This window comes from Lepisma saccharinum, chromosome 2, assembly GCF_977018435.1.
Source record: "Lepisma saccharinum chromosome 2, izLepSacc3.1, whole genome shotgun sequence".
Lineage (NCBI taxonomy): Eukaryota > Metazoa > Arthropoda > Insecta > Zygentoma > Lepismatidae > Lepisma > Lepisma saccharinum.
The window spans coordinates 188,988,030-189,060,118 of NC_139230.1; positions in this window are offsets into that span (position 1 = coordinate 188,988,030).

Below are 72,089 nucleotides of genomic sequence, written 5' to 3' on the forward strand. Positions count from 1 at the left end.
GTAGTGAGCAAAAAAAAAAAAAATATGATCTCTCAAACATTTCACACATTTTTATTTTTCGTTCATGGATTTGGGGATGCTGTAATCCCATCAGCCCCTTGCATCTGTCTCTTACAAATATGACATGCGAAATTAGGAAGTATTCCGTCATATCGCGAAATATATCAGAAAGGGTGGTTTTAGTGCAGAGGCAACACAACAATCAAATTAATCTTAACTGACGCGCCACCACAGCTATAGCGCCTTGATGCGGTGGCACCGTTTGCATCGCCCTAAAGCCGGCCCTGCCTTGCGATCTAGCTCAAATCGTATATCATAAGGAGAAAAAGTGTGCGAAGTTCAGCAGTCTGCCAGTGACGTAACCGATAATATGGCCCATTGATTTAGTTCGTTAGTTAGCAGGATCTTAGAAACTGCCTGGATAAATTTAAGCCAACGCGTGCTCACACGTTTCAGTTTGTTGTTTCAACATGTTATTTTTTTCTCGTTTTTATCAATTGTGTGATTCCATTCAAATGTTCGAAATTAATAAAATTAAATTAATCAATAAAGGTATTACTAAGTACAAGCTTTAAAACAATTAAAATTACACAGCGTGCGTCCTGCCGGGTTAACAATTGCAAGAAAACAACTTGCAAGCAGAACAAATACGTCTCGATTCTCCATAGAGGCACACAGTGATTGGGATAGCACTTTAAACTGTAACCCCATCTCGAATAACCTATTTGAGCATATAGCGGACTCAAATATTGACGTGGAGATCGCCCACCTTGCAAATCAAATCCGTGTTCGCCGCGTGGCAGCGTAACACACTCCCGATAGATCCACCACGGGTACATAAGATTAAGCTATGATTTAAATACGCAATCATTATTTTTCCATAATTCACTCGTTTCATAACATGCAAATCGCATATAAATGGTACTGCGAATTTATTTTTATGAAGACACGTCAACTTTTCCAATAGTAGATTTACCGCTTCTGGTGGAGAAGTATTTTCAGTAATCAACTCACGACCTATTACACAGGAGTCTAGTACTAATTCCGGCATGCCTCATCATAAATTCCATCCAATCATCGCTATTAAACTAAAAAAGGGAAAATAGCAACTCAGAAGAATACAAATTACAACAATCAAGCATAGACCACCCAGCAATATACGTGTTTCTGTCTGAATATAAATAACTTCACTTTGGAATCGGATGTACATGTATCTCGATAACCCCCCCCCCCAATTTTCTTTAAAGCAATTCACGGGTTTGCTTGTCCAAATTTTTCTGTACCCCATACAGTGGTATGTCAAGGATTTTCATAAGGGAGGCTGATGCCTTCACTTTAAAGGAATGCTGTGGCAAAGGGATGAGGGGTATGGCCCAACCAACACCTGCTTTGGCACTCTACTGACACTAGAAGATTAAAAGCATGCTTTCTTGTAGATGGGATTGGAAATAATATGTAAATGAGAAGATGAAGAGCATTGATCCGTGCAGTGCTTTTGTAAGGGGTCTGTGAGAGAAGCTACCTCTGGATAGGTGACCCCAGTGTCTTTGAAGTAACTACCCGATAAATATGATATGAAATGATAGATGAAAAAAAAAGTTTTTATATTTTCCAGGACTTTTTACTACATTACCATGAATTTTGAGTAGCTGATTTTATTTCCTTTGAACGTACGTGTATGAAAATTCGTTTTGTACTGGAGTGTTCCACGTACATAAGAACATGAAATAGGTGAAAAATCTTCAACGGAATTGCCCAGGTACGATTTATCTCAGTGGCGCCAACTGTGGAGCTCAAGACCATTCAGCAATTTGTCTCTTATTGTTATTATATTTTAGAAATAAAGTCCCAGCATTTAACAAAACAAAAATTTTCATAATTACAGCATACCCTTAAAGAATTCTCACAACTTAATTACTGCTCATAATCATCCGTTAGATTTTCAGTTTGATACTTGTCAGTGTTCTATATTATTAACACTGTTCGTGGTCATATCGTCATCATGCAAATAAGGGAGAACAAGAGCTTAGGGCATGTATTATGTGTAGGGCCCAGGACTTTATGTCCTATAAAACTGTAAAATATGTGTTATTATGTCATAAAAGTTGAAAAATATGTCACACGAAATTAGAAATATGTCATAAAAAATGTGGTTGGCCGCGGTGGCTCAGTCGGTAACGCGTCTGACTACCATGCTAAAGGTCCCGGGTTCGATCCCCGGCCGGTTCAAATCCGGGAACTTTTCTAACGATGGAAGCGGCCCCGGCGCCCACCCAGTGTCGAATAACATGGGTACCTGGGGGAAACCCTGGGGGGTAAAGGCGGTCAGGGGCGTGATGCTGATCACATCACCCCCACTCACGACCGGATCAAGAAAGTGTGGGGCGTTACCCCCACACCCCCTATACGCCTTCATGGCGTGGTGCTAAGCACAGGGGAACACTTTACCTTTTTTTCATAAAAAATGTAAAATGTCAGAAAATGCAGAAATATTCCCTGTAAAACTAAATATATGCACAACAGTACTTTCAAATTTCTCATTATTCGGGGAAGATGGATTAAGGTGGGGTATTAAATAAAGACAGAATTCCTTTAACCGAAGAATGTGGTGGGAAAATATAGGAAATGTCGTGAGGTTCACTGCAATTATTCTAAGGAGGGACAGAGTATACACACTGGCTCCAACGACAAGATATCTTGAAACTCCTGTACTCGATTGCCGATAGAGTAGGGGCTGTAATGTACAGAATGCTATTTTTGCTTTTGACTGATTATTGTGAGATGCGAAAAAGGTAAACAAACGAGAACAGTTGACACTTGTTTACTGTGAGTCTTGTGCATGCACAACAATGACAGAGTACATTCTTTCCTCAATAATGTTCGCACAGCTATCAACTGTTGCGGGATAAAAAAATCGGGGGGGGGTATTATTGTTCTGCATTAGTTGGTAAGAAAAGACGGCATCTTCTTTTAATTTCTTTGTCCTTAATTTAATTATACTGCCATCGATAATATAAACTATCCGTTGCGTTAAAGGTACGAAGAATAAATTATAAAATAGTGATGGGTCGTTCGTGAACGAACCGTTCCTTGTTCCAGGAGTCGTGAGCTTTGCGTGTATGTTCTCTGGTTTTCTTGTGGGAAGTCGAGTAGTAGTAAGCGCAGTTCCCTTTCCCCTAATCCTTTTCACTCAAGCTAACTCCAGAAAGTCCTCCCCCACCCCCTTCACTTCAGCTGCACGAAACCAACATCGGGAGGAGTTGGTCCTTCGTTCCTTTGAATGGCTGCTTGAGTGAGCGAGCTCCGGTGAAGTGCTTCCCGAAAAGGAACTGCCATGACCCGTGGTAGTTCCTCAGAAGTCGTGAGCTTTGCTTGTATGTTGCCAACGCTCCTATTGGATGACTCACTCCTACGAACCTGAGAGAGAGAGAGAGAGCGAGGTCCATTCTTTTGTTGCTGATTGTTGATAGTGGCGGTTTTCCGCGTAGCTATGCGTTCAACTCTGTTTACAGTAATGCTGCAGAAGCTCAACAATGAGGGAGGGATGGGCAACTAATTCACCTTTAATCCTTTTTGTGGCATGTTTTCGCAAGTCGCATTGAAAGGAACTTGATAGATATAAGATCATCATATCAAATGTTCCGTTTCCGTGCTCTTCCATTTTCTCAAAGTAAAAGTGGGGCCGGGAGGCGGAGAGAGCTTGAAAAATACGAATGCATTCTTCGTAGTCAAAGATTTAGCGTCCTCTCTTCCATTCTCTAACGGGTGTTTGTTTGACCGTGTATTCATTTAATTGCATGAAAGTCTGAAATGGTGGGGAGGGGCGACGGCCACCCTAGAAAATAAATTTCAACCTACAATTTGTACATTTTACACATACGTATAATTTCATTTCAATCTCAATTTGTTAATTATTAGAAGGGCGTTACAGGTTCATGCTAACTTCAAACTGAACTCTTTTTTTAGGAGATTATACTATTTTGGAAGAAAATATGCCTCGTTTGACACCTTGGAAAAATACATTGTTTGCCCTTCCCTGGAGAAAATACAGCGGACGTCCATGTTTAAAATATTTACAATTATTTTTCCTAATCTATCACCAGGCGCTGTAATGCACTGCGACAACAAGGGGTAGGAATTCATTTTTGGAAAGGAAGAGAACTTGTCCAACTTTTCCTTTCCGATGAGGACTTTTTGTCTGCTAAAGTTCAATTATCCATTAAAATGTATTTTCATTCACCCCCACCCTGAAAGCAGCTCCCGAACCTCGGTCGGTCAGTCGATACATTGTTTCCTATAGCTGTTTAATATGTGCACGAAGACGGATTCCTCCCCTCTAATTCTTTTCACCCACTCCAGAAGCAGTCTCCCACATCCCCTCCTCCGCCCACGAAATCAACTTCGAGCTTGTTGGTAGGGCTGTGAACGACTCCTTCAACGAGCAAGTTCCAGTGAACTGCCTATCTAAAAGGAACTGCCTCGTCCGAGAGCATGCTCCGTGGCTTCGTAGTTCCTTTGAATGAATTCCGGTGAAAGCTTCCTTTCGGTGAGCGAGCTCCGGTGAACTGCTTCCCGAAATGGAACTGCCATGACCCATCACTATTATAAAATAACCGATTATGTGCAAGACAATTACGAAATTATACAGAAATATGTCTTATTATGAGAACATTGAAGAAATACGTTGTATAGACGCGAAATTGGTAAAATATGTTAAAATATGCCTTGTCAAGTTTGTCTATTTCGGCTGATTTTCATCAGTTAAGTGTACATAAGTATTCGATTCGATGCCAAATGAAAAATATGTTATAACAATAAAGGCCCTGGCCGTAGTTACGTGTTGTATAAATTTGTAAAACAAATCTCAAGAGTACAGCCCACCATAGGCGTGGGCAAGGGGGGCAGTTGTCCCTTAATACTGCCGATTAGAAATTTAGTGTAGAGAAATATTATCGACAATATTATACTACTAAAGAAAAATGAAATATCTTCATGTCAATGAGAGTTCCAAGCAATTACGTAGGGGATACATTATTTACTATGTAATTGGACTTTCCCACTTTATACTCTAACAAATTTATTGTCATTAACATTCCAGAAAATTTCTTGTTTTTAACACTCCCTCATACTTAGGTGGTTGAATGATTCTGATACTACGTCAAATGCGACATGTACATTTTTTTCTAACATTCTGTCCACCTTAAATTATATGTATTTCACACAATTTCATTCAGACACACTAATTTTTGTTAATTATTATTAGGGCATTGAAGGAACATGATAATTTCAGACCAGGGGCGCCGACTTGTCAAAATTATTGGAGGGGGCTCTGATCACTGAAATAAATTAATGAATGACTCGCTCTCCCTTTTTTAAGTTTTGGCTTCATTGTTCGGAATCTCATAAAAGCCCATGAATTTCTAATAAATGTCAAAATTTTTATTCACAGTTCGAATGCAGAATATTAATTGTCCACGGATGTATATGGCACAAGTTTCGTCAACCATAATAGCAAAATATTCCCGACTTTTAATATCTGCTACCACGGAGCGCAAAACAGATCTCTCTAATATATCAATGATCTCGTTCTGAATGTCATGTGAGAGCCATTTGTAGCCCGAACTACCCTAGTTCATGCATATCGTCTTTTGAAACTCTTTTTAGTAAAAAAAATTAATAATACTCATAATTACATACTTAGTATATAGTAATAAGTCGTGTGTTTTGCTGTCTCTGGTCATAGCCCCCTCAAAGTTGATGATTTTGCGGTCTCAGCCCCCCCCCCCCAAGTTGATGGTCTATAACATTTCAAATGTGTATTTAAAGTTCAGTTCATGTGGCACAATTCAGAGTAAACTTTACAAGAGAAGCAAAATAATACATTAGATCCTCTTAAGCAAAATTATTTGGAGGGCTCTGCCCCACATCTTTAACATTGGGGGGCTCGAGCCCCCCCCCCCAAGCCCCATGGAGTCGGCGCCTATGTTTCAGACTGAAGCAGTGTTTTTGAGGGGTATCACTATTTTGGGGAAATATATGCCTCCTTTGCCCCCCCCCCCCCGCTGGAAAAATTACCTTGCTCCTCCCTGCGGACGTCCATGACCGCCACTGCTGAAGATACTTTGTTTTTCCTGTGACAAAGTTGTTCGTGTGAATGGGTGTTCTCTAAGATGGTGCAATATCAGATACCCGTTTAAACAGCTTAAATTATCTGTTGTTGCCTTATGTTAAGCAACATTTTGTCGCACAGGATTGTGTCAGTGACATTGGAGGCGTTTGAAACTTCTACCAACTGTAAGAAGACTAACGTTGTAGTATAAGATATTCTCCTAAGACGGCAAAAGTTCATTCTAATCTTGGACGATCAGTGTTTACGTTATCCAATATTTGTAAATATATATGTAAAAATATGAGCCTTTAATTTGCAAACGTGTGCGTAGTGAAAGGTTTAGTTAAAGAAGGGTCGGGAATTTTGTTCAGATTCGGCCAGTCGTCTCCATCAGTGTCCCGACTTTCATTTTAACTGCAATGGTGCAGCGAAAATGCAAAAATGTTCTATTGGTTAACTCAGAAATAGACATTTTTTTACTAGAAGAATCATTGCTAATGCGCATCATTTAATTTATAAATATATTATTATCTAAACCTAGAATTATCATGGTTGTTCAATGGTGCTGGTGTAAGAAAATTAATGGAAAATTGAAAACACAATTTGCGGAGGAAAGTACTATTAGAATACTTCTGAGAATGGAGTGCAAAAATAATCACTCAGTTGTACGCTGTGTGACAGACTTTGTATGTGAGCGACTGTGCTGTTTATTGCCAGGTTTATTGTTTATTTTTCTCGTTACTTTGGACCATAATTTCAACTCTACAATTATATATCTCCTTGCAATACCACCATAGCATTGATGGTGACATCTAATACTCCAACAGCATTTCGCCTACAACCGTGGCAGAGTGGCTAGCGTATCACGCTCTGACGCCAGGTTGGAATCTCGGTCTGGACATGGGTGTTCTTTGTAAGTGTTTTTCATCAATTTCATCATATCATCACTCATCCGCATCGTCACGATTAGCCAAAAGTGACAGAAAAGTGACGTAAAGTAATTTAACTCAACTAATCCAACTGCATTTTCGGCCCTTCTCTTTGTTCCACATTTTAGGATCTCCCCCGCCCTAAAAAAATCTGGGTATGGGCCTTTGATATGGAATGAGGTTTTAATTTCCCGACTGGATTTTCATCAAGGCTTTTGCCCCCTTCCCCTAATCAGAGTGTCTGCGCACTCCTATGCAGCCCACAGACGAAGTACTCGTAACGAAAAACAAACACCGCTTCAAATGCCCTGGCTGTAGCTTGAGCAGATAAAAGAAGGGAGGGAGACTTTCAGGCGGCAAGGCTTTGATGAAAGGTGAGAAGCCGCGATGGAAACAACCAGCCAAACTCTCCAATAACACTAAAGGTGGGAGGTTATGTTACGATTGTTGTGTGGCAGCTAATGTCTCCGAGAAATTTAGTTACAAAGGAAGCCTGCCGATATACTTTGTCAGTAATCCATAAATCATTGTCACTGTAGTGCGGTGCATATGTTTGCGTCTTTCATTTCATTCAATATCTCAAAATCCAGAGTATTTGAGTAGTGCAAAAGGTGTGACGAAGTTTAGCATTAATATGGCGGTTAATTAATTAACGAGAGGACGTGTCACGTAAAAAGGCCTTGCGACGCCAAGGAGTTCACATTTAAGCTGATTTTATTCATCTGTTGGGAAGGGGGGGGGGCTACTGCTGCATTCATAACTCTTACGAGTTTCACTCCATGAGTACATATAATTTGTTCACTTAATTTTCCTTCGATATTGTTTCTTTGTTTAAGTTTGATTTTAAGCCCACTTTATACACCGAAGCCCAGTAAAAACTATTGAATTATCAAGAAATTGATGTATCTTCACCAAAAGTGATTCTGATATTCACAAATTACTTATGTGCATTATTGTATATTTATTTTATTTTAAAAGAACACTGATTTTTGTCAATCACACAATTTAAATCAAACTGATTTAAACAACCTCGAAATTTTGTAAGCATATCATGCAATTTGTCATGTAAAGGCTTGCTCAAAATTGTAAATGACTATTTACGTTAATGGTTTTTATATTTTTCATCACGAGTAACTTGGAGAGAGAAAAGGAAACATTGGGAACTTCTCTGTACTTACATTTAAATTTCGCACATAGGCATGAACATGAAAACTTGAAAGAGAGAATGTTTTCTTTACCAAGGAATCTTTCGATTTTTAAGCCAAGACCTCTCCCCGATGGCGCAGTGGTAATGTCATCGCCTTGTAATCAAGGGGTTCTGAGTTCGATACATGGTGTTTCGGATACCACTTTAAACTGTAAGACTAGACCTGATTAGACTTTCTGTGCATAAAGTGGACTCAAACAAAAACTCAAACTCATTTTCAGCTGATAACCGCGATAATGGGAACACGAGCACTCAGATTTCATTGTTCCATTATTAATCACGGAACTCCATAAATTGTTACTTAGAAAACAAACAACTGTTGCAAAAAGTGGAAAGTATAATTTTCCTTTGCATTATGAAAAATTTCCATTAATCCAAGGAAAAACTAAAACACGATCACAAAACTTTATCAAGAAAATACGGTTTTACCAAGTAAGAAGTTTGAAATATGTAATTATGAAAAACGGATAATTCATGCCTCCATCCAGCTTGATTTTAATATGCAACGACTGTATCTTCAAATATCTGTGCAGTTTCGATCTCTTTTCACCAACAGCGGCGCCAGAATTATTCATCTACGGGTGCTGAGGGGTTGCGGAAAGAAAGTTAGGGGGTGCGATATGTATTACAAGAAAGTGGTCATTCCATGCAGTGTAAACATTCAGATACACGTTGCAGTCTTATTGAACTATGTATTGAAATACAAAATAAAACCATCCTGCCCTTAAAAAGACAATTTTTGAACCTTCTCAACGTAACCAATGAAGGCACCGTCTGCCACAAGACAAAACGCGAAGAGTACAGGAACTGTGTCATCTTTAAAATCCCTTCTGCCGCACTATCCCCAACAACGAACTGTAAAATTTCTTCGTGAACATTGGGCATCTTCCTAACAGTCTTGGAAAAAGTTTGAAATGGTACGTTTACTGGGCATTAAACGTGGAACAAATATATAGAACGTATTAAGAAGAACAGTACCCTTCATGTTACAACTCGCATTAAATAATTTCCAGAGCACGACCTGATGAGGTGATACCTTAAAAGTACCTGAATTTTTTGCTCCAGTGTAAGGAAGAACAAGTAGACGGAAGACAAACCGTTTATGAACAATGCAAGAAAGAAAAAAACATAACTCACAGTAATCTATAGCCAATTATCAAAAACCACGAACAGACCACTTGAAGAAACAAAAGAAGAAAAAATTGATAACGACAATGCTGACGAAAGAAGAAAAACGGCCGCTGATCTTTACAGAGGCTGCCGCAAGTACAGAAAAGTATTGGTACCTCTTTCAGTGCTTGCCTGTTGCATACAATAATAACCTATCATTCGGCCCTCAATATGACATGACATAATATTACATATTAATGTTTTCAGTTGAACGTAGGGTGTGCTGAAGGGATGCGGAAGAAAATTAAAGGGCGCGCAAGCACTCACTCACGCACCCCTGGCGCCGCCACTGCTTTTCGCCTAAAATTTTGTCTTAATTCTCCTGCCCTGAGGGAAGTTTACCTTCGCATAGCAAGACTAAACTGCAACCATGATTTATACCAGTAGGATGGGTGAAAAAAAAAAAACGAACATTGCTTGCCTGCTCATCTCTTTCCTGGCGAGAGGAACGTACGTTTAAACGTGAAAGCTTAAACCCCCTCGCCGCACTGTAATGGACGAATCCTGAAAGGCTGGCCTTCGTGGTGGATGGTTAGCACAGCACGCTACGTCGCCAGGGGTCTCGGCGTTCGAATCCCGCGGCCTCGTCATGGGTGTGTGAGGAGTGCTCCTTCATCAATTTCATTGTATCGCCACTCATCCTCATCTTTGCGATTAGCCAAAAGTGACACAAGAGCGAAGGGAAATAAACAATATCACGAATCCTGAAAGTTCGAATTGCTTTGTAATTTTTGTGTGCATACTTCTTTCCAACGGTAAGGGACTCAGGGTATAAAATATATAGGATCACAGTTAATCCAGTGGCTAGGAAGGAATCTCTTCACGACGACAACAGCAGTTCCAGCATATCATGACAGGTCGGACAACCCTAAGCCTGCGTTCGATTGGTTTTATATTTACAAAACAAGTGTTTTCAATGTGCAATGCATATTTTACAAGTATGCAAAAAAACAATTTAATCAGCGATCAGCAAAAACAAGGTAATGCACACAATTAACAGTATTGGTCTTTTTAGGTTGCACCGCGTCCTCAACGATTGTATAGGTCGAAACTTCTCGACACTCACTCTCTTTTTCTTCAGTTATTTTCGTTGTTTTTTATCTCTTGCGGTGACGATGAGAATGCATTTACGAGTGTACAATGGGACAAACACAACTATACACTCTCATGTCTCGCACAAAATAAAAAATAAAATTAAAAGGGATTCTTCTTTCGCGCCTTGATAGCTTTGTAACGACTGGGGCAGCCAAAGAGACTAACTTTCCATTTAAACTTACAGACCGTCAATTTAGGTTTTAATCTTGCAAAAATTGTGTGAATCTGAAAATTTGCACATCTGTTCTATTTGATGTCAAAACAACATATCAACAGCCCTTTCCGCATCCTGAAATTCCAGGCGGTGGTAAACTTTGAATGCTGAATGCTGGAGAAGTGCAAGTTATCACTGGAATGAATGTTACGTGCAAGCAGCTAAACCCACGGATTTGAAATAGGGCTCCACCGAAAGAGGAATAAGCGGGTTTTAACTATGACTACACATATTGTCTTCCAGGACCGCACAAAAGGAACAAAAACTACCAAAGTCGATTTTTTTTCTATTTATCATTCTTGACGCTTCCTTTAAACTTTCCGTTGACATCTTTGTAGACCATGTGCAGAACTGTTACGCCACGGAATTTATTAAGCTCGTGTATTATTCTGAAAAAAAAAAAAATCATGAGGCTTCTTCTCTGATATAGCCTAAGCAGCAACAAAGCTAGTGAAATAAAAATCAAGTGCAGAGAAACAAGAGGGAATATTCTTTTCTGGATATTACGTCGCATTAAAACAGTGAAATTCATTTAATTAACATTTTTGTCGTGCCGATTTATGGCGAAGAGTTTTTGACAGCAGGGGATCTAAATTGTGAACACTTTTCATGCAAAATACAAATGGATTGTCAATAATTCAGACATTTATATACATCGATAATACAGCCTGTAAGTGTAATTCTTGTTTACAAAGAAAGTTACTTCATCATTCTTTGAACAATTAATTTTTAAGGTATTCATGAATTCTAAATTAATGATATTACACTTTACTAAAGCTGACGCCAAGCAGTGTTTTCAACTCTAGCGAGAAGTCGCTAAATCTGGCGGATCTGGCTAGCTGGCGACAAAAGACGTGAAAAAGTGACGAGCGACTTTTCTGGCTACTTCGTGTGCTCTTTAGCGACTAATTTGGAGAATTCACAAAATATCTGCGTAGGTACGTCTAAATGCTTAAAAATGTCCGTTTTATAGTTATTAAATAAGGAAATACCCTCGTAATTCACTTCTGATGCACAAAGAGAAACTGAAGCAAAGCGTACCCCCTTTTCCAGTATGGTTTGTGTTGTTTGTAAACATCACCTTTCGCAGCTCATTGTTATCAGACACTCCTCCTGGCGCCATTGCGGCTGCCTTATTATAAAACAGAACGTTCGACTTCGCGGTCGCGTCGTGCGTGGGTTCAGATTGGAGTTTTTTGGGTAGTGTGTGGTGACAAAGGAATTGCTAGTGTAAATTATAAAGTTCGTGCGTGTTTGCGCGCAGGTCAGCCCAGGGCAGGGCAGTGTCCAGTGTGGGGAAAACCGCAATACAAGAAACATTATCGGAAGGAGTGGGAAAACTACAAATGGTTAACCTCTGTCGATAGTGACACGGCGAAAGCGTATTGTAAGTACTGCAAAGTAGAACTATCTGTATGCCCAAACTACCGATCTGAAAAAAACTTTCGAAACACAGAAACATAAAGTCAGATCTGGTTACTTCTGTTCTGCAAAACAGAAGAAAAACAGTTCAAACCGGAAAATTTAAATACTTCTAGTGCTGAAGCTATTTTAGCTTTATTCATTGCCGAACACTGTTCTTTGCTAACCGTGAATCACTTGTCCTAATTATGTATGAAAAGGTTTGGTGACTGACAGCTGCAGTGCACCATGCATTCGCCTGCATAAAACCAAGTGCACAGAAATAATAAACAACGTTCTTGCAGTGCATTTTCTCGATGATTTAGTATCTGACATCGGTAATCAGTGTGAAGTGCAGTGTTCAGAGGAAGAGGAAAGTAACGAGGAAATGTAGCTTTTATTGGCAAGTACTCGATTTTTTCCACCTTTTTGCTATTTTTTAGAAGTACATTTGATTTAGCGACTTTTTCTAGAGCCTTTACATTTCATTTAGCGACATTCTAGCGGATTTTCTAAGGACTTTTCACGACTTTTACGTTCAAGTTATTGGCAATACTGACGCCAAGTATACTCCAGTCAAGGTCACTCGCTTTCGGAGTTTCCCCTTGCCTCCTCCACACCCCTGGCCCTCTAGGGTTGCCTCGCTTGTTCTAAGCTGTTAAGTTGACACTTTGCACGTTGTACAGTCAGGGACACTTCTGGATTATAACAATACCATTGACTTTCAATTAAATCATTACAACCGACAAGTGTCCGCGACCGTACGTTTGCGGTTGATTTAGTTTTCGATGTTGTTTTGTGAAAGGGCTATGTGGTTACGATTAGGAAGGAGGCGAGGGGGGGCATTTGCCTCCACTTCTCGCCACTTTTGCCCTCACACTATGCTAAATCTTATCTACAAAGGGAAATATACTGTCTTTGCCCCCCCCCCCACCCAGATTTGGTACCTTGACCCCTAGTTTTGGAATCCAATCGCCACCACTGAGTATCGAGGATTGAGGAGCAGCGTCCTACGTGTGGAACATTTGCCGGTGAAAGTGAAGCGAGTGCCTCCCGAAAGGACACTAGAAAGCAAAATTTATTTTACTTCGCTTCTTGTGCCACTTTTGGCTAATTTGCGAAGATGGGGATGAGTGATGATATGATGAAATTGATGAATAGACATCACAAACGTTCATGCCCAAGCCAGGATTCGAACCCGGGACCCCTGGCGTTGCAGCGCGATGTGCTAACCACTCCGCAACGGGGGCCGACCATCTTCTAGTTCAAAAGTGATGGTACACATATTTTATGTTAAATAAATAAATATAAGTAAATATCAACATGACTTAACGGCGTTCTAATGGAAGTTAAGAAAAAACAGTTTTATCTAGACATCCCAACTGACAATACTAACAGCGATCAGCCTCCAACGCATCACAATATCCATCGAAATAATATTATCTGATGCCATGCAATGGTGGTAGTAGATGCACATTGCACGGTGGTTTGGTTTCCACTTTAAACTGTAGGTCCAGTCCCGATTAGCTTTTCTGTGCATAAAGCGGTGTTAAGAACTAACCCAAACAAGTAACAATTCCATGTGATGAAAATTCAAATATATTCTTTTTATAAGAATAATTTTTCATTCTACCACAATTTAGTCTATGTCCCCATTGATGTCCTTTCACCTTACGTCGACTAATTGCGCGAGGTAGAAAATGGCCATCGTACGTACGTTCCTCGCCTGTCGTACCGCTTGCACCGTTACTAAGCCATCCGAAACCAGCTTGTTCCACCCCTTTTGGCGCGGAGACGCTCTCGCACATTGTTGCAACATTTATTCCCATATGATTTGGTATGGAGGGCGGTGCTTGGGTTGCCGCGTGATCGACGGCAGATTGCTGACAGGTAGCGCAGCCAATGGGGGCCGAGTTAGGAACGTCAAACACCAGCGCGCGCTTCGAATCACCCGTCACTCATCATAACGTGACACGTAGTTCCTCTCTATTCACGTTTTACGGACACTATTGTGTTTAGTTGGTTCCTCGCTTCGGGGTTTGGTGCTTGTGGCTTCCTCTTACATAACGTTTCGTCAACGCAGTGTGTGACCTAAGAAATAACAAATGAATAACGATTCCTCGCAATACTCTTAAGTTTGCACCTTCCTCTCTTGAGGGTGCTGTGCTTGTCCGCCCATTCATTGTCAATATCTCAACTTCCGTGGAGTGTATAGCAGCCACACCCAGATTCCCGCTATCCTCGGGAGTACCTCTATTACGTATAAAAATCTCAGTCCAATCAGAGCACTTTTAAAACTTCCTCGCTTTGGCGTGAAAAGTCCAGCTTCCTCTTAATGGAGGGTGGGAAAACAGGGGTGTGTGTGTGTGTGTGTGTGTATGTGTGTGTTTTTATGAATATACACATACCCAATGAGAATGAATAATGAATTGATGAAATCGATTAAAGAACAATCACAGTGACATGCCTACCATGCTGTACCACGATTCAAACTCATACTCTGTCCCAGCTAACTGTAGAGCAGGCAAAATAAATCAAGTCTCTGCGCAAGTAGTGACGGCATACAGCTCCACCAATGAACACGTGAGAGGAACGGAATTGCTTGGCGTGGAGAGGGAAAAAGCGACTGCCTTCCCAGCAGCGTGTACTTATTCGCTCATCCACTCATTTTCCCTCGCTTCTCTGACGCTATTCGCGGCCTTGCTCCACAGTAAGCTGGAACAGGGTTATAGAACCCCTGGCTTTGTATCCCTACACGCAAACCTCCATAATAGCCACTCGCGAGACCAGGGTTCGATCCCCGGTGTGGATAATAGAAGCACGATATGGACAATAAGTAGTCCGTTCAGTGCCAACACCTGACAAGCGGCTTTTTGCACGGTGATACATGATCAGCCATCGTGTCCCATCGCCGTTGTTTTCTGACTTCTGAGACGGGATTATTCCAAAGAACCTCCAAAAATGTTCAGAAAAGTCAATTTTATTGTCATTTGAGCCTTAAATATACTCTTAGGCCCCTATTATAAATCTTTATGGGAAATTTCTGGATAGGATTCTCATTTAAGTGTCTCTCCCCTCCCTTATTTGGTGGAGCTTTGTTTTAAGCCAACGGAATGTGTCACGTGGCTATGTTGAATCCCCAGGAAATACTGTACTTGCCGCGCACGGTTATTATTATCATCACAGATGAGCGTATTATAAAGCGCTTATATGTGGTTGTACCTTGGGATATTCAAAATCTAATACTCTACTTCCTTTTATGAGCAATACAAGCAGCATTTCGAATTTATTTTTGGACATTAAACGAAGGCAACGTTCACGTCCCAGCATCGACGCTTTTACATTTAGAATTGAATGAGTTGGTGTTTTGTTTTAAGTCCACTTTACGTACAGTAGTATGGATAATCGGGACTGGACCTACAGCTTAAAGTGAAACCGAAACATTATGTGCCTCCACCGGGTATTGAACCTGGGACCCCTTGATTACAAGGCGACAAGGCTACCACTGCGCCATCGGGAGGCCCTCACATCTAGGAGAAATCATTTCCAAATAGCTGCATTGAGTTTAAACAGCCAGTAAGTTGCAACCATTTTTCCACCCTCAGAATCAGTATAATCACTAAAGTCATTTTTAGAGCTCTCTCTACATTTTCTAAACACCAATATATAATTCTAATTGCCAAGTGTTCGAGTCCTCTGAGAAACAGTCATGATTCGGGAATAACATCTCTATATTATCTCAGAAATTTCAGAGAACTTACCTATGTATTTACTTCGTAAGAAAATTCCACTTGAATTCTGATAAGCAATGCCATCTAGAGAGCAAATTAGTAAAATTTTGTTATGGAAATGGGAACTGCGTTGACTTTGTTGTTTGTTTGCTTCAATTGTACTTTTAAGTCTATTTTATGCAGAGATGGGTTAATCGGAACTGGATCTACAGTTTAAAGTGCGATCCTTGCCACTATGCGTCTCCACCGTTTATCGAACCCAGGACCCCTTGATAAAGGCGACAATGCTACCACTGTGCTCCGGGGATTCCCTGTCGGTAGAACATGTTTACTAAATATGCATTGGATGACAGCACGGGATAATGTTATACCTTGGGATATTCAAAATCTACGTAATACTCTACTTCCTTTTAAGATCAATACAAGCAGCATTTCTACTTTATTATTGGACATTAAACGAAGGAAACCGTTAGTACCTAGTATCGAGGCTTTCACATTTAGGAGAAATAATTTCCAAATTGTTGCATTGAGTTTAAATCAGTTCTAATCGGTTATTGCATTGAGTTCAAGCAGCCAGTCAGTTGCAACCAATTTAACACCCTCAGAATCAGCATAATCAATTTGGTCATTCTTAGCGCTCTCTATGTATTTTCGAAATACCAACATATAATCTACCTATCACGTGTTAGAACCCTCTAAGAAACCGTCACGATTCGGAAGAGACATGCAGAAATTATATCAGAAATTTCAAGGGACTTACTTATGTATTTACTGTGTAAGAAAATTCCACTTGAATTCTGATATGCCCTGCCATCTAGAGAGCAAATCAGTAATTTTTTGTTTTGGAAATGGGAACTTCTTTACATGCGTACTGACGCTGATTCTCATTTTTCTTGTTGGTGTTATGTTCCTCTGCCATTCTACAGAAGCTATTAATCGTCCCTACGATGAATATAAACGTAATCGTTTTAAGATATCGAAACTATAATAAAAATACTGGCAATGTTGTAGGAACGAACGTACTATCAGTGTCACACCCAGAGAAGATTGATTTAGGTAGGCAATTCGCTCTCTCGGTGGTCCAATAATAAATATCTCTGCTGATAATACACTAATATGGTAGGGAAAATCTACAACAAGCTGTTGCAGAATCTTGTGTTGGTATTTAAAAGTTAAATATTAATCGTCATACGACTGACAACATATTCCTCAGAAACTATTAGAATACGTTCTATTTACAGCAGCACCTTGCGTCGGTCAAATTATTTGGGGGATGGAAGGTGAACAACATGGATCTGCCGATTAAGGAGGTTACTGTACATACCCCCCTCAAAGAAAAAGAATAGGGAAATACAATGTACCCCTACGTCACTTAGTTGGCCAAGGGCGTAACTTGGGACTTAACTTTAGGGGGCAGAGTTCAAAAGTTTTTTTTCCAGTAAAAATAGTGTTCAGGATTATTTGCTAAATAACTGTTACATTTATTAAATCACCAATGCTATTAATTATTACTTAGTTCTTCAGGTCTCAGGATATTAACAAAAATTTCCGTAACTTATAAATTTTAACAAACCTGAAATCTTTTTTTTGGGGGGGGGGCAAGTGGCTCCCTTGCCCCGCCAAGTCACACCTATGGAGTAGGCTATTCTCCCTATTTTTGAATTGGCCTCAACGAAATTGTCAAATGGGAGAAAAATGTACAGCATATGCTGTCCCCCCTTCCCCTCTTCACACCAACAATTTGTAAAGGCTATGGACAGAACTGGAAGAGAATTTGAAGTGTCTTTCAAGCAAATTCCCTCGTCTTTCGCTAGCAAAGTGAAAGTAAAGTTTTTTCAGACTTCAAATTAGAGAACTTCAACAAAATCAAGAATTTTGAAGCACGTCGACAGACAAAAGAAAAGAGCATGTATGTAATTATTATATGCAATATAATATGAAATAATTTTAATATATTTTTGTATAATAAGTATTGTCTAACAATTCTGTGTGCGAATGTTATGTCACATATCACATTGATAAATTTTGAACGTAATGTAGTATGTGTAGAGAAAGGATGATTAATTATTCCATAAGTTCACCTAATATTCACCTTAAGATTGCAAGACCATTAGTAAAAAATAAAATCCCGGGCAGAGGGAATCTAACGACAGATTTCAAATCAAAACAATTGTTCATGCATTTAAGACAAAATCAATGAAGAGAAGTCTTACCTCTCTCTTTGGAAATTTACGATGCTTTTATATATATATATATATTGCGAGCGAAGCGGGAAAAGAAATGTTTAGATTCATTTCTTTGCAAACTGAAAACAATATTGATTTAATAGAACGCAAATATTTTCACTTGGTGTCATGGAATTCTTTCTTTTACAACTTTTTCACTTAGATCGTTCGGCGCCCGGTGCCGACACCCCACGCCCCCTAGCTACGCCTCTGAACTTGATAAGACTAAGAAATGCAGTGAATGCGAACGATGCAAGCAAGAAAATTCTACAAAATGAATTTTTATTTGCATGAAATTTGAAATCGAGGGGGCAATTGCACCTCTGTGCCCCCTCCAGGTGCCCTTGGCCGTCAATGTTTGCTCCCCTTGCTCCCCTAGAACTGATTTCCGTCCAAGGTTGAAGGGGCAATGCTACCCTGCCCCTTGTGGTTGCGCAACTGATCATCATCAGAGAGATAGAGAGAGAGAGAGAGAGAGAGAGAGAGAGAGAGATAGAAGGGGGAGGGGATAATCTCACCAGGTGATGTGATTAGCACCACGACCTAGCCGACTTACCACTCAGGGGCTACAAGGGCCCAGAACCTATGATGTAGGGATCGACAAAAATTCCTACCTGCGATTATCTACACCAATGATCTAACCTTGAAGAGAAAAGAAGATAGAATAGAAAAATAACCAAAAAAAAAAAAATGTAACAATATATTAGAATGATTGACATCCACACACACACATTCTCGTATATGACTATAGAAATCTGGATTCAGGTATGCATGAGTAAACAGAACATTGGTGTGAATTCATTACATATTATGATAAAAAATGGTGCTCTACAGCATTATATAATTAGAAGTTTTACATCTGTGGCCGTTAAATTGAAAATACTTTCAAAGATATATACCCAAATTAAAAAGCATAAACATTTTTAAAGATTACTACCTTATTCGTTTTTCAAAACAGGAAGAAGACATATATCATAAGGTTCTCGCTGTGAAAATGTTGAGACTGTCTTATAATATAGAGCCCCAAGAAATCTTTCTACATAGGTAACTAATGCTTTTTTCCTTTCTCTGTTAGGTACATCAGAGTCGTGTTCTGAACATTTTGGAAGGGACCAAAGGGTTCTTTCAGATTAATCAATATAATTAATAATAATAATAATAATAATAATAATGGATATAATCAGTGGCGTAGTCGTAAAATAAATAGTACCGGGCCGCTTTAAAATCTGCATCACATTGACATAAGACACTATAGCTCTTTGTCTAGTCTTACGGCGGGCGGCCTAAAATGCTAGCAAGGTAAGTGCAGAGCGGGAAAAAGGCCGCAGACCAACCAGAAAACAGCACTGGCGCCAAGAGTTACGACGTCGCGAGAGGAGGTGCATCGCGCATCTCGTTCTGCAGTCTGTTGTTTTTCTTACTGCGCTGGATTGGTTGTTGATAAAATGGTATTTTTTATTATAATTATGATTACTATTACAATTATTATTGTAATTGTCATCAACCCTGGTGAGCCCTGGCACGACTGCACCACTGAATATAAGAATACAATACATAATGCAAAATGATGGTCATACACTAGAAATAGATCAAGATCATAATAGAAATTCAGTTCAATATCACGGACACTTCTGTGTTATAATGATTCCATTTATAGGTCCGTGACTGTGTTGGTTTAACAATTTCACCAATTTACTATAGTTCTCGGATTATAAAATCAAAATTTACGTATGCTATTTTACGCGATCTTTGGTCCAGAGTGAATTTTATTTTGTTAAACACAATCTGTTGAAGTAATTTAATCTCTTTATTGAAGGCTAGCATGACATAAAATGATTGCGGATGGATATTTCTTTAAAGTTTTGGTTCGAAGACCGAACCACCCTCGCAGGCCGTTTGTAAGATGGTGAGTAACATAACACAAGTTGTTTTCCGCCTGTGAAGTTGATTGATTGAGTTGCTGTTTTAATGACCACTTTATGCACAGTAAGGCTAATCGAAACAGGAACTACAGTTTAAAGTGGGATCCGAACCATTATGTGTCTCCACCGGGTATCCAACCCCGGACCCATTCATTACAAGGTAACCACTGCGCCATCGGGGAGGCTCGACCACCTGGGAAGTTGATCGTTAAGTAGGCAGGGGAAATGTGTGTGTATTTTTCACATTTTGTTAAAAATTGTGTCAAACAAGATATAGAAAGATCATGGACTAAATATTTGGCCATATGATACCTCTCTCCTCTCCAATACGGAATCCTGGCTGCAACCTCTACGTTGAAGTGAAAGGTAATCTTGCCAATTTCCTGTTCAAGTTATTTATCACAGAAGAAGGTTGGTTCTAAGTTCAATTTATTCTCAGATAGACTAATTGGGACTGAACCCATAGTTTAAAGTGGCATCCGCTACCATGTGCTTCCGCCGGGGATCGGACCCCTGACCATTTGATTACAAGGTGACAGCATTTACAACTACGCCATCGGGGAGGCTCATACAAATATATAATGCAAGAGGGCAATGAATTAGAACTTTATGCTAAAGTTAATGTGATTGTTACAATCCAGACGTGTGCGTGACTGTACGTACAGCAGACGGCAAAGGTAATAGTGGGCAAAGTGCCCATCGTCATGTTTCGTTCGTGCAGACGGCCACCATAAAATAGTAGTGGAATGTGAATACCAACGGAGTGTATTAGTACGTGTGAATGTAGTAGAAGCAGAATTGAGCCACGATGCCATTCGTAGTGTAATTAGTGAATACGGTGAAGTTCTAGGTGTAAAAGAAGAGAACTATTGAGAACATATACACAGAACTCTTTTTATTATTATTATTAAAATGGTCCTGCGAAAAGGAATCACTTCGTACATAACAATACAGGGAGATAGATATCGGGAAACTTACTTTGGCCAGGTGCGTACGTGCAATGGATGTGACCTTGAGGACCATAATTTTGCGGAATGCTCTTTGCGAAGGCCTCAAGTGAATCGAGTGAAAAGTGGCTCTGTTCATTTGACATCTGAAACGGCCCCTGTGTTATCCCAACCTACAGTGCTTCAAGTACCGACAAAACCCCAGAACACGAGTACAACCCCAAGAGAAGAGGTAGACGACCTTTCTTGCAACCCCCACTTCACACATGAAAAACCAGGGACATACGCCGCTGACACCAAGATTCAACCACCACCCCAACCTACAGATGTCCCACCAAGCGAAGAGAAGAACAACGATGTAGACACGAAGAAGGACGAACAACAAGATGGAAATGAGGAAAGAAGCAAGACCCCACCGTCCCTCCATGTACCATTTATAGTAGAACCCACGACTGGCAAGGAACAACACTTTTCAGACAATATACCACAACTCGAGAAAGAAGCTCACAAGAAGACAGAATTGCAGAATGTAGGAATCGTCCTTGAAGCATCTTGAAGCTATTCTGTTGAGCAGGAAGAGGGGCTAGTACCCATTATAGACCCTTTCTTACAATCTTTCGTATTTGCGATAGGAAGAAAGATATAAACCAAATTATTAGCTCATGGTACATGTAGGAAAATATTGTGGCGGCCATATTGGAAAACCCGTCACTCTGGACGTAAACCAAATCGTAAGGTATAGACTTTTCGGCATTCCAGACATTTGGCTATAATATAACATTCAAAGAAATAGTTTTATAAATACTTCTCGTATAAGCTCTGATTTGATTGGTTGATTTGTTGTTTTAAGTCCACTTTATGCACAGTAAGGCTAATCGAGACTGGACCTACATTTTAAAGTGCGATCCGAACCACTTGTGCCTCCACCGGGTATCGAACCCGGGAACCCTTGATTACAAGGAATGACGCTACCACTGCGCCATCGGGGAGGCCAATATAAGCTCTGAAATGTATTGACTATATGCAGCGAGTTGCAACAGCCAGCGGGCTGTTCGTTTTGTCCCCCTCACCCCCAATCGTGGAAAACTCAAGAAACGTCTTTGTAAGATGGTCTGGATTGTAGGAGAGCGGGTAGAAAGTGATAATACAACATTGGCTAGTGCACATTTATTATTTTCGAGTGTTAACGACTTTTCCTTGTAACAAAAACTCTCTTATTTCTGGGGTGATGATCTCAAACGTAAGAGCCCATCCTTAACACACTGCAATGTGATTCTCTTCCTTTTTCCTTTTCTTTCAATTCCTTTTTTTTTACCTATTTCTTTCTTTTCGCTTTGCTCTTTCATTTCTCCTTCTTCCACTATTTCTATCTTTTTGTTTCTCCCTCGTTTCATTTTCCTTCTTCTAATGTCTCCAATTGTTTACATTTTAATTTGTCTGTGTCTCATTCTGTCTATTTGTAAATTTTTTAGACCCATTTTATGCAAGCAATTTCATGCACTGCCGCTTTCAGAAGAACACGCCGACATGTTCAGTGGTGCAGCGGTGCCAGGGCGTACCATGGCCCTCTTCGATATCTTCTGCGTGCAACAGGGCGCGCCCTGTTTTAAAAGACGACAACAGTACATTGGCTTTATTTAACATTTTTTGTTGTGCGTATATCTAAACAAACCCTAACATAGAACAATGACTCCTTTGTTGTATATGCTTCCCCGATGGCGCAGTGGTAGCGTTGTAGCCTTGTAATCAAGGTGTCTCGGGTTCTATACCTGGTGGAGGCACATAGTAGTGTTAGGATCCCACTTTGAATCTGTAGGTCCAGTCCCGATTAGCCTTACTGTGCATAAAGTATACTCAAAACACCAAATCAATCAATCAATCTAACCTTTGTTGTATACAGAGGTGACCCTTTTTGTCTTCGAGGGACCTACAGTTTAATGTAAGTTCCGAGCAACTATTTATCCCCACTTTCTATCCAACCCGGAACCTCTTACCACTACGCCATCGGGGAGGCCGGATTCACAGAAGATCTTATAATTTAGTTACAGTGGTAATTTTCCCAGAAGCACCCAAATTTCAACTTCCCTTCCACGTAATACACCCCGGTGTTTTGCAGTATAACGAGGCTCTGGCGTCTGGATTCAGCCAGTACAATCCTCTGTGATGCTTGTATTATGCCCATCCATGTTGTTTGTGAATGACATTTCATCAATTCCATCTCATCATTTTCCATCCCCATCTTGGTGATCAACCAACAGTAGCAGAAAAGGGAAGTAACATAAGACAAAACCACCGATCAGTCAACTAATATTGGAGAGTGAGTTCTGTCACCATAATAATTTAGGGGTGTAAGGGGTGACCTTCCACGTAGTACACCCAAATGTCAACCTCACTTCCACGTTAGTACACCCTGGACTGAAGACTAACGAGGCTCTGGCGACTGGCCCCATGGCCAGTATAATTTTGTTTGTATTGTCCTGTTATTTTGTCCTTATGTGTGCTGAGTGCCCCTTTTCGGCGTCAGCTTTTAATGAAAGTCAGAACATTTTAATATTTTATGATTTTAGTTCTGCAACGTTAGAGTTGTGATTTGTAACGATAAGGGGCTGGACCCCGTATAATGTGACAGGTGCAAAATAGCCTTAGTGCTGACGCACCCAAAATTTTAAATTCAAATTCAAAAAATTCATAATAATTTAAACTCTGCATTGGCGCCAACTTATATGGAAACGTGCGGCTTGAGCCCACTCAATAATTCACATGTTAAATAATTTTATTTTTGAAATTATTCCCTGTGCTCAAGAAAACAAAATATTTAATCATTACACATTTAAAATATTTTTCACCTTGTTACATCTCAAGTATGATACTTTTCAATGTCCTGTACTATCTAAACTATTCTAGTCACTTCTTTATTAGCAAAATAAGGGAGAATAGGGCTTGTAATAAGGATGGGGACCAATAGCCACTAGAGACTCTCAAAATAGGCACACAAAAAGCACCGGCAAATACTAAATGGGCACTAAAATTGATGAACATCGATATATTTCTTTCGTATTAGGCACTAAAAACCGTTATCTTCGAAATAGGCAATTGTGATTAAAATAGGAAAAACTACCAGTATAAAATAATGTATTTCTCTGGAAAATAGCCTGAGAGGGATTTACATATAAAGCCTACCTCTTCTCGCTAATGAACAAAACAAGGCAACTTAGGGCAAATCATCAGCTTACTTATTACATATTCCATGAAATTATAAAACAAATCTCCAAGTTCAGCACAACCAATGCAACGGATGTATTATTCAAGTTCAATTTATGCTCAGAAAGACAAATCCAAACCACTGCTCTCTATACATCCACCGGGAATCGAACCCATGACACTCGATTGCAGTATTACTGCCTTTGCCACTTCTGCACCCCTCTTTACTTAATGGGAAACCAGGAGTGGTTAAGACTTTCTCCTAGATTGCGTCTCTTAATAGACATTGCTACCTACTCGGATAAAAGTAAATGCACCGGTTAAACAAAAATAAATGCATAATATCTATCTCTTAGAGCAAAAGTTTAAGTGCATCATTGAGTAAGATGAAGAAAGGTGCAACAAGAAACGCATAATTTGATGAACTTAAGTACATCTCGTCATAAATGTAATACTCGCTTGCATCGTATGATACACTTTGGTGCTATATTTACAAGCAATATTAAAAAATCCATCAAACTGTAAACCTCGTTATGGTCAAAGGCGAAGAAACACACTTTAGTGCATCAATCTGGGTTTGTACATAAAACACATTTGATGCATTTATTTTTCTGTGAGTATCGTTGCGATTAGCCTAAGAGATAAGAAATTGACCTCAACTGACAAAAATAGATAAATACGTTCCATGCATTTTTAGGGAATTGAATTGCACTGATATTAGAACAGAGATATTGCCGCTTATGTTTCAATTTTACCCACTATTGACTGTTTGATTGAATTGTTATTTTAAGTCCAATTTATGTACAGTTTAAAGTGGTATCCGAACTACTTTGTGCCTTCACCGGTTATCGAACCCGGGACACCTTAATTACAGAGCGACGACGCTACCACTGCGCCATCTAGGAGGCCTTCAATGGAATCGTTACAACCCAGAAGGGTCCGTGGCTGTACAAGATGCTGAAGTGCATGCTTCCTGAAGTTATCCCCAAATGAGTGGTACCAATCATTGATCCAGACAGATTTGCTTCATGAACTGTTTTCATTACAAACTGTGAATATCGAGCAGAATCTTGTGTGGGAGGGAATTATAAAATATATGATAATGAGCTGCTTTATCTAGAAGAGGGTTAAAGTTGCCGGAGCGTGGTGCTGGTTACCATGACCGACGTCATCGTCTACACTCCGTGTATGTCTTCATGATGCACTGGCGACACTGTTCGTCAGTACAGCATGAAGACATTTACGGAGTGTAGACGACGACGTCGGTCATGGTAACCAGCATCACGCTCCGGCAGATTTAACTCTCTAGAGATACACATTATTGGAGGCTGTGTTGAACCAGATAGTTGCTAATGTATTGACATTGACCATAATCGAACACGGGTGTCCTGCGTGCCATACAGACTGCTTAACGTAAGTAGTAGAATTGAAAATGGAACGTAACTGTTTGCTTTTGTTGTCGCCTCGGTGCACACATGTTCACAAATGTTGTAAACAAAAGTGGATTATGTTATTTTGTTGTAAACAAAAAGGACGAAGGGGAAAAGTAGATGAAAAGATTTTTTTTTGTACATTTGAAAAGAGCTGTGCTCTCACGCTTGCACTATAAAGGCCTTTTCAATCAATTTCCATTTCTAGTGGGTTCCCTTTCGCTTTACAAAAAATGTCACTAAAATATATTTTGTACACAGACAGCTGCGTCTTCTCGGGTATACCTTTTATCTGAGAAAATGGCTGCTCTCTCACGTTTATACTATTGTGAAAACGCGGTCGCCATTGATTTAATATATTTACTATAAAATTCTGGTTTCTTTTATATAAATATACAAAAATATTATTCTCATTTACATTCCCCCTTCGTCCTTTTAGTTTATAAAAAAAGAACATAACGCCTGGGGTCCCGGGTTCGAATCCTGGCCTAGGCGTCATCAATTTCATCACATCATAACTTCTCATCTTCGCAAATTAGCCAAAATTGGCACCAAGTGCGAAGTAAAATTAAGCAAATCAATCAATCAACAAATGAACATAATTTATGCACCCTCCACTTCTATTCGCTTCATGTCAAACTTGTTTACAACTTTTGTGAACACGTGTGCACCCAGAACAACAGCCAACAGCAACGTTTCATTTTCAATTCTACTACCAAAGAATTCAGACCAGTTTCTACAACAGTATATTTCTTCCGTATGCCACAGCATAAAGAACTAATGCATTGCTTTCTTGCATTATATATTCGTGAGGGCCTCATCGATGGCGTAGTTATAAATGCTGTCACCTTGTAATCAAGTAATCCCGAGTCCGATCCCTGACGGAGGCAAATGTTAACTCTGGATCCAGTCCCGATTAGCCTATCTGAGAATAAACTGAACTTAGAACAAACTTTCCTCTATAATAAATGACTGGAATATTATCTTTCACTTTGCATCCAGCATTCTTTATTGGAGGAGGGAGAGGCAGCATATGACAAATATTTAGTTCAGGATCTTTTGCCTCTTTGGCTGTTTTACCTGTGTGAATTCGTGTTTGCAAGTGCTACTGCAACGGGATCTGTTGCCTTTGAGACACTATAGACGTCTTTGCCTGGTTCCTCCCAGCGTAGAGGAACACCATCCTTTATATTTGAAAGAACTTCCTGGTCACGAGGAAAGATCAATTCCACTGTGGTGGATAGTGATTTAGGAATTGGGAATCCCTCACTATGTGGTACCGACTTCAATGCGAAGAGCACATAGGCATTTACACATGCTTTTATTCTTCGATAAATAGCCACGCATTACAGTTCGACAAGAATAACAATCTGTTACGTGGTCCCTTGGTTCAGGCCATGTCATAGATACATCAAAAGGCATTGAATGAATACCTTTCAACCACTCTCTTAGCGTTACAGCACAACTATGACATGTACCATGTGAGGCACGTGAGGGGTCTTGATCTACCAGTGACAACCAAAGTGCAGTCGGTACACTATCTTTACACAATCTGTGATGCTTTTACATTGCAATTTTGGAGTGCATTCGTCAGAAATGTAACAGAAAGTGTTCGGGTGATATACACAGCTAAGGGGTTCTTTCAGTGGACTTAGTTTATCACAGCACAGTCCACTGTGTCACTACACAAATCAAACTCTGTGAACTGCATGTTTATTTATTATGATATACTATAATAATATATTTATTGTAGCAAACAGGGTTACAATAAACCTCACATACCAACACGTAAGACACGACTGAAGGTATACATGATGATTTGACACGCAAACAGTTTGCCAGATTACACGAAAAGCAGAATTCAGTGGAGCATACATTGATATAGCTACTAAATATGACGTCACGCATATCTCGAAAATGATACGCGATGGAGAAAAATGAGTAGCAAATCCGAAATCAGCATACCGAAATTAGTTAAGAACACCTATTCTGCTGCTCCCTGGTGTAATCACCATCATTATAATATTTCGTAATATGTATTGTATTCTTGCATTCAGTGGTGTAGTCGTGCTAAAGCTCACCAGGGCACCGTCCTGGTTGATGACAATTACAATAATAATTGTATTAATAATTGAGGACTCAAAGCAGTAAACGTTGTAAGTGGCAAAAGCGAAAGTGTTGGGAAATCGCATCGTTCCGCACATGAGACCGTAAGAACGTGCACACTAGTGACCTTTTACACGCCCTTTGAACTATTCAGTTGGCTACCAGCTACATTTCACGTTTACTACATTATAAAGCATGGCTCATTTCACAGTTTAAAGTGGAAAACGGTGTTCGAATTATCGTGGCACTTACAGCGTGTACCAATTTTAGTCTTCAATTATAATACAAAATACAATTTTAACTACCAATCCAGCGCGATAAGAAACACAACAGCCTGCAGAACGAGATGCGCGAAGTACCTCCTCCTGCAACGTCGTAACTCTCGACGCTAGCGCTGTTGGTCTGCGGCGTATTCCTTGCTCACCACTTCCCTTGACAGCATCTTAGGCCGCCCACCGTAAGACTAGACAAGAGCTATAGTGTTTTATCGTTGTGATGCAGTTTGCAAGGCACTATTTATTTTAGGACTACGCCACTGATTATATTTATTATTATTATTATTATTGTTTATTCATTAATATGAAGGAACCAATTGGTACCTTTCTACAAAAAGTTAAGAACAGATTCCAGTGCACTTAACCGAGAAGGATAAAAGGCATTAGTTAGCATACCGTAAGATTTCTTTGGTCTCTGTATCATAAGACAGTCTCAAATTTCTATAGCGAGAAACTTATGATAAATGGATTTTCTCTCTCTCTTTTTTTAAAAAATAATAAGGTAACAAACTTTAAAAGTGTTTATGCTTTCTAATTCGAATATAAATTTTTGAAAATATTTTCAAATTAACGGTCACAGATTTAGAAGTTTGTTCTAATTAAATAATGCTGTACAGCGCCATCTCTTATCGTAATATATAATGAATTTACACCAACATTCTCTGTTAAAACTCATGTACTTACACTTGAATCCAAACTTCTATACTCATATGTAATGTTTGTCTGGAATGTCCATCATTCTAATATATTATGCATAGGCGTTCGCACGGGTGGGCAGTTGCCTCCCTAATTATTTCACTTAGAATCCTAGTGTAGAGAAATCTTATCGTCGTTATCAAACAATATTAAACTTTTAGAAAAATTACGTATTCTCGTATGAAATTGGACAATCCGTAAACGTCCAATAGGGTGGGGCAAGTGGGCCACGCCCCCCTGTAAAATGAAATGTTGCAATAATTTCCGTAATTCGCACATCAAATTTCATTTCAGTTCCAGTAATATGTTAATTAATGCAAGGGCAAAACAGGAACATGGTAACATCAAATTGAATCTATTTTTTGAAGGGAAACTATCATTATAGGGAAAATATGTATATATAGTACACTAATTGTATTTTCTGTGGGTCCGGAGACGCACTACATACGTCGCTTTCACACCTATAAATACAATAAAACGGTGTCTCATTAACGGTTTTGACCCCTTAGTCAGAGGGTCCGCACACTCCCATGATATTATGCCGTAATTTTTATTTTTGTGAATTTTTAACTTTTTTCTTCTCTCTAAGGTTAATAGCGTCTACAAGGATGAATCATGAATTGATGAAATCGCTGGTAGATTTTTTTGTCGATCCCAACAAAATACCAGCAATGGGCCCTCGGAGGCACTGGAAGGTACCGGCTGCTAGATCGTGGTGCTAATCATACGTATCTCCTGCTGAGATCCTCCCCTCCTCTCTGTATCTCAGATGATGATGAGAACAATATATACACTCGAGACGTTGGACGCTAACGTCGATTTAATCCGGTCCGAGAACATTTGTACGAATCACGTTGCCAGGAAAGCTACAATTCCTCAATTCCTAATTTCGATTGTTTCTCTTTCCTTCTTTGACATGACTGAACTAGTTTCGAAAGCCGTAACATGATTCTACCACGCTTCCGTTCAGGTTCTCGACTGATATTTACTTGCAGCAAAGAACTCAAGCAAGTCCAGATTATCGCGTTTACAGCAGGTCTCTGCCAATAGATCCCGAGATATTTATTACAAAGAAAGCGCAACAACAAACCAGGAACATTGTTTTCCAAGCAGCGAGAGCGCTACAGATCCAATGTTGATGTTCCGTAGTTCATCTGTCATACATTGTTTGGTGCTTTCCTTACAATGGAATGATACTACCATGTCTACCCACGCTTCCGAATGTACCCACATGGAAACTGAAGATGCAGGTTTGGAAGTAAGCAAAGCGAGTCCTTCCAAGCAGATTTGATATGGTAGAATTTAATAATTTTATTGAACACATTAAACACGTACCGATATATTCGAGGGAGGAATACTATGATTAACGTTGTCATATTAATCTCTTCGTTCTTTAATCGTTTCTAATACACGCAAATACAAATGTATAATGAATATTACCTTGCTGCGAAAAGTATTCTTTACCAATTAACCTAATATGAGTCCTCCTGGATACCATCAACGTAGCGTGAAACATTATTCTGTGCAATCTATTAGCAAGCGTATAGCCTACACCTCGTTGCCAAGCGTGTTCAGTGGTACAATGGGATCCATGAGTATAACCGTGGAAATTGTCCATCACCATTTCGTGCAATCTCTGACCAAATAAGAGCTTCAAGAATTAAAACAAAACTCAAAACAAGCTGCTGACAACTTCTGCACCAGCATACATAAAAATCCATCGCTTAAAAACATAGGATGTGAGAGAAAAATTAATGAGAATAGCTTTGGAAAATTTGCACGGTAATACTCATGGATCCCACTGTATACATAGGCGACCTAGTTGCGGAAGGATCCGAGTTCGATTCCCTGTCTAGGGAACAAGGAGTGACCTTTGCGGAAGGCACCTAATCGTCAACATCTTCCTCGTAGTAAGTACACCTTGGTCCGCATTTTGCAGACTAAAGAGGCTCTGGTGCCTAAACCAACAAGCAGTATAATCCTCCAGTAGTGTAATTTGTGGTACAACCAGCGCCGGAAAGTATGAACCCCCCTCATGCAGATTTGGCTACACTTAAAACTTGCTCAACATGCCCATATGAGCTTTTTGCTCAAGTGTGGAACCCTGTCTAATCCAAGATTTTTGTAAAAATGCCCTCGGGAATTTTCCGGAAAGTATGACCCCCCTCAGATTGATTTGCCTACACTTATAAAAGGCACTTCTGTGAGATTGTTGTCCATAAACCTGTCAAAAATATGCCCCTCTTGATATTTTTTTTGGCCACACCTAAAACTACGCCCCCCACACCTCTTACACACACACACACACACCCATACGTGTAAACGTGGTCTTATAAGGCCCAAGTGAGTGTACATATGTTGTTGGAACCACTATAATTTGATAAATTAGCAAAATAAAATTCATTTTAAAATGTCGAGACCATGCATGTGATTACAAATACCACCGTGGTTTTTGAAAATTATCATTTATGCAGTTTTCCTGACGAAAAAATGGTTACTATTCTTGTTGGAACCTGGTACCAATATCACCTGTCTAATTTACGTGTTGTAATTTTTAATACAATTGCATCCGTTGTGGGTACCGATCAATATTGCACAAACCGTCCAACCAATCACAATTCTTGTAGGTCACATGATTTCTTCCTGTGTGTAAGCAGCTACGTACCATACCGAATTGGGCAAATAGTTGTGAAATGCGCTTTACGGCGTCAATTGAGAGCGCGTAACTTGGACGTTTCTGTCTCGGCGCAGAGCATTCGGAAGGGGAGGAGGAAAGAGTTCCTCTCGCGGCGGTCGGAAGGGGAGGGGAAAAAGAAGAGTTCCTCTCGCGGCGGAGTTAGGAAGGGATTAACTGTTGTGCAGTCAGTGCCGTACTTAAGGAGTTTTTGCCCCACTGTGGAATTGAGAAAATAATCACATTTACCCTAATCGCTGACTCTTAATTTTTACTTTGCATACTTTAATGTGTTGTTTCAAGATTTCAGAAATCAAAGCAGGCTTGTGTGGCCTATCATGCCGCAACTGTGTGAAACGAAGCTCTTTATTGGAACGCTACCAAGCGAAACGCAATAGGTAACAAGCGACAAGAGATACGTATCGCTTGGAATTGAACCCTCAGTAATCAATTCGACCTTTCGCATTGATGCGACTGGGCAAGATACACATGTCGCTTTCGGCTCGGTGCATTAGGTTTTTCGCGCATGAGCGGTGAATTTCTTGCTTTAGATCGAAGTCGCCAGTGTTCATGGGAGTCCGTAAGGGGGGGGCAAGGGGGACCCGTGCCCCCTTTGGAAAATGAAAGTCAACCAAAAATTATATATTTCACACATATAATTCCATTTCAGCCACAATAATATGTGTTAATTAATGCACGAACATGATAAATTCAAATGTAAGCAATGTTTTTTTGAAGGAACATTGGGTAAAATGTGGCTTATTTGCTCCCCCTGTAAAAAAAAATACCTTCCTTGCCCTTCCCTGGAAAAAACCCTGCTGACGTCCATGCCAGTGTTGTCTGTCGATTGTCGCCTGCCACTTGTCGCTTCGATCTGAAGTCTCCTTGAAGGGGTCAGGGGAAGAATTCTGACGGATGCGACAAGCGACAGTGTGCTTCCACATCGACAAGAGACACGGGTCCCTTTTGTCTTGTAGACTAAAACATTCACCGCCCGTGCACGACAAGTGGAGGCATCACGATGCACAACATTGATAAAGTAGCCAGTTTGAGTGACACAACCAAGCGACATGCAATATTTGCAGCTTACCGTGCTGTATCAGTTCGAAACGTTGCAATGATTACCGAGGCTTGTCGCTTGTCGCGTTACGCTTCGGTCTGGAATCTGCTTAAACGGCATAAACGACAGGCGACTAGCGACATGGAGATTTTATACCAAAGCGACAAGCGACATTAGACCATTCAATATAAGGCAAAGCATTCACCGCGCATGCGCGAACAAAAGTACGAAGCGACATGATGCACGGTATTAACAAAACTGGCCAATCAGAGCGACACGCAAGCTACAAGCGACACCTGCATCTTGTCGTGTCGCTTCTGTTCGAAAGGTTCAATTCATTACTGCTGGTTCGCTTCCAAGGGACATGTGTTGGTTGGCGCTTTCTCTCCCTTACAAGGCAAGAAAGCTGCAAACGACAGACGACAAGTGACAGGCGACAAGCGACACGGAGAATTCACACAGAAGCTGCAAGCGGCAAGCGACACTAGCACAGTTAGTCTAAATCCAAACATTCACCGCGCATGAGCTAACAAGAGCACTAGGTGACAGGATGCACGGTATTGAGAAAACGGCCTAATCAGAGCTACACGTGCAGCTTGACCTGTCTTGATACGAAAGGTTGCATTTATTTCTGAATGCTGGTTTGCAAGTTAAGCGTGTCACGTGCCGCTCCCCTCTGAAAGCTACACCAAGCCATTGTTTTATTGAATTCTCCTCAGGAAAGGAAGAGAATGCTTATACAAATACAGTCTCCGTAGAACATTTGCGAAGCCACTCATTATATTTGAAACTCAGCGTGCACTATAATCAACTGAAGCGGCCCTAACAAATTATTCGCTGGAACTTGGATCTCACTTTCCTCATCGTTGTGAAGGGTCACTCGCAATAGAATTGTTACGATTTTATCTCTATGGTTGAGAACAGCATTTGGAGAGTATAGTCGACAAAAAAGTTATTTCTGTTGGAGTTATTAGATTTGGGGAGGAGGGTGGTGCTTCAGATGGCTGTTCCATGTAGACTGTACATTTGAACAAAAGGAGCAAAGGAAAAGTAACTTATTTAATTTCTTTGTAAAATGAATTAAGTGTTAATTTACCAGAAGTCCAGTACAGCGAAACTATCCAAGTTTATAATGGTGTGAGTCTTAATGGACATTTTAATTAAACCTTTCTTAACAAACTGATTCAATATTGAATAGGGTAGTGGTTCCCTAAGGGTGCGCCGCGGCGCCCTGGGGTGCCGCGAAATGTTCCGGAATTTTAACTGAAATGCCACTTACTTGTTAATCTACACAGGGTTTTAGATATGCTTGTTCCAAACATGTGCTTATTTAGTACTATTTACATAAACAATGTTTCTGAATTTGAAATATGTGCTTATTTTTTAACATAAGGCAAGCAACCTAACAACACTAACTTAGCGTTGCAAGTTTTAGATAGGCCTATGCCTATATTCTGACTTGGGCGCCGCAGAAAACTTTTGAAACTACAAAGTTTGGGATCCCCTGAAATAGGGCATAATTGTAATAAAGAATGATTGACGTATAAACTTGATGTGAATCGTAGAGAAATGTTTGTTTCGCGAATGGAGCGAACAAGAAAATGTTTTATAAATCTCATTCCTTGCAACCACCCAATCACAGTAACTGTTGATCACCTGACCTCTACTTCCACGTCACCCATGAAGCCTGCTGGTGCTTCTTTGCGTCCTAGCACCTAGACCACAAGCATTTCGTTTTCGCGCCTTTTTTACCGGACGCCCGGTCCTTTCTTATTTCGGTAGTTCTTCTCGCAGTCAAGTAGGAGGGGTACGAGTTCCACTTAAAGCCTCCCCGATGGCCCTGTCGACCTCCGTGACGGTGTGGTTATCACAGAGCGCTACGACGTCAGGGGTTCCGGGTGCGAGTCCCGGGTAAGGCACGGGTATTTGTTTGTCCAAATGAGAAAAACTGAAAATTGAGAATAACCGAGAAATGAAAATCTTGATAATATAGTGAAAAACGGGGGATACTTCCGGTTAGGGGTATTCCTTTAAAAAAAATGGCGTATTGGTTGCTTCGTCGCCTTGTAATCAAAGGGTCCCGGGTTCGATACCCGGTGGAGGCACTTTGTGGGTTGGATTCCACTTTAAACTGTAGATCCATTCCCAATAAGCCTTACTGTGCATAAAGCGGACTTAACCAAGCAAAATATGTACTATTTTGCGAATGTGGGAGATGTTGGAAAGGTTCCCAATATAGCTATTTTGTTCTTTGATTATTGGGCTGTTTAAATAGAATTAGTGAAGGCAACGAGAGCAAGTGAAATATTCATTCGAGAATTACACTGCAAGAATCACTAGCAGAGTTGTCTGTTTCCATCCGAATCGTGGCGCGCCAAAAGCAAGTTCCGAGCGACCCAGCTGGCCGCTGGGCCAAAGTGTCTGGAATCGTCTCAAGCAGACCGACCTGCAGTGAGCACACAGGCAATGAATTCGGTTTCTGGTGAAGTGACACTTATATATATACACACAAGACCAGGAACGTGACCGGGGATGGAGGGTTGGGACAAGATATACATTGTTAAATTTGGACCAAGTTATCTGTTTTTACCATGTATTTAGTAACTCTATAGTCCAACAGCCTTTTGAAGACCAGAGCTTATCAAATGGGTTCTTCGTTGATCGCATTCAGTCCCATCGACGCTGTTATCAGACTTTCTCAATAGGAGCCAGATCGTCCTTATTTAAAAAAAAAAAAAAGTGAAGGGAAAGTGCTCCCCTGTGCAATGCACCACGCCATGAAGGCGTATAGGGAGCGTGGGGTTAGGGCCTCACACTTTCTTGATTACGGCCGAAGGTGGGGGTGACGTGATCAGCACCACGTCCCTTGCCGCCTTTACCCCCAGAGTTTCCTCCAGGTACCCACTTTATACGACGATGGGTGGACGCCGGAGCTGCCTGAACAGGTGGAAAAATTTCCGGTTCTCCCCCGCCTGGAGAACCTTATTAAGTCTTTGAATTATATTAATTGTGTTGTGTCATCACCCAAATTTTGGAGCTCTCATCTAAGTTCGAACCCGGGACCGCAGATAATACGCAGGAGACCTTTTCATGGTAAGAGTATGATAATTACAATGGAATGAGAACCCAGGGGCTAGATATTTGGCACCCTAGTGGTAGGGTGCCCATAATATTTTGACCCCAAAACGGGACATCCCAAGGAGATCAGTGTACCTCCTCCCCTCCTGAAAAATCAGTTAGGCCTAATTATAAATTTATTGTTATAATTAAAGTATTATTATTATTTTATTATTTGAAATATGATCTCTCATTGTCAAAAGCTATTATTTATTATAGGTACCGGTAATCTCGGTGTGACTTACACAGTATTTCTGGTTCCTTCTGATCAACCTTTGATGTTAGCCCTACGCAGAAGTTGGGGAGTGCCAGAAGTATGTATCAGAACAATCAATCTTCTTGGGAGCGGCTTTATTTTTCACCAACCGTTTGTAAATCTCCTCAAAAACCTTACCCCACACATCTGACGCGAGATTTCCCACTTCAGTTTGTGGTTTGTCCCAAGTTCATATTGAAACTGCATATACGTTTCTTGGGCATACTTATGCACTCTCTACAAATAACGGAATACACGCAAAACAATACAACTTTTTTTTTTTTTTAGCATGAAATATCTCAACTTTATACTTGGTTTTCAAGCTAACCCCTAGGCTTTTCTAAAACGGTACAAATAGTGTTTTTAAATAATATCGAAGGGACGACCGGGACACGCCTCTCAAACAGGACTGTCTCGTTCAAAACGGGAAACGTCCGTTTCCATGGTGAACAACAAGCACGGCAAACTCTCTAAATAATTGTTTGTTATTATACCTCTAAACATTTAGTTAAAGCAACCACGATGTAGATAATATTTTCGCATTGAGTTTACCAATATATGTACGTAATTGTATCTGGGCTGAAACTCCTTATTATGTAGATGTCACCCTCGTTTGATCCACCTTTTCAAAGCCAGGAGTTGTTTCAGCTGTGTGTTGTAGATCTGTGAGAAATATAATGTATCTCGGCAATTAACAATTGAAGGAAACAGTGTGTGCTGCAAAAAATGTCCGTGGCAACGGTTGCTAAGGACGTGAAAAAAGAAGGGCTATTTGAGCTATTTTTGAATTTTCTCGGCCTTTTGGGACGATTTCATGGGGTGTCGTAATCGGGCATTTCTCGCCTCCGGGGCTTCCTTCATGGAGAACATTTGTGTCAGTGAGTCAGTCAGTGGTGGGATTGGGGCTTTATATATATTGGATAACTCGGCCTTTCATGTACAATTTTCTGAAACTTTGAGTGAAGTTACGAGCTAGGCACATTGTAGCTCTGTTTGTATACTCTGTCCCGAGAGTGACTCGAGAGTGCTCGACCAATTAACGCGTGAGAGGGAACAGGGAAAATGGGAGAAAAAGGAATTTTAAATTCGTCGTTGAAATCTTCAGTGATACTTATTCTAAAGGTAAAAGGTAAACATAATCTACGTGGATTGAATCATGCTGTGAAGGTACACAGGGGTCAAAGGTGGAGCTCTCCCACCGTTGAAAGACCACAAGGTGAATGCAACGCGGTCCTGGAAACTCTCCCTTCTGAAGCATGACGTCATATGAGTTGCAGAGGCGGGTCCCGTTCCTCTGTAGGCAGGGAAGAAGTGAATTGGTGTTTGCAAAACAACAATATTTCATGAGCTTTAGAATATTAGGAGGGAACATTTAAGAAAGTCAACATCTTCTAAAGTCCAAAATTTAGCACTAAAATATTTCTCTAGAGCACGGTTTACTTTCATTGCATTGTATGGGTCATACGTAGATAGCTCGGTGGTCGAGCGTGTTCAGTGGTAAACTGGCGACCTAGGTGCCAATGGATCCGGGTTCGATTCCCTGTGTGAGGTGTAAGGCGTGACGTTTGTGAAGAGTACGAATTCCACGCAGTAAAACCCTGGACCGCATTCTGCAGAATAATGAGGATCTGGAGCCCAGATGCACGGACAGTATAATCCTCTGCGGTTGCGTGTTGGCGCCCTGCATGCTAAGTTGCCCTTCGCAACATCTGTTTTTAACTAGGGAGTACAGACTTGAGTCTTCAGACGACGGCAGTTCTAGTATTTGCCTCGACTGTACGTAATCACTGGCGTAGGCCGAGGGGGGATGGTTGAAGGGGCTACGGTCCACTCCGAAATTTTAAGAAAACCAACATTTTCAAATGAAGGCAGTGAAGAACTGGGAAATGGGGGACCAGAGTGAGTGTTAAATGTGCTGACGTGTCCATAATTTAAATAAATCAATCAAGTATTTTTAAGTTCCGGCCTGCATGAGTATACCTTTGTAAGTGTAACTCATAATTCATCTTCGTCGTCGCCAATAGTGGCTGAAAAGCGATGTAAATATTAATGAATGCAAACATAAATTCTAGCTCTACGCTGTAGCAATTCTGACCACCTCTCGTACATAAATCAATTTTGTATACTTTTTCTCCATGTCGATGCTTCTCAACAATATCTGGTTAGTAAAGGTAGAATGAGAATGAGAGAAAGGGAGATGTTTCCAGATGTTTCCAGCTTTGGCTGCAAATCGCTTCTCCCATCTCGCTAGAACTCGAGAAAGACCAAACTGTTAAAATTCAAATTTGGAGGCATTACGGGAAATATAACTTTCATTATTGCAGTGGTTGTTTCTACATATTTTATTTTTTGAGGACACATTCCAGGGTGGTCAGGCACCATTGGCACCCCCCGTGCGCAAGACTATGCCCTCACATATCAATTTTCATTTGCTTCATCTGTAGAAGAAAGTATTGACGGTAACCAAAATTAGCGATGTTGTTTGAAAGTGTGTTAATATCGGGTCTGTTGTAGAAGAAAAGAAAGCATTATTTACACTGTTACTCTTCCTTGCACTCGTATTGTGTTTCGTTTGTTAACTGGGACCTCCCCGTTGGTGTAGTGGTAACGTCGTCGCCTTGTAATCAAGGGGTCCCAGGTTCGATAGCGGATGAAGGCATAGGAATATAGTGTTTCGGGTTCCACCTTCAACTGTAGGTCTAGTCCCGATTAGCCACACTGTGCATAAAGTGTACTTAAAACAAAGTCAATCAATGAATCGTTTGTTTACTGAACGATGCTATTCGAATATGAGCAAAGCGCTTTCGTTACTTACGAAAAATGCTTCTACTTTAACAGAATTATAATCGAACCTTTTTATATCTTTCAGCTATGATTGCTTGGAAAAGTTAAAGGACGTTAGGATTGTAAAATCTCGGTGGACTCATTATCTTAGCACCAAAAATTCTGGGTTGGAATTCCTATGTCAGTTTCGTATCTCTAATGAGGCAAATAGGAAATAATTTGGAAATATGCTCTGCCCCAGGTTTCTCTGCAGCGGCCGAACGAAAGCAAGTCTCTGCGCAATCAGTCAATATGGAGGACTGACTAACGAACGCGTGCGAGGGAACGGGATTGTGGTAAAGGTGAACAACGACCACCCTTTCCAGCAGCGCTCCGCTTACTCACTCTTCCCCTTTCTTGCGCAGCCTTGCTCCATAGATACCCGGGACAGAGTATAGAGAGAATTGGAAGAGACAGCAAACGTGCCATTTTGGTGGCAGAAGTCCTCACTGCATCTACGCACAGTATCGGCAGTTTTAAAAAAAACAATGGCATCTATTTGCGTTGGTAATACATCAAAAGGTGAAGAAAAGCAAATGCTGTTATTCACTTTGTTGATGTCTGGTTAAGTATTTTCCTATCTCGTTGTTGTTAACTTTATCGAAAGAGATTTTTTTTTACTCTGCAAAAGATAAATCGTAATTTTGTCACGCCTTGCATGTATCCTGCAGCTAAATATTGACAACAGTAAAAACGCAACAAAACCAGTGTAACAAAGGACTTTGGCCACGTGTGTAGAAATGAACGTTCCTTTCAACGAAACTCGCACGACTCCACCGCTAACTTTTACTGGCGCCTAAGAGTCTGGACTCTGGAGTTGTTTCGCCCAGACATGTGTGCTGGATCTGCTGTGAGAGCTCGAGTTTCACTTCCAAGGGTTCACTTCCAAGTAAACGAGAGTAATGTATACACCCAAGCATCAGTGGCGTGTGCAGGGGGATAGTTATAGTTGGGAACGCAATACCCCCAATTGATTCAAGTTCGCTGCACAATTAACGTGAACTGCAAAGAAAGATGGGGAAATAGTATGACTGCTGTCCACTAACGCAAGTCACGTAGTGGTAACGGTATCACATGTAACGATGCGGCGGTCCGGCGTTCGAGCCTCAGTGGTTCAGTTTCCACTGGATGATATTCATTGCGCGAAATCACACCCACCGTCATGGCCACGATTTCGGCAAACATTTCGGGGTGTTTTTTTAACACACTTGATAGGCATTGCGCCTACAGTATTTGTGGCAGTGACTGAAGGTACGCATATAACGATTACATTCTAAATGCAGTTCTTCTTCATTTTGTTTTAGTCTCGTAAAGATTAACAGACTATCTATCAGACTATCTAAAAAGATGTGTAAGGCCTCACACACTCTTCGATCACGGTCAATTTGGAGGTGATGTGATCAGCACTACGTTCCTGTCGCCTTTACACCCCAGAGTTTTACCTCTAGTTACCCACCATTTATTTGAGGCTGGATGAGCTCCAGTCGCTTTACGCGGGGACAACGACGGAAACATTTCGACCTAGATCATCCAAGGGACTCCCGTGTGGCAGACAGGCGCCCTACTGACTAGATTACATTATATTGTGCATAACCATTATTTATTTGGAATCAGCCCCTCCCCCGCGCCCTTAATTAAAATGATATATTGTTAGCACTAGCTTACCCGGGGGGGGGGGGGGAGGGATTCCAGGCCAACCAAATTCTCAACTGTGGACATTTGTGTTTAAAAAATGAAAATAAATTGAAATACGTTGCAATGGTCCCTACCAATATTTCTGAATTACTTTTGCTCATACAATGATGAAGGTAACGTACATAGGAGGAAAATTCACGCTGTGGGCCTATCAGTATGTTCCGCCATGAAACTTGTGCCTGTAACAGTGTACAATTGGTTGATAATTATGGTAATTAATGTAGTTATTATAATTACTTGAGAACAGCACATACGAAAACAAGAAATACCATTGATTCAACATTAACATGTAATTTTGAGATCTAGTGAATGATAAAATGTGTGTGAGACTCGTGTAATAATTGGTTCACATGATGGTCATTTTGCAATTATTATATTTGTTATATAAGTTATATGAAAAACAAAAGAAGAAATGATTCATTAAAAAATTGTTCCATGAATTTTAATTTTAATGTTAAAAAGGAAAAAAATGTCTGGGCCTCTGAGGCCCCCTCCGGTATGTTAATTTCTTGTACGCCAGGGGAAGCTAGGGATAAGAAAAACCAAACTTATTCCAATCTTAACTGTAGTTCTTTTGTAAAACAATGGTTTTATGCTTGCAATCATGTATTATATGGTATTGCTGCAAGGGTTCTTCGCTTTGGTCAGATTCCCATTCATTCAACAATTTGGCTGCCAACTTTCCTCTTCTGTCTTTTACTCCTGAGCTAGAATACAATTCAAATGTAGTCGAAAAAAGGTATAGGCTAGGTGATGTAATTTGTACCTCTTTCATCTTCGATTCCTACAGATCATAAAATTCTAAAGTCACGACTTCAATAACACAAATAATTTTCGTCGGAATAACAGTTTTAAGTAAGGTATAAAAATGGCTACAAATTGGCCGTGCTTCAACTCTAGATATTAGAGAACCAAGTTATATCATTTGAGCAGGTAAAAATACAAAATACGTATGTTGATAGGATATACGTATTGTAGAACAAAGTGAAAACTATAAAAACCAGTGAAATTGAAATAAATCTACATTTCTCAAGTAAGCATAAAGGAAAGGAAGAGTAACGCACAATTCTTGCAGTAATGATAAAATATTACTAATTTCGAGAGCTTAACCGTGAAACGATTGCCCCGCCATCGATATGGAGACACACGGGAACGAGTCATACAATTCGACAAAGACTGCTAGGCCTCTATTTTGACGTGAAATAAGCTTCGTAAGTTCTTTTTAACAAACATTGTTTCAATGTGCGCGAGCTACACCTCCGCAGTTCTATTCACTGGGAATGACCTACTAAAAGCGCGAATTTTCATGAAAGGCTACTATGTGAGTCAATGTGTGAAGAACCCCGTCTCCTCGGATTAAAAGCGCGGAGTTAGAGTAGAACCCAGAGCCCCCTGGTAGCAGCAGATTTTTTGGCGCATGGAGTGGGGGAGGGTTGCACGTAATATTTCGTTTATACTGTAGGAAAGTTCAAGTCCGTGCTTCTGAAGTAAGATATGGATGCCGAAATATTGAGGACAGCGACAGAGTGCTGAAAACAACTTTTCCCACCCTCTTTTTTTACTTTTTTTACTAGCGTTTTGGATAAGATTGATTGATTATTTTTTTGTTTCAAGTCCACTTTATGCACAGGAAGGCTAATCGGGTTTTGGATAAAAGTATTTACATTTTGAAGCCATAGTTTCCCTTCCCTTGTAGGAATAATGCGGTGAATTCAGCAGTCCTACATAAAAGTAAAACGTTTTACCAGTAGTCTTTAGGTGAGCCTACATACAAAGATTTAATTTTCCATAATTGTAATTGCTAGTCAGTTAACAAAGCATACACCCTTAATCCACCATCGTGGAATTAACATTTCTTTTCGCATGCATATCTCAAAGTTCGACTACAAAAACACAATTAATTGACTTGGTGTTTTAAGTCCACTTTATTCACAGTCAGGTTAATCGGGACTGGACCTACAGTTAAAATTGGGATCCGAACCACTAGTGCCTCCACCGGGTATCGAACCCGAGACCCCTTGATTATACAGAAACACAATGACCGAAAATATGGGAATAAATAATATCACCCATGAAACAGCAAAATCAAGTTAAGGTTTTGCAACTGATGTGGTGAACGCTCCGTGCAGACTTGAAGACGCCAATGCAACAGTCTCTTTTCATCTTCCCAGTTATATCGTTTACGTCTCGGAAATCACTCCCGCAAGCCGGCTCTGTGGCTGAATTGTTAGCGTAGCGTGCCACAAAACACACGGCGTCCTAGGTTCGCATCCCGGTTAAAAAACCTGGACATGAAGTTGTGTTTGTTCCAACAGCCTGTTTCATCATTCATCCTAGCCTTCACATTATATGCGACATTTGCATGAAGACACAACATTTGCTGCTGTTATCTACTTATTGATTTGATTAGTTTACATCTCGCTTCTGTCTCTCTTAGTCACGCGAAGATTAGGGTGAAATTGAAGCCAGGCAATGACGAACACGCATGGGCGGTTAGCGACACACAGACTGAGTGTGAGTCTAGACGCCAAAGCCCCGTTTGTCTGCAAAATGCACACTCTGTACTAATAGCACTTGTATAGTTTAAAATATCGATACATCTGATTAAAAATATTCATTAAACTTCGTTGTCCTTTAAAACTGCCACTTTCAATATATATTTCGCCATATAACACAAATACCGCAAACGCACTAAAGGAAAACAATAGCCACACTGGACGCGAACCAAGAAACAAGGATGTTGATTTCAGCCTTCAATATCTCTCCACTTGACTTTTAATTGTTGGCATTCAAAATGTTTACATTCTTATTTCGAGGAACAATTGTTTATATTCGAGCAATAAAATTGTACATATTGTTTGTATCACGTGACCTTTGAAAATATGGTCATGATGTAAGAACTTATTTAAGCGCTAGATACTCCTTCGTTCATGAAATTAGCAAGAAAAAGGATTTGACATGTTCTATTCTGCTATTATAACAACGTTAAGACATTTTAATAGTCCATGGTCTTCTTCACTTCTGCTCCTTCAGCTTCTCATTTTTGTGCGGCCCTAGGTATCTAGTACCAACCCCCCGCCCCCCTTCCTTGAGTCCATCGTGTCATACCTAAAAGAGACGTTGTCATTTAGGCGCTTGAAGGAAAGTCATCCCTTACACCCCGCTCCTGTTTGTGGGTAATATTCCCACCCTTTCAGTGGCGTGCCTATAAATGTAGTAAAGGGATGTGAGCATAAGGAGATTATGAGTTATTTCTTACCACTCCTAGATCATGCATTGTTTTCCTAAATTTGACGTTTTCTTAAAAGGAAAGTTGCTCTAAAACCCCTTGTATGAGTAGATAGGCAGCTGTTCCATAACTTTCCAGCTGGCATATCGTAACCAAGTGACAGAATTCGGCTCTGTTTAGCGTGAAACACAATACAAGCTGACGTAGTGGTTAGGATAACAGACTGATTCTTCAATATTTTCCCGCTCATCTTATCAATTAATCATCTATATAACAGTCACGATGAATAAACTCCGTGGCGAAACTGCCCTTGAATAACAAACGCCTGTTGATTGGTTGACACGTGATCAGAACATCGAATCGCATTGCCGCTGTTATCTGGTTTTCTCGATCGGATCCCACTAATTCACGTAGCTTCCCAACTGGCTTCAAGAGCCAGAAATGTTCGAGCTCCCACCTGTAAATAAATCTGTTATCACGCTAACTTGATTTCTTAGTTTACTTTATGCTAAGATGGGCTAATCAAGACTGGACCTACAGTTTAAAGTTGTATCCGAACCACTGTGTGTCTCCCCCGGGTATCGAACCCGGATCTCCTTGATTACAGGCCGAAGAAATTACCACAACTACATAGGGTTGGCCGTATATGTTAGGCAATAACCGTTCGACTGCTTCAAAGCACTTTGAAAATCGTGGGTTGAGTACGGAAATAATATTGATAAAGCAAACACAGTTACAGTACCTAATCTTTGCAGTAATGAATTACCAGTAAATCTTTTGAACAAACCAAAGAAAAGTTTCGCAAAGATACTCCGTCAGCACTGAAAGATGGGTCAAACGTTTCTTTTGTAGCATTTTGACTATCTATTCCGTCCGCACCACCTGACACAGGTCTTCTTGTACTGCATGTACAATGTAGTTTGGCGAAAGGAAAAAAAAGCACGCAGTTCTTATCGCTTTCTTGCAGGAAGGCAAAGTGACAGAGCAGAAACGTTTTTCATCCTCTTAGCTTCTTATTTCTTACACAAGGCATGATTTTTCCTGCATTTACTTGGGTCTCCCCCATGGCGCAGTTGTAGCGTCGTCGCCTTGTAATGAGAGGTCCCGGGTTCGATACCCAGTGGAGGCACACAGTGGTTTGGATCCCACTTTAAACTGTAGGTCCAGTCCCGATTAGCAGAAAGTGCTATTCAAACACCAAATCAATCAATCCTGCATTTACTTGAAAGGTGAAAACGTATAAGCATCAAAGGACGGAATTAGCCGAAGAATGATTGAAAGTCGAACTTCAGCTAAGAAAAATAGAGAGAATGAATTTGATGTTTAAGCTTGACCAAGATGAGAAAAATCCACTGGCCCTGTTATTTAATTTTCAACAATAAGGGAGCGGTCGGAGAGTGGTGACGCAATGAGCTCTTTACCATGTGATCCTGCCCCTGCGTTGCCAAAATGTTCAGCATTCTTCAACAGATGGTCGTCACCTTTATTCAGTGCTAAGCATTATCATTATGAACGTCACACACCGAAAGTCAAGATGTAATATTTATCGTTGTTGAAGCTTTTGATAACGAAGGAGTGAAGGAAACTGGCAACACGGCGGAACTCGGGTAAATGCGGAAGAGAGAGGAGAAAACAAATGACTGCCAGAGACGGATCTACATATTTTGGGCCCATGGCAAGCATCACTTAAGGCCCCTTCAATGTAAAATGAAATGTCAAAACCTTTCTGCTATTCCGTTTCTTCAATGTATGTATATATTGTTCGTGCGTGCGGGCCCATGGAAAAATTAGATTTTGTTATTTAGCGTCGCCTACAGTGTGTGTCTAATCGCGACGATGAGGATGATAGGATGAAATTACGGAGTGGATGCAGCAACACTCGCAAAGAACAGCCATGCCCAGCAGAGATGCGAACCCGTTACCACTGGCGTCGTAAACTCTGTGCTAACCACTTCGCACGGAGGTCGGTATATCTCTGGATTTTTTACGGATAGTTTTAAGTCCATTTTTATGCACAGGTAGGCTAAATGAGACTGGACCTAACGTTTTAAAATGAGATCCGAACCACTATGTGCCTCCACCGGGTATCGAACAAGGTATACCTCTGAAGAGGAAGGTGGAATTGGAAAGGTAGAGTTTTGCAAAATCATGGACAGATGAAACTTTTGATAAGTCACTTATGAGAGATGTCTAAAGATAAAACTCAGCTGGGAATGATGGACCAATAACTGTTTCTTAATACATTTCATTCTACATTTGCTCGTTATTTCTTTTAATTTGTCAAGCTTTGGGCTGGGTATGCAGTAGTGTTTAGGTAAGCAAATCATGTTTGATGGTTCCCAACGTAAATAGTAATTTCTTTCTATCCACGGGATTTTCGTCCCTTGCTCCGCCTGTCTGTTGCAATTATTACTCATTCATTTTACAAACCATTCGTAATATTAATACTATGCAGGTTCTCTCCAAGAACCAAGTACGAAGGTTAACTTTTGCATTCCGAACTCAGTCTCCCTTTGTCTCGGGGGATTTACAATTTCAAATAAGGTATTCTTACTTTTCTTTGATTGTCGTTGTAAATACAAGATTTAGAAAAATAATAAAATAATAATATTACATTTAGAAAAACTGGGAATGAAACGTTCGACCACAGGTGAGTTTCCTAAGTAAACTGTCACAGAAAAACCAACGCTGTTATTCACTACGTTAATTCATAGTTCATAACTTTGCTATCCCGTTGTTGTTATTTATTGCGAAAGAGAAAAGTATTTCACTCCGCAAAAGGGCAATCATAATTAATCTCTAATAATAATCGTCATGTTATATGTGGCATTAGGTATAATTTTGTTGCCCGACCCTGTGGCCGAGTGGTTAGCACATCGCGCTGCGACGCCAAGGGTCCCGGGTTCGAATCCCGGTCGGGTTTGGTTGTTTGTAAATGTCCATTCATCAATTTCATCATTTCATCACTCATCCCCATCTTCGCAAATTAGCCAAGAGGCAATTTTTACGCGAAGTAAAATAAACTAAATCAATCAATCATGTTACACCTTGCTTGTAGCCCGAAGCGAAAATTAGATACCAGTCAAAATAATTCTTACGCACTAGTCTCGCAGCCAAACAAGTGGGAGAAGGGGAAGGACTGTAGATTACGGCAGCAGATAACACCCACTTGCGCAAGCAGTAGAAACACTCTGCCGTTGAAATATCGAATTGGGACGTTAGTACAGTCACTCACACTACTGGTTTGTAATTGTCCAATTGAAAGTCAATGAAATCGTTACAACCCAGAACTGTTCGTGACTGTACAGCTGTCATGATGCAAGAAAGGCCAAGTACAAAGCATGTTTTTCTGGGATTCGAAACCTGAAACGTTACCCTTGCGCGCTGCACGTAAATAAAGACGGACTGGAAGTAAAATTTAGATCTGACATTTTTGTTAATCAGGTTCACCAGAATATGACGAAGAGAAACACTCGTGTTTTAATTCTTAGTTGAAGTTTGTTGTGAAGGAGAGAGTATAAGCAACATATCTTTGGTCTTTGGAAACACTCATGTAGTCTGCAGGCCATGCTAATTTCGTGTTAAAGAAAGGAACATACTAGTATTACATTTTCGGGTTAGTGTACTATTTTTTTTTATTTGTCCCTAAGTAATTTGGAGTTCTCGATTATAATTTGGCTGGTGTGTCTTTAGAGGCTCTCCCCGATGGTGTAGTGGCAACTTCGTTGTCTTGTAATAAAGATGTCCTGTGTTCGATGGAGACACATAGTGTTATGATTCAACTTTAAACTGTAGATCCACCATGACTAGCCTATTTCTACACAAAGTTGATTTATAATAAAAGCTCAAGTCAATTTAAATCACCTGGTTCGTCTAACCTATTATGCACAAAACATCAAGAAAACATAGGACAGCTCTATTATTCAGAAATCCTGGTAACGACGAATTGTCCATCGCCAGAGGTGGCAAGGGGGGCACTTCCTCCCTTTTTTTGCAACTTTTATGCTAAACCTTATATACGAAGGGAAACTAAACTGTCCTTGCCACCTTCCCCCCAGTTTTGGCATCTTTCCCCCCGTTTTGGCACCTTGCACCGCAGTTTTGGCGCCCAATTGCCGCCACTATCCATCACCATTTTCATTCAGTCTGTATTACACAGTGTGATAATAACAAATTGAAATAATGACATCAATAAGCAGAGGCCATTGCCCGCTTCGAACTAACGTAGTTTACTCCTAAAAACAACATAGGATGTACAATAGAATGAAAATGTAATGAAAATAGCTTTGGGCAATTTTCCTACCATTATCTTTGCCGTTGACTGTGCCTTGGAAGTGTCAATCCCAGAATAAAATGCGTAGGACAGCCAGTTATGGATTTTAGATACCAGGTTTCGGTGTATCGAAATACAGGTCACATCGAAGATGCAGAACATATTTGTTTGATGCCAATACTTGGGGGTCTGCTATATTGATATTTCCAGCAGCCGTAATAAGTATCACGTTTCTTACAAGTTGTATTTATATTGCAATCAGACAACGTCCTGCATTTCTGCACTTCTGTGGATCCAGTTCCGATTAGCTTATCTATGCATAAAGTGGCCTTAAAATACAAACTCAAAACTAAAAATATATGGGGGGTGAACGTGCGTTCGTTTTTTTTTTTTACTAAATTGGGAATCAACGCAAAAGGGATAAGCTTTATGAAAATAATGCAACTTTAGACAAATTAAGTATTACTTCTATTTATACTAAGTAATTTTATGGCACTTTTGTTTGTATTGGGTTAACCGTGACGATCTTATATACTTCTAAACTGTGAATAATGTGAGTAATGTTTTACAAATATATTAGTTTAAGCGTATCCTTCTCTCACTGACATTCGCCAGAATGCACAGTCAAACAGCTAAACCATAGGAAGGGGGAAAGGGGCGTGACTTTTCGTGATAGGCAAACGACGGGTCAATTTTCCATTTCGGCTTATTATAACAAACACGGGCCTGGAATCGCTTTTTATTTAACGTGAAGGGGGACGGACAGTGACCATGTAAGTACTGCATAAAGCATGACGTCCACTGAGACGCGGAGAAACTCAGCAAATGAACACGACAGACCCGTTTCCGGCGTCTCAGTGGGCGATAATCTGTAACATAGCCTGCCAAAATTTTCGTGCTTCGGTTTCGCGCGTTTCACTGTAGTGGGCGTTACACCATTTGATTTAAGTAGAAGCAGACAGCAGATCTGTTGCCGGAAATTTCCATGTTTCGCCGCGTCTCAGTGGGCGTCAAGCTTCAGTCTCTTCCTTGTAACGCGATCAGCTAACCCGCGTGGCTGAGCGAGCCGGTTTATGTTTGCAGGCAATACCACTGCAAATAGGGGAACTGAAAGGTCTGCACATGTAAATATGTTGTAGAAATTAATTCCATTCTAAGGTGTTAAATGCATTGAAAGACATGAACTTAAGATACAAAAATGTTAAAAAAAAACAAACGCAAGTGGTGCTTGCTCAGTTTCCTTTACCGCACGCTTCTGAAAAAAAGGGGGGTGGGGGATGTTTTCCCAGTGCGTCTCGGTCATCAGTTGTGGCTCTTTCTACACAACTCAATCGCCCTTCTGCTACTCGCTGCCTGTTGGGGCAAAGAATATATACAAACCATAATAATATTAATAGTGATAATAATAAAATCGTCTTTACTAGAGCGGGCGTTTTTCATCCGTTTCTAGCCCGACCCTGTGGCCGAGTGGTTAGCACATCGCGCTGCGACGCCAAGGGTCCCGGGTTCGAATCCCGGTCGGGCTTGGTTGTTTGTGAATGTCCATTCATCAATTTCATCATTTCATCACTCATCCTCCATCTTCGCAAATTAGCCAAGAGGCACAAAACGCGAAGTAAAATAAACTAAATCAACTCAAATCAAATCAAATCATCCGTTTCTATCATAAATATAACAATGAGTCGAAGTGGTTGGTAGATGAGAGCAAATAAATTCAGACGCGCACAAATATTCTCGTAGGGCCTAACGTTAGTGCCTCTACTCTTCAACCTTACAAGATATAAATGAATGTCACCATTAAAGAGAGTACTTTATGTTGGTTACCGAAGATACCGAAAATGTAGGTTCTCAGTATATCGATATTTAGAGGTCATATTTTCGAGTACAGATAACGGATATCGATGGTTTCAGCAACCGTCCTCCGTGGCGGAGTGGCTAGCACAGCGCGCTACGAAGCCAGGGGTCCCTGGTTCGAACCCTGGCCAGAAATTGGCTGTTTGTGCGAGTCTCTTGATCAATTTCATTAGGTTATATGATCACTCGTCCTCAACTCAATTAACCGTAGGTGGCAGAAAGCGAAGTAAAATAAACCAAATAAATCAATAGTTTTAACAGCACAAAATATATCCCCTTTATGTGACCATTTCAGGATATTTTTTTTTAATTTTGCCTGCTTTACGGTGCACTATATACACCAGCAAGTTAAAAACAAGGAAATGAAGTAATTAACTCGAAGCGGATTACATAAAAAATAATTCCATCGTAGATTCCAGCCGAGGCCACTCCCTAAATATCGTGCCACAGTAGCCATCAGCCATGGAATCACTTCTTGGTGAACAAGGGCAATTACATTAACATATTATTATTAATAATATTAACTAGAATAGGATTATACACAGTGGCGGCGATTATGGGGGCGTGGGGGTAGTTGCCTCCCCTCAAATTTTGGCACTTCTTGTCCCCTCAACTGCGTCCTCTAACGAAATTTCCTGACACTTCACTCATCTCCACTTCAAAAGCAATGGAAAAAAGAAATAAGTAAGTTAAGAATGGATGACCATAATTAGAGGCAAACCAAAAGAGTGATCAGTTGAGAAGTCGACCCCATCCTTGAAATAAATTGATTTCGATCAGTCAAGTATGAGTTTTTAAACATTTAACAACGTTTTATATGAAAATCTTATATTACATGAATGCGTGCGTTTCGTTGGTTCTCTTCCTACCGCGCCCATTTGCCATTGCTTTCTCTGCAACGTAAAGGTTGGGGGACGTTCGAGATTCGAACCCGAGGCTTTGTCCAGATGTCGGCTCGTTTTGCCCCGACGGTAAAACTAAAAAAGTAGCTCCCTCTCCTATCAGGAGATAGAAAACCTTGCGAAGTGACACCCCGGAGACTTCGTGACGTGAGGTGATGCTCATTAAAGGGGCTAGAACATCACCCTAGTTGTTGCCATCAATGGCAGAATTGCGATCCAGTCCCATGTCTTCATCTTTGCTTATGGGCGCGAGAAATCCCCCCCCTTTCCTTTCTCTTCTCATTTCAAGTGCTGGAGAGTAAACTTATACCTTGCAAGAGTCAGTCTCAGAATATTACGAGTATAGAGTGAGTTTTAGATACCCTGGTTCAATATCTCGAACTACCGGTTACATCAAAGATGCAGAAAGTACCGGAAAATAACGAAGGTACCTTTTCGATATATCGATATTTCGTTGTTGCCAATACCTGAGATTCCGGAATTTTCAAGTAACGGTAAATCAATAACTCCACCATCTTTAAAAAGTATAACGTTTCTTATCATTCATATTTAATTTCTAATCACACACTTATACTTATGTACACATGTGGAGGTTGTGTGCCTGAGCAGTGCTTCTTTCGGAAGAAAGTATTCAGGTACTGTTTCTAAATTCGTAAGCAACACAAAAGGAAAATCCGAAGTTAATAAACAACTATTTATACTCGGTTATTTACAGCGCGTTTAATTTAAAATTGTACCGCAGTCCGCCCATTTACGAATACCTAACGCAATGCATTTATATGTTTGTAATGGTAACACTACGGCTGCATAGTCACGTAGCTTGGTGTGGAACTTAGAGGCAAGGAAATTGAAAAGGAAATTAATACTTACTCTCATGATGCTTTTCCGGTGAGTTCAATTTTAAATTGAACGCACTGTATATTTTACGTGGCTTTTCTTCCTGTTTTGTTAATCGCGACGATTTTACATTTAGGTACTCCAAATTAATAATTTTGTATATTCACACGTCAACCTGCTATTATCCTTCATATTTAAATGTTTTTATTTTATCAGTGACTCACTGGCAATTGCCATAATGCATAGTCAAACATCTAAGCAAAAAAAAAGGGCGAAAGAAAATATTATCGCACTACGTCTCGGTTCTATTTAGGGGTGAAACCGTTGCACATTACTCAATCGCGTCTGAACTGAATCTCCTACCTGCCCCAAAGGAACGATTGATTGATTAATTTGCTTTACTTTACTTCCCTTTTTGTGCCACTTTTGGCTAATTTTCGAAGATGAGGATGAGTGATCATATGATGAAATTGATGAATGCACACTCACAAACTTCCGTGCCCAGGTCAGGATTCGAACCCGGGACCCCTGGCGTCGTACCGCGATGTGCTAACCACTCTGCCTTCTGGTGCCGGTCCAGAGGAACGAGTAGAAGTGGATAGTTATCTAAATAACTTACATAAGTTTGTTGGACGAATAAATTGGTCGCTGCAGAAAATGAACATTGCTTTGCGTTGATTAAAATGAGTCTCAAAATATTTTATCATATATACTTGCTTCAAATTAGCAATCTCGTTACATAATTTTGTACAAGCTTCATGCTTTTAGCGTCTTTAAATATGTTGGCTAAAGAAGAGTAGTTGGATAGCCTCAGGCTGATTTTTTTTAAAGAAAATACGAATTGATCTAAAGTTATAGTATTTTCTGATCATTTTATAAATGTATTTAATAGTTCTGCTGTACACTCAGCGGCGAAAGAAACAGTAGGCGAATTGTCCACCACCATTTTCATTAAGTCTGTATTACACAATGTGATGGTACTGAATTGAAATAATGACGTCAATATGAAGAGGGCAATGCCTGCTTCGAACCAACATAGTGTCATTCCTTAAAACAGCACAGGATATAGAATAAAAAGTAATGAAGATAGCAATGGAAAATTTTCCTACCATTTCTTTGCTGTTGACTGTACAAAGTAAAAAGAAAACACTCTGTGGTGGGTTCCTTTACTTTCCACAGTGGTCTTTCAGAACGCCACAAGCAATAACTATACCGCGTTTGGTAGAACCTGTCCCGCTTCCCGCGCTAGATGCTCCCTGGCTTTTCTCGGTGCTGGGGAAAGTCAAAGCCAGGCAGCCAATTAAAATACGCAACGTCGCAACAGCGTCTACGTAAGCGCCTCTCTTCTGGCTTCCATTCGCTCCTCGCTGCCCAGCAGACGATTTTTTCCTCGTTTCTCATTGGCACCGAAACTGTCGAGCGCTCCCTAGCGCGGGAAGCGGGACAGGTTCTATCAAACGCGGTTTTTTTTATAATTCTGTGCAACTTGCTTCGTGGCCTCCCTTGCTGGCAGCGTCTGCGGAGTAAAGAATGGCGCCAGGAAGTCTCATCCCGCGTTCGGAAAAGTTACAGACTCGAAATTGCGTTTGCATTAGCTGCTAGTCACTACGTACTTCGTTTTTGCCATCGTTGGTAATATCTGTACATCAAACTTGGTCCATCATCCACTTAAGTAGGATATAATTGAAGTCAATACATGCGAACTACAAAGCAAAACGGATGAGTGAAGGGTGGGGGGTCAATGTTGTTTCATCGTTTAATATGGCGTACGTGTCAAAGCAAAACTTTGGTCAAACCACATTCATCTGTGGTTTAACTTTGTTTTGAGTCCACGTTTTGCATGATAGGCTAATCGGGAAGGACCTACAGTTTAAAGTGGGATTCGAGCCTCTGATCAATCTACCCCAAGCAGGCATGAAAGTTCGATCTCGGAATCCCTTCATTACAAAGCGACAGCGTTGGGCATGAAACAATCAGGAAGGTCCATATCTTTGGAACGGAAGGCAGAATATGTGTGTAACATCATCATATTGACTCTTCGTCGTTGCCTTGTAATCAAGGGGTCCCGGGTTCGATGCCCGGTGGAGACACATAGTGGTTCGTATCCCACCTTAAACTGTAGGTCCAGTTCTGATTAGCCTTACTGTGCATAAAGTGGACTTAAAACATCAACTCAATCAATCAATACTGACTCTTCTTCTTTTTGCTTCGTGTACATGGTGTGAAATCACTGGTTGAGGTTTACAAAGATCTTAATCTACACGTACGTGCGCGCTAATATGTATACGTAATTAAATACAACATTACTAATTACTAAATCACTAAATATTTAGAAATAACATTATTAACTACATTTAAAGAATTATTTTTTACTTTCATAAATATCAGATTTGCATAAAGTAGCAAACTGATTTCTTTACTAAGTGGTTAAAGATGTCAATTAATTTCAAAATTGATGAAATTGTTTTATTATGGTACAGCTGAAAGATTGATTGATTGAATTGGTTTATTTTACTTCGCTTTTCTGCCACTTTTGGCTAATCGCGAAGATGGAAATGGCTGATGTACAATGAAACCGATGAAGGGACACTCACAAATTATCATGCCCAGGCCGGGATTCGAACCCGGGACCTCAGGCGTCGTAGCACGCTATGCTAACCACTCCTCCACGGATGTCGGCGTAACACTTGAAACATTGTCTTTAGTTTTGCTATTAATATAAATCAATTAGGTTTCATTCTTATATTTATTGTCCTTTCTTGTTTCACTTTAATTGTGAATACGTTGCTATTGCTGTAGATCTGTTAATGATCTTTTGAAAGAGAGATTGTTGTGGAAATGCCACCGTTGCACCTTGCCCTTGGACCTCTTCGCTCCCAATAGTTCTCATGCACTATCATCCGCTGAGAGGAGATCGTTTCGAGGGATATTGAGCAATCCAGTGTTACGGTGAAAAACCTTCCTTCGTTTCACTTCAGGTGACAAGAAAATCACAAAAAATTAAGTATAAAGAACAGATTGAACTGTTTGTGACATTTTGATCATTTTTGTAAGATGGTACGTATAAGATGTACATGGTAAGATGTCACTTACCATGTTTTACACTCGAGCCCTTCATTTAATGAATTTATTTTGCCTTAACGTCTCAGCCCGGACCTTGGGGTGCACGAGTTTGCGGTGGCAAAATGCCTTATCTTATTTAAATCTTCTTTTCGTCAACATTCGTGAATTGTAGTGATAGCGAGTTGCATGTTATTGAGTAGGAAAGCAAGCAGAGAACAGCAATTTCAGTTAATCAGGCTGTGATTCCGCCCTTTGGAATTATTTCTCACTTATTGCAGACGATTATTTGACCAGAACCTTAGATAACTTGCAGGAAACATTCCGTTTCTTCCGTTCTGCACGTCCTCTCATATCCGCGTCGTGGTTAACCAGACGGTACAAATTAGTTACCTTCACCTCGTACTAATCCACACAATCCACAATACTTTCACAAAAAAAATACTTGGAACGGTAGCCATATTATTGGTATTATAACCTGAGCATTGCATTGGTTTGGTTTAGAGTACGAGGTCGTTGTATTATGAAGTTTATCTAATTTTGTGTGGTGTCGTCAGTGTCACATGTTGGTACGTACAATGCTGAGGATTTCTGTTTTCCCCTTAGTTGACTTATATTCAATGACAAATTAAGGAAAGCTAAGCACTTGTTTATCGCAGAAGAAAATTGTTATAACAATGTAAAATGTGACAAATCCACAACAAAATTATATGTAAGGTAATTTCGTACTTTGTAAGTCACGCGTATATAACCTATACAGAATGAATGAATAAATACTGCATTTAAATTTCTTTGAATATTGCTAATGTATTAGGGGAGTCTACAGACCCCACCCCCGGTACGCTCTCAGACAAAAAAAAAGTAGAGTAAAAAGTAAAGTTGTTGCGTGAAAATATGGCCATTCTATTCAATTGCTATTGCCTTCGGTTTGTAGACCGATTGATTATAAAAAAAGGTGTTTTCTAAACTTTTTTTCGAAGAGCTTGCATTTTCTGCAGCTTGCGTTTGCAACGTTGCAACCAGGAGACAGGACAACCTTACTGTCAAGCAGGCGATCTTGTTTCTCTTCTATCGGTATCTAAGGTTGCCAGACACTCATCTTTTATGATTAACTTCGCTGCTTTTAAATAACGTTATTTTTTCAACATTAAAGCATAAAGTTGGTTTACAAAGTTTAAATTGAAAATATTTCTGTTATACGTTTCGTGAAGCAATGCTGAGAGAACACGGGAGTGAGCGTTATTAGTTCTCTCTCTTCCCACACGGCCTGAATGTGTTTCTGAAGCAGTGGCAACCATGCCCACTAAGCCCCTCGCAGACAAGGGATGGGGGGGGGGAAACAACTCGGTGTTGCTTTTAGATGTTATATGTAGAAGCACTTCCCAGGTTTCTCTCGCTCTTCCTGTGTAACTTGCGATAAATGCAGAATTCCTGTGTTGTGCGCACAATCGAAGGCAAATGTAATAATAGACAAATTGCTCATCATTATGTTAATTAAGTCTGTGTTCCTCAATGTGATTTTCAAGGATCGGAATCGTCATACAGCTTCTTAAAAAAAAGCCCTGTCTGGGAAAGTAAATAATTGAAAAAAAAACTATTGATATCTTGCCTGCTATAATTTTTGCCGTTGACTGTATACAGCAAAAGGACGTTTTGCTGTGGTCTTGGAAAACGATAGCGTCGCCTTGTAATCAAGGGGTCGCGTCACGGGTTTGATACCAGTGGGGACACGTGGTACAGTGTTTCGGATTCCACTTTAGACTGTAGGTTCAGTCTCGAATAGCCTTTCTGTGCAAAAAGTAGCAATTGAATTCTTCGAAAAGGAGCACACATTTCAAATCTTGGTCGTCTAATACACGAACGAATGTTTGTGGTTACAGTTTCCATGCATCGTCAATACAACACTAAACTAAGGGTTCCAGTGTATTTCTATTTTACGCCCATTTTCTACCTATCTGGTTAATCGCGACGAAGAGGATAAATGACGAACCGATGAAATGGTGATGGATCACACAATGATACATCCACGCCTGACCAGGTACGTAGGAACCTGAGGCTTCACAGCGTGTTACGCCGTTTACTCCGCAACGGAAATCGACTAAGGGTTTCAGATGTCAAATGACAGAATGTAGATATCATCACCAACGGTTCAAGGTTGAACCCCTTGAGTTTATTTCTGCTTTCTATCTTTCTTTTTTTTAGTTTTTGTTTTAATTTTAAGGTCACTTTATTCACATAAAGCATACACCCCTTGTTTGGGAATGACTGTTTTATTTTTGTGTAGTGTATCGTGCAGTGGGTAACACAGTTGCCTTGTAATCAAGGGGTTCTAGGTTCTATTCCCTGCGGAGGCACATTGTGGAGTCCGATCTTTGCAAGAGGTTGACTTAAAACAAATTTTTAAATATTTTTTTTTTGTCATTTCTTGTCTTCATCATTCGTTCTCATCGTCGGAATCAATCAAAATTGTCAGAGAGGAGGCGTAAAATTAGGAAAGTTCTAATACGACAAAGACGCTTTTCTGATGTCTTGGCTGATAGTCAACAATTTATTACAAGAATAATTCAATCTAGAGTTTGGTATCCAATGCAAATTACGCTAACCAAAGTGCTTAACGAAAAGTTATTTCTAGTAGAGGGAAAAGGAAAGAGAGAATGTATGAAGTTGATGTAATCTTAGACGTTTTTGTTTCAGAATGTATACAACCAGTATACAGTACTTACAAAAATGTGTACATTTTTACTATTTTATCGCTTGTCGCCACTGTGTTGCATGTTGCGGGGAAATCTCAAATCATTATTATCTTTTCTGGAAGTCGCTCATATTTTTCGCTCGTAAGTCTTATTGACCGAGATAAATAATTTGTAAACACATGTCATAAGTTATCGTGAGAATTTGTTTTTAATCACTTTCTGCATTTCTAAGTAAAAATTCTTTAATCTTGAATTCTGAGAATTCTTGAGATGCTCAAAGTTAATAACTTCTGCATTTGTTTTCTTATATCCCTACAAAACAGCTACTTAAGTTGACCGGACAAGGTTTTCAGTGAGATCGTGATGATTACATATAAAGAGATATCGCTGTTCGTTAACAGCATGTAAACCAATCGCCTGTTCTCTGTCACCTTAGCACATTTTAAGTCTAAGCACTTTTCAACTCATTCAGCAAAGTGTCATGATGTTTTAACTTGATTAAATAGCAAGTATTAATATACTAATTAGTTTCATAATTTAAATGAATAATAGAAATATGGGCACACATAATACGTACGCAAAATTCAGAATTATTTAATAAAAGGTGTTCCAAATCGGATGCACTTCAAGAATTCAATCTATCATCATAATTATTTTCTTTCTTTCACTTTCCGGTCTCGGAATGGAGTCTTGGGGCACGGGCCCCTCCTCACGCAGTGTGGTGTGTGCGAAGTCACCTATACCACTAACATTGCGTATATTTTTCGGCTGAAGACAGCATAGAATTGTTGCAGGGGTTCTTTCCATGTAACCTCTATTCGTGCTGAAAGTGTTCGTGTTTAATTATTTTCGCAATTTTTCTACTCATGGTTGTTCATTAATTTTGGAATCGTTTCATTCTGCTCTTCTTTCAAAATTAATTGGACTCCATACACTGACATGGTGTTATTCATTGAAAAACTGCTTGGCAAACCTTGGCTTTCCCAGGGAAGTTGAAGTTTCACCAATCTGTTTAGTTAGCGTCGACAGATTTCCTCCAGGGGCAAAAAGTCTCGTCTCACACATAAAGATCGATATTTAAGATTTCTAGGGGATCGAAAGCCCATTACACCGAAAAAGACTTGATTCAGTTAACATGCATTTATTATTATTATTATTAGACGTATAACATATAGCGAATACATTACATTCAGTTAGAGAAGTTGTACAGTGAATATTGTTTAAAATTTGTGCATTCAGAGAGCCGTAGGTTGAGAATTGTGTGCCAAAGAGAACAACACAATTCGACACACCCTTTACACATCATTAAACTTTTGCTTCTGTCGAAAGTATTATTTTAGAACATATGTACTCTATATGAAGAAAAGCTCTCATTGTGAGCCGAGCGAGGAAATTTTCTTTACTCAATTTAGGGTTAAAATGGACAATTTAGACCGGTTTATTAGTGTAAAAAAATATGTACGTGAAATTATCCAATATTTGAAGGCATAGACAACATTTCCAGCTCCCTAGCCTCCCCCTTCCCTGCATTGAGGGAGCTGCTTCTATGCTACTGGTCACCGGTGAAACCTACTTTGTTCTATTTTATGTCTTATATTTGTACAGTTATAAGCCCACGAAATGATCCCCTGTTTAAAAGGGAAGTGGGGGGGGGGGGAGGGTGATGGACTGCGAAATTCATTTGTGGAGTTTATGGACAATACGAAGCTTTGTCGTCTTCCAGGCCAGTGTTGTTTAGAAGCCATTTGTATTTCATATTTATTTTATGTCGCTTTTCTTCCACTTTTGACTATTCACGACGATGGATCATGATTATGCTAAATGGATGAAGACACACTCACAAAACAGCCTCGTCCAGGCTGACGGGACTCGAACTCGGAGTGTACGGTCACTCAACGCACTCGTCCACAGAGTCGAACCTTTAGAAGTGGGGAAATTAATCTTTTCACACCATATTTCTCAGGAAATTACGTTACGACTATGCGTCAATCAATGATTGAAAATATGAATATATTTTAACTGACATTAAAAGTGTTGTTGAAAAGCCGTAATTTATTTCTATAAAAATATGTTTCAAAATATGGATATTGGTGTAAGAATATAATTTAATCGGTAGGTTTTTATAACTACAATTCGTATATAGTTTAAAACTTTGTTGAAGAGTTTCTTTCATTTTCTAAGATTAATCTTTCATATTAATATGATACTTTTGGAGGTTAAGGCTTTAATTTTCAAACCTAAAATTCCCAATCGGTTGTTCGGCGTAAAAAACAGAACACTGAGCGGCGCATAATATGTTGACTTATTACGGTAACGTTGCGCCATTTGGGACGCACTACTGTACTTTCTGTGACGTCACCTGTGCTGTTTGGGTCCGTGACATCGATACAAAGAGATAACGGCCAAAGAAATTCAAGGCGGTAGAAAAACAAAATCATCAAGAAGAGCTTGAAAAGTAATGCATGCACATAAAACAGCACATAAAAATTCGGAAGGAAAAATTTAAATACTTTATTTTTGTTTTCAGCCACTGCCAACTGCCATACATAATCCTCTGTGGGGTTTGCGTTATATGTTTCTGATCGTCCCTTCTCCACTTCTAACATTCATTTGCATCCTCGCAATTAGCCAGAAATGGTAGAAATCCGACGCTAAATAAACTAAATGAACTAACAATAAAATGCTCTCAGTGTAGCATAAACTGCATAAAATATATGTGACGCTTCGAAAGGTGGTAGTTTAAATTTAGTAATCCCCCTCCCATGTCTTGCATTGCCTCGAATGCAAGTATTCCTTACGTTGCTCAAGTAACATTTTCCCCTAGGATAGTGAAATGATCCACATTAATGAAGCGACAGTAAAAATTAAACGTATAGCCTATTAATGTTAATCTGAGTCGCTTTTCTTTAGTTAATCGTTAATGACCATTAATGCTGGAATGCAGATATAAATGATGGAAGGAACACAATGGCATACCTTACTCATGATTCTAAATTAGAACTTCTGGCTTCGTAGCCACTCCTTCCTGGAGGCAGCAAGGTAAAAAAATGAACAAAATAAAGTGGATTTGATTAGATTATTATTATGTAGCTTCGCTTTTCTTACCCATTTTGGCTAGTCGAAACTATGGGGATGAGTAATGATACGATGAAATTTATGAAAAGCATCCACAAAGGAACACCGAAGTAGCGTCGTAATGCGATGTGCTAACCTTTCCGCCACGAAGGTTAGCTGCAATAGATTGACGGATTGATTTACTTTATTTTACTTCACTTTGTGTGTCACTTTGGCTAATTTTCGACAATGGGAATGATGATGATATGATAAAATTGATGACTGGACACTCACAAACATCTATGCTCAGGCCGAGATTCGAACCCTGAACCCCTGCCGACGTAGCACGATGTGCTAACCACTCAGCCATGGGGGCCGTTAGCAATAGAGTCGAATTTACTGAATGATTGATTGATTGATTTAGTTTATTTTACTTCGCGTTTTGTGCCTCTTGGCTAATTTGCGAAGATGGAGATGAGGGATGAAATGATGAAATTGATGAATGGGCATTTACAAACAACCAAGCCCGAGCGGGATTCGAACCCGGGAATCCTAGACAGCGGAACTAAGGAAGATAGAAGATATACAACTGGATTTTAGTCACCATCCAGGTTTATATTCCCCCCAACTCCCTCCATGTGTTTAGTGCTTCAGTGTGTTCATTGATTAGTGTGTTTAGTGTTGAGTATATTTACTAAGCGCGCTAAGGAAGTTAACGCCTGGAGTGATGAAATTAAAAATATATAGTAACAATAAAATAATAAATAAATAACGACAGGGTAGGTAGTTTCTTGCCATGTGTAGTAGGCAACATTGGTTACAACAAGAAAAAATAAATTTCTGTACGGTACAAAGAGTTATTGAAAAAAATCGTATTGTATCTCAACAAATCTATTCTGGAAGCTGGCCCTCAACGTATTCCGGAAAACGTTTATAAACCGTTGATGTCAGATACCTGGGCCTGGATGTATAAATATTGTATGTTGAAACCTCACCTATAAAGCACAGTTCTATTAATTATATATATATATATATATATATATATATATATATAAAAATCCACTGTTGGTTTCATTTACTGTTTTGCTTTTGACGTCAGTCCACAAAAAATTCATCTTCGAATCAATTTTGTATAACGCTACATGGTGCCTTGTACCGGGAGTTCCTTCTGATTATTTTTTGAGATAATACATTTAACTTAAGAAATCTTGTTAATAATAAGTTGAGATAGGATTATTTGTGTGTAAGATATTTGTGTCCTGCGTAAGAAAGTGAAAAAAAGCTGTACAGTTTGATCGGGTGAGCAGGCTCTTTCGTTGCAGCTGTACAGGATTAAGGGATTAGCGAGCTACCGATAAGTTGGTCAGTGGTGCAAACATGGTTCGAACGTTGATCTCTCAGTCTCAGGACGAAGCAGCCGAAATAGGCTGGAATAAAATACTTGAATGCTGCGTCAAGGAACTTTGTTATGAGGGGGCAATAGAATGTAGTTTTTGTAAAAAGTGGTACCATAAATCTTGCACGGGAATGAGCGAAGAAGAATTTACGAAATTTGAGTTGCATTTAGAAGATTTTTTTCCTTGAAGATATGCTGCGCACTGTCAGAAAAGCAAAATATCAAGGAGGAAAAGTAAAATTACACAGGCTGTTCAAAAATTAACTGACGAAAATGAAGAGAGCGTTAGCCTCACGACACGTTTGTAATTTATGAAGCAGAGTAGAGAAGAGGATAGGCAAGAGCAGCTTAAATTTAGAGAAGAGGATATCTTTGGCTGCAAGTCGTTTCACTCTTCTGGCTTTAACTTTAGAAAGGTCCGACCATTAAATTCAAATCTCGAGACAGCAGGGGAGACATTATTTTCATTATTATAATGGTTGTCTCTACATTCTTAATTTTTTGAGGACGCATTTGGAGGTGTTCATGCACCACTGGCAACCCACGTGCGCACTCCTATGCCCTCACAAATCAGTTTTAATTTGCTTCATATGTAAAAGATGTGTTTTGAAATTGTTTTAATATCGGGTGTTTTATAGATCAAAAGAAAGTAAATTTATATATCTAGGCTATTTGTGCCTGGTGAAGTTAAAGGACGTCGCGATTGTTAAATGTCGGTCGACTCATTATCTGAACACAATAAATTCTAGGTTCGAATTCCTATGTCAGTTTCATCTGTCTTACGTGGCAAATATATAATTAATTAGAGGCAGAGATATATATATATAAGGAGACAGTAAACATATCATTTTGGGGGCAGGGGTACTGACTGCATTTACGCACAGTATCGGCAGTATTAAAAAAAAAGGTCGGTAATTGCTTTGGTAATATATCAAAAGGTAAATAAAAGCAAGGGCTGTTATTCACTTTGTTGATTTCTGGTTAAATATTTTTTTTTACTATTTAGTCATTAATTTTATCGGAAGAAAACATTCTTACACTCTGCAGAAGAGAAATCGTCTATTAATTTCCGAATAATACTTAATCACCATTTTATATCATATGTATATCATTAACATTCTTCTGTTAAGTCTTGCATGTATCCTGCAACGAAATACGGACACCTGTCAAAATACTTCAACGCAACCAAAGCAGTGGGACGCCACGACTGTATAAATGCATGTTCCAACGAACGTCAGTGGCTCAACCGTTATCTGTTTCACGGCTCCTGGAGTTGTCTCGCTGAGAGCTCGAGTTTCGGTTTCGCTTGTAAGTGAGTGAACACTTATATACACAAGCAACAGTGGCGTCTGCATGGGGGCAACTAGTTGGGAATGCAGTACTCCCAATATGGTTCAAGTTTGCTGTACACCATTAGAGCCTCAGCGGCTGTTACCATTGGATGATATTCAGCCAACAACTTCCCCCACAATTGTTTGCGCGAAATCACACCCATTGCAATGATTCCGGCAAACGTTTCGGAGCGTGTTGTAAACACACTTTATAGGCATTACACCTACAGTGATTGTGGCAGTGATTGAAGGTGCAAATATAACGATTATATTCTAAATGTAGTCCTGCATTTTGTTTAGTCTCTTAACAATGACCAGACTATCTAACAGAATATATAAAACGATGTGTAGGGCCTCACACACCCTTCAATCACTGATAATTTGTAGGTGATGTGATGTGAACAAGAAAAAGCATTGATTCAATATTAACATATTATTTTGAGGTTTAGATAATAATAAAAAAAGTATTTCAGGTCGGCTCTGTGGCTGAATGGTTGGCGCACCGTGTTACAAAACTCGGGGTCCTAGGTTCGCATTCTGGAAAACCTTGACATGAAATTGTGTTTGTTCCAACAATCTGTTTCATCATTCATACTATCCTTCATGTTATATTATATATTTGCGATAGGAATCTTCAATTTGAGGAAGGCACAGCTATTTTCTGCTGTTATCTACAGATTGATTTAACTAATTTCACTTCTCGCTTCTGATTCATTTGGTCAATCGCTAAGATTAGGATGGAATTGATGTGAGGGCAATGACAAAAATGTTTGGACAGTACGCAACAAACAGACTGAATGTGAGTCTAGACGTCAATGCCCAAATTGTCTGCAAAATGCAGCCAATGCAGAGCGGGATAGTAATAGAATTTGGGCCCCTAGGTTATCTTTTCTTTCGGGCACTGTAGACATTTTTATTAATAATTTTGATATCATGGTACTTTATTTTCACTAACTGCATGCTCTGTACTAATAAAACTTGTAAAGTTTAAAACATTGGTGCAATATCGGTACATATTGTTTGTATGATCTAGGTGACGTTTGAAAATAGGTCATTGTGTAAGAACTTATTTAAGCGCTAGATAGTCCTTCGTTCACGAAATAAGCAAGTAATAGGATTTGACATGTTTTAATTTGCCATTATCACAACATTAAGAAATGTTAATAGTCCATGGTCTTCACTTCTGTCCCTTCAGTGTCTCATTTTTGTGTGGCCCTAGGTTATAGCCTAGGATAACCTAATGGCAACCTTCCCCCTTCCCCCTGAGTCCAGGACGTGGAAGAGAGGTTGACATTTAGGCTCTTGCAGGAAAGCCATTCATTACACCTCGCTCCTGTTATCGTTATGTAAGGAACCCTCTCCATTTGCAGCAGTATTCCCCACGCTTCCAGTGGCGTACTCACAAATGCAGTAAAGGGATTATGAGTTACTTCTTACCACTCCTAGATCATGCCATCTTTTCCTAAATTTGACGTTTTTTTTAGGAAAGTTGAGCAAAAATAAGACTACCTATCTCTAAAACTCCTTCTAAATACGCCGCTGTTCTTAACTTTACAGCTGACATATCATAACACCCATCTATCACCCAGTAACAGAATTCACCTCCGATTAGCGTGAAACACAATAATAGCATGTTTTGTTAATATTTTCTCGCCAATCTTATATAAAATTAATCATCTCCATAACAGTTACGATGAAAAAACTCCGTGGCGAAACGGCCTTGAATAACAAAGGCCTGTTAAGTGGCTTTCTTATAAGTTGACACTTGGTCAGCACATCGAATCCCTTTGCCCCTGTAATCTTTATCCTCTACTTCACGTAGCTCCCCAATTGCCTTCAAGAAACCGAAATGTTCGGTAATGGAACCTGTGATCACGCTAAATTGAGTTCTAAGTCTACTTTATGCAAAGATGGGCTAATCGGTGCTGACCTATAATTAAAAGTGGTATGCGAACCACAACGTGCATAAGTCCAACAGTAAGGGAGCGGTCGGAGCGTGAGTGACGCAAGCAGCTCTTTACAATAGAATCCTTTCCTTGCGTTGTCAAAATGTTAAGCATTCTTGAACAGATGGTCGTCGCCTTTATTCAATGCTAAGCATTTGTATCATCATGAACCTTAGACATCGAAAGTAGAGATGTAATATTTATCGTTTTTGAAGCTTTTGACAACGAAGCACTGAAGGAAACTGGCAACACGGCGGTTCTCGGGTAAAAGCAATGCGGAGGAAGAGAGAGGAGAAAACAAATGACTGTCATTGACGGATCTACATATCTTGGGCCCATCTCAAAGCATTATTGAAGTTACCTTCAATGTAAAACACACATACTTGTGATAAAAATGTCAAAACAAAAATGTCAAAAATGTCTTCAGTGTATGTATGTTGTTTGTGTGTGTGTGTGTGTGTCTGGAATGATTCGATTTTGTTATTTAGCGTCGCTTTTCTATCACTCTGGCTAATCGCGACGATGAGGATGAGTGATGATAGGAAGAAATTAGAAAGTTGATGCAGGAACACTTACAAAGAACACCCACGTCCAGGGGTTGATGCGAACCGTAACCATTGGCTTCGTAAACTCTCTGCTAAGCACTCCGTGCGGAGATCGGAATATCTCTCGAGTTTTTTTTAATGTATAGTTTTAAGTTCACTTTTATGCACAGATCGGTAAAATGGGACACAACCTATAGTTTTAAAGTGAGATCCGAACCACTATGTGCCTCCACCGGGAATCGAACATGGTATACCTCTGGAGAGGGAAGTAGAATTGGAGAGGTAGAGTTTTGCAAAATCATGTGGAGATGAAACTTTTGATAAGTCACTTGTGAGAGATGTCTGGGGATACAATTCAGCTGGGAATGATGGACCAATATCTATTGCATAATATTTCTACATTTGCTCGCTTTTACTTTTAATTTGTCGAGATTTGGGTTGGCTATGCAGTGGTTGTTAGGTAACTACATCACGTTTGATGGTTCCCAATGTAAATAGTAATTTCGTTCTATCCACGGGATTTTCGCCCCTTGCTCCGCCTGTCTGTCACAATTATTAATCATTCATTGGACAAACCATTCGTTAAATTAATATTACGCACGTTCTCTCCAAGAACCAAGTACGAAAGTTAACTGTTGCATTTCGAAGTCCTTTGTTTCACGCTACGGGTTAAGAATTTCAAATAAGACGTCCTTATGTTTCTTTTTTTTTAATTTTCTTTGTAGATACAAGATTTAAATAATAATAATAATAATAATAATAATAAAATAATGAATTTAAATAACTGGGAACAAAATATTGGATCACTGGTCAGTTTCCTGAGTAAACCGTCAAAGAAAAGCAAACGCTGTTATTAATTTCGTTGATTCATAGTTCATTGTTTGCTATCTTGTTGATGTTAATTTTAACGAATAATTAATCTGTAACAATCCCCACTTGAGGTGGGGTGTAAGGGGTGGCCTTCAACGTAGTACACCCAATTGTCAAGTAGTACACCCTACACTACATTTTGCAGACGAACGAGGCTCTGGCGACTGGCACTATGGCTAGTATAATTTTGTGTGTCTTGTCCTGTTTTTTGTCCTTGTGTGTGCTGAGTTCCACTTTGCAGCCTCAGCTTTTAACGAAAGCCAGAAAATTTTTGTAATTTAGTAACAAGACAGTGCAATAATGCTATTTTAGTTACGGTAAGGAGCTGGACCCCGTATATTGTGACGGGTGCAAAATAGCCTAAGTGCTGACGCACCCAAACTTTTTAAATTCAAATTCAATATCACATGAGGTATGATTTTGTTACACCTTGCTTGTAGCCAGCAGCGAAAATTGCATACCAGTCAAAATAATTGAAAGCAGTACTCTCGCAGCCTGGCAGGTGGAACACGGGAGTATAGATTACTGAAGCAGATAACATACACTCCTGCAAGCAGCAGAACAGTTCTGCCGTCGAATTCTGTCGAGCTGAGACATTTGTACATCTTATCATGATGCAAGAAAGGACAAGTGCAAAAACATGCTTTTCTGGGATTCAAACCCTGAAACTTTAACCTTGCGTGCTACACGTAAACAATGACGGACTGCAAATAGAGAAACGCTCGTGTTTTACTTTTTAGTTGATGTTTGTTATGAGGGAAAGGGTATATGCAGCAGATCTTTGGAAACACTCATATAGTCTGCGGGTAATGATAATTCCATGTTAAAGAAAGGATCATATTAGTATTATATTCTGTGAAGTAAGGTAAATTTTTTTTCGGATTAGTGTAGTATTTTTTTTATTTGTCACCAAGTAACTTGGAGTTCTAAATTATTTGACTGCTAAAGTCCGTTCAAGGGAAACGAAACTAGCTGGAAAGTACGATTCCAAACGCGAGAGGGGAAGCAGGTAGAACACTCACCAAACCACCCTGTGCCTTTTGCTTGCTAAGGTTCGCTTGCTGTGTTTATTACTGCTTTCTGTGTTGTGTTTGTGATATCTCTTACAATTCGTAACAAACCGTTTCGAAGTGGAACAAATAAAACTGTGACGCTTTGGTCCCTGTTGCACATTCTAACGCCCTCGATACAATACAGAATGCCAAAAAACATTCAGTTACTACATTTTCTTTATTGTGAACACTATTACTAGTGAATATTATCCTGATTACTGCTGTGTGCATTTGTGCTGAATATACGATTTACTAAGGAGACCAATTTAAGTGAATGATCCAAAATAAAGTTCCTGGTTTACAAACAAGTTTATCTACTAATGTGACGTAATGAATACTTTCCTGATATGTTCCGTTTGCGTATATAGTAGTATATGGATGGTTATTTTTTTTTTCATTCTGTACCCTTACATAATTCGTAAACATCTCTACGTATTTTGATGGTGATGTTACTACGTTTGAAATTTCATTGTTGTTTCCACAGCAGACAATTTTCACGAAACTCACTTCCTGAACATAGTTCCGTCACTCCTATTTTGCCAATGAACACGTCCAGTTGCGACTTGCACACGTCGCGAAAATTGGTTGCTATTGATAAGAACCTTAAATCTGTGATTGTCCCTTCATTAATTTCTGACATTCGTTTGCATCCTCGCAATTAGCCAGAAGTGGTAGAAATGCGACGTCAAATAAATTAAATCAACTAACAATAAGTACTTGTATAAAAACTAGTGCACAAAACATGTATGACGCTTCGAAAGATGGAATTTTGAATTTAGTAATCCTCTCTCAACAGTGGCGTAGCAACATATAGCGACGCCCTGGAAGAGATTAGAATGCGAGGCCCCCATCCAGTGGCGGCAATTAAGGGGAAATGGGGGGCGAGTAGTCTCTCCCCTCTTTTTTTCCACCTTTGCGCCAGCACTATGCTAAACCTTATCTACCAAGGGAAAGTAAACTGTCCTTGTAATTTTTGTTTTATAATCATTGATGCCTGTTTACAAGACATTTAATTTAGTCGAGACAATCCATTCTTCCAAATCCCTGTCCGAATTTATTTCAAACTTAAGTCGTATTTACGAAAATGTTTCGAGTTTTATTTGTGGGGGTGGGGGGTTAACCCACATTTAGACATGTTCTTCATTTTAATAATGATTGCTAATGTATATCATTTCATTTACAAATGTATTATTTTCTAACCATAGAATTTTCACGGCTGCTCAATGGTGCTGGTACAAGAACATTTCTAAAAAAATAAAATATTGTTAGTTTGCGGAAGACAGAAATATTCGAATACTTCTGAGAATTGAACGTAAACAATAAGCACCAAGCTGTACGCCTTGTGACAACTTTAGTCTGTAAGCGATTGCGTTGCTGAATGCTGATTGTCGGATAGGGGGGAGGGGGTTATCAGTGAGTTGATTTTTCCCGATACTTTGGACCGTAACATTGCAACTCTACAATTCTACAACTAGGAAAGATAATAGTAGGCAATTTGTTCACCACCATTTTCATTCTCTCTTTACTCTACAACTTGCGTTGTTCTACGGGGTCATTAATTCTTTTCATGCGAAGTTTATGTTGACATCTGCGTTTCTATTTCAACCCATTATCATGACACTGTGGAAAACAGACTGAATGACAATTCAAAGCAGATGGACATATTGCTTTAACCGTTGGGTGTACACTTAGCATTGTATCTACGAGCTAGCACTAGCTCGTACAATAATACTACCATAACATTGGTGGTCACATCCTATACTCCCAACAGCATTTCGCCGACCAGGGTCGACCAACTGGACGGAGTGGTTAGCACAGCGCACTACGAAGCCGTGGGTTACGGGTTCGAATCCAGGTTTGAGCATGGATGTTCTTTGCGAGTGTTCCTTGATCAATTTCATCATATCGTTACTCATCCTCATCATCGCGATCAGCCAAAAGTGTCAGAAAATCGACGTAAAATAGCCTAATTCAACAAATCCAACAGCATTTCGGATGTTCTCTTTTGTTCCACATTTTCGGATTTGTCTCCAACCACTTCAAAAATATCTTGGGTACAGGCCTGTTCTAGGAAGGAATGAAAAAACGCGAGCATTTAAATGCCTCACGCTTGCTTCGTGGCAGTTGGAGGTGTTTGTTGTTAACTTATTAAATTCGGGAGTGAAAGGTAAAGAGAAAGAAGAGAATACAAGACAACGGGCTTTTTATTCAATGAAAGAATAAATGGGTAAAAATGTCTAAGCAAGTTATCGTGAATTTTTGCTAACTGTTTCACGTGAGAAATACGACGATCATTTTTTACTTCTTTCGTGCCCCTTAGGCTTAAGACCTGCCTGCCTGTATGTTATGCTTCTGATTTGACGTATTCATTCAAATTATAACGTTTAATTAGAATTTAAAACCAGATAAATAATAAATAAATGTTTTAATATTATTTCCCGCAAAAATAGCATTTTCCATGTCCCCCCCACTTCTGTTTATAACATTTTTCGTTTCAAGCTCATTCGACGCGAGGCACCTTTACGCGCGAGGAGCCATGCGGTCGGGCACTTCCCTCACCCCTTGCTACACCACTGCCTCTTAATGCCTTGGGTTGCCTCGAAAGCGAATATTCTTCACGTTGCTAAACTAACATTTTCCCCCTAGGATAGAGAAATGATCCACATTAATGAAGCGACAGAAGAATGCGACGTATATTTACGTTAATTTTAAGCGTTTTTCTACGTCGTAGGTTAATCGTTAATAAGAATTAATGGTGGAATTAGAACGAACACGATGATATATCCATTCCTCACCCAGGATTCAAAAGTAGGGCTTCTGGCTTCGTAGCTACTTCTTCATGGAGGCCAGAAGGTAACAAATGAATACATTGGATTAGATTATTTTTAGCGTCGGTTTTTTTCATTTTTGGCTAATCCAAACGACGAGGATGAGTAAGAATATGATGAAATTGATGAAGGGCACCGTCAAAGGAACACCCATGAGCAGGCCGGGATTCGAACCTGAAACCACGTATCGTCGTAACGCACTGTGTTAACCTTTCCTTCACGCAGGTGAGCTGCAATAGAGTCGAATCTACTGAATATGTTCGTTTTAAGGAGACTTCCCTTTATAATGCTTCATCAGAGCGTGGTTTTTGATCGATTGATTGATTGGAATTTTAAGTCCACTTTATGCACAGTAAGGCTAATCGGGACTGGGCCTACAGTTTAAAGTGGGATCCGAACCACTGTGCCATGTGCCTCCACCGCGTGTCGAACCCGCCACCCCTAGATTACATCAGAGCGTGGTGTTGATCATTCATGTCTCTTTCACTACGGCAGAGATCGAGAATGTGTGGAGCCATATCATTTGCTCGAATGGTGTCACGGCACGCTGCCATACACAGGGGAGAACACAGGCAGTCGCCACATATATTTTGATGGCATAAAATCTTTGCTGTCCCTTCAAGTACATTTGCTTCTGTAACTTTGTAAATATTGTTATATAAAGACCACACTGAGGGAAGGAATACGCTATCGTTCACTAAACCTGAATACTTTGTGACCATTTACTTAATTTCATTATTAATTATAAAGTGCAATCAAATACACGGCTATAAATTGTCAGGTTTAGAAACGGGAAGAGTATTTATGTCGTTTACATTTTATTTTGCCATCTAGAAAGTAATGTTTACTACAGTGGATTTAATATTTTCGTTAAGGTCATAGAAGGCAAATATGTTGTTTTCAGGCATTATATAAAAAATTAAATCGATGTCTTCAACTCGAGCTTTTTCCCTTAAAGTTTTCTGGTGGGGAACATTATCAAATGTACATGTCATTGTTCTCTCGGTTGTTTTATGCATAAGATGGCGCAGTGGTAGCGTCGCTGCCTTGTAATCAAGGGATCCCGGGTTCGATAACCGGTGGAAGCTCATAGTGGTTCGGATCCCACTTTAAACTGTAGGTCCAGTCCCGATTAGCCTTATTGTGCATAAAGTGGACTTAAAACACCAAATCAATCAATCAATTATGTATAAGCAAATGCGTTATACGCATATAATAATGCGAATATCTCTGCGTAAGCATTTGTATGTTATCTTTTTACATTTGAACTATGAAGAAACACACGCAAACCGAAGTGACGAGCAGGACACAGTTCCTACTTTGTGAAAATAACGCAATGGAGAGATCAAGCGTAAGATACCGTGACAACAGACACAGGGGGAAAATGCGCGGTTAACTTACTACAAGCAAGGAAGCGATTGTTTTGCCCCTGCGACGTTGTCGGGTGAAGACTTTCCCCTCTCGTTTAGTCGCACGTTAAACAGAGCGAGCGAGTACAGAAGACGTCAAATACGTGTAGCATGCAACGTCGCAAAAAGACATCCACAGCTCTCTGTCCTCGGTTTCGGCGCGGCTGCAGAGGCGAGAGTGAAAACTTCGCTTCACTTATCAGTGTTGCCAAACACGACTGTTAAAAAAAGAACTGCATTGAAATTAAATGTAGTTAAGGATTGCAATCAAGCCGTTAACTTTGAGAAGTATAAACGTTTGTGTTCGTGTTCTACGAATAGGGATCCTATGTTCGAATACCGTACGAGTCTTGGGATGCTTTCAGACCGAAGCGAGACACGACACGTGTCACTTGGAAACAAACACTCAATAATATATGCTATGCTGCACGGGTAGTGTTACTTCAGTGAGAAACCCCTCGTTGCTCGTCGCTTCGTCCCAATGGAACTTTCGTACCGAAGCGATAAATGGTTTTGGAAACAAAAAT